Genomic DNA, 72089 nt, shown 5'->3' on the forward strand with positions numbered 1-72089 from the left:
AATACACATGTACACAACTCATTAAAAATGTTTCTCAAATCCATGATGTATGTAGTTTGTTCGGTACACGGAATGTCACGTTGAAGGAAAATAGGTAAATTACATATCTATTGGTGAGAACCCGCTCCAGGAGCATTTTACTGTAAAATCTACCTCTGTTTGGAAACTGGTGTTATGAAAACACTGCAAAACCTGAGCAAAAGATTTAAGGTGACAATATGTCTTCAATGGTTTATTAAAGATGTGTAATTCACATTCTAACAACTCAGGAGTGAATATTTGTTGAATCCATGGTGCATGTACCTTTTTCGGAACACGGAATGTTACGGTGACGGTATCTATGGAAATGGGATGTGTATTGGATCGAACATGCAGCAAGAGAATTTTTCTGCGAAAACTGCCTGAGTTTCGTAACTGACGTTAGGAAAAATCTGTGAAATTTAAGTAAATATTTCTAGGTGTAAATATGCCTTTATGTTGGAAGAAAGTTCTGTAATCCACATTTTCACAACATATTAAAGGATCTTTTTCTAATCCGTGATGCATATACCGTGTTTTTAACATGGAATTTCACGGTGGCTGAAACAATGTAAATTACTTCTCTATTGGGTAGAATTCTCTCCAAAAGTATTTTTCTGCAGTAAATGCTTCATTTTTGAACCTGGCATTTGGAAAACCCTGCAAAATCTGAGAAAATACTTCTAAGTATCAATTTTCAATCTATTGTGATGAAAGTTCGGTAATCCACATGCTAACAACTCTGTAGTGAATATTTTTCGAATTAATTATGCAAGTAGCTTGTTCGGAACACGGAATTTCATGGCCAGAGAGTTTATGTAAATTACATTTCTCTTGGTTAGAAAACACTCCAAGAGATTTTTCCTGAGAAATCTGCCTGATTTTCGAAACTGGAATTAGGAAACTCTGCGAACTCAGATGAATAGATTCTCGGTGTATTTATGCCTTGTATGGCGGATGAAAGATCGTTAATCCGCATGCTAACAACTCTGTAGTGAATATTTGTCGAATCCGAGATACATGAAGCGTGTTCTGAACACAGAATATCACAATAAGCGAATCTATGTAAAATAGATCTCTCGGGTAGAACTCGTTCCAAGAACTTTTTCTATGAATTCTGCCTCATTTTCAAAATTGGCATTAGGAAAATATTTTGAAATATGAAAAAATGCTTCAAATGTCAATATGGCTTTTATGGTGGATGAAAGTTCGGTAATCTTTATGCTAACAAGTCTGAAGTGAATATTTTTCGAAACCGTGATGCATGTATATTTTTCAGATCACGGAATTTCACGATGACGGGTTCTACGTAAATTGCATGTGTAAGGGTAGAACTCGCTCCAAGAGTATTTTTCTGTGAAAACTGCATGATTTAAAAACTGACACTAGGAGAAATATACTAAATCAAAAAATAATTTCTATGTATAAATATGCATTGTAAGGTGGATGATAGTTCGGTAATACACATGTTCACAACTCATTAAAAAATGTTTGTCGAATCCGTGATGCATGTAACTTGTTCAGAACACGAAATATCACGGTGAGTGAAACTAGGTAAATTACATATCTTTTGGTTAGAACTCGCTCCAAGAGCATTTTCCTGCCAAATCTGCCTCATTTTCAAACCTGACATTAAAACTACTCTGTGAAATCTGAGAAAAGTCTTCAAAGTGTCAGTAAGCCATGTTTGGCAGATGAAAGTGCTGTAATCCACTTGCTAACAACTGTGTAGTGAAAATTTTTGAATGTGAGATGCATGAAGCGTGTTCGGAACACGGAATTTCACGGTGAGCGAATCCATGTAAAGTACATGTCTATTGTTTTGAACACGCTCCAAGAGGTTTTTGCCGTGAAAACTGCCTCAGTTTCGAAACTGGCGTTTGGAAAGCTCTGTGAAATCTGAGAAATTGTTTCTAAGCATCAATATGCCTTGTATTGTGATGAAAGTCCTGTAATCCACATGCAAACAACTCTGTAGTGTATTTTGGTCGAATCCTATCTGCATGTAGTGTGGGCGAATCACGGAATTTCACAGCGGGATAATCTATGTAATTTACATATCTATTGCGTAAGACATGCTCAAAAAGTTTTTCCTTAGTAAACTGCCTGATTTTGAAACTGCTATTAGGAAAAAGCTATAAACTAAGAGTTAATGTTTCTAGGTGTAAATATGCCTTGTACGGTGGATGAAAGATCTGTAATACACATGTACACAACTCATTAAAAATGTTTCTCAAATCCGTGATGTATGTAGTTTGTTCGGTACACGGAATGTCACGTTGAAGGAAAATAGGTAAATTACATATCTATTGGTGAGAACCCGCTCCAGGAGCATTTTACTGTAAAATCTACCTCTGTTTGGAAACTGGTGTTATGAAAACACTGCAAAACCTGAGCAAAAGCTTTAAGGTGACAATATGTCTTCAATGGTTTATTAAAGATGTGTAATTCACATTCTAACAACTCAGGAGTGAATATTTGTTGAATCCATTGTGCATGTAACTTTTTCGGAACATGCAATATTACGGTGACGGTATCTATGTAAATGGGATGTCTATTGGATCGAACATGCAGCAAGAGAATTTTTCTGCGAAAACTGCCTGATTTTCTTAACTGACGTTAGGAAAAATCTGCGAATTCTAAGTAAATATTTCTAGGTGTAAATATGCCTTGTATTGTGGTTGAAACATCGGTAATCCACATGCTCACGGTCTTTAAATAATGATTGTCAAAGCCGTGATTAATGTAACGTTTTCGGAACACGGAATAACTCGGTGAGTGAAACTCGGATAATAACAATTCTTCCGGATAGAACTCGCTTGAATTGAATTTTTCTGCGAAAATTTCATGATTTTCAGAAGTGGATGTTAGGGAAAACCTGCAAAATCAGATAACTACATCTAGGGATATATATGCCTTGTATGGTGAATGAAATTTCGGTAATACAGATGCTCACACTCATTAGAGAATGTCGTATTCGTGCTGCATGTAACGTGTACGAAATACAGAGTGTCATATTGAAGGAAACAATGTAAATTACATGTGTATTGGGTAGAACTCGCTTGAAGAGAATTTTTCTGCAAAATGTGATTCATTTTTAAAACTGCCATTATGAGAACCCTGTGAAATCTGAGAAAATGCTTCTAAGTGTCAATATGCCTTGAATGGTGAATGAAAGTCCGGTAATCCACATGTTAATAACAGGGTAGTAATTATTTTTCAAACCGTGATTCATTTAGCGCTTTTGGAAATGGAATTTCACCGTAATGACACAATTTAAATTACAATTCTATTGGGTAGAACCCGCTAGAATAGAATTTTTCTGCGAAGATTGCATGATTATCGAATCTGAATTTTGGAGAAAGCTTCAAAATGAGAGTAAGTATTTCTAGGTGTAAATATGCCTTTATGTTGGAAGAAAGTTCGGTAATCCACATTTCCACAACATATTAAAGAATCTTTTTCTAATCCGTGATGCATATACCGTGTTTGGAACGTGGAATTTCACGGTGACTGAAACAATGTAAACTACTTCTCTATTGGGTAGAACTCGCTCCATGAGTATTTTTCTGCGAAAAATTCTTCATTATTGAAACTGGCGTTTGGAAAACACTGCAAAATCTGAGAAAATACATCTAAGTATCAATATTCAATCTATTGTGATGAAAGTTCGGTAATCCACATGCTAACAAATCTTTAGTGAGTATTTGTCGAATCCATTATGCATGTAGCATTTTCAGAACACGGAATTTCATTGCCAGGGAGTTTATGTTAATTACATTTCTCTTGGTTAGAAATCACTCCAAGAGATTTTTCCTGAGAAATCTGCCCGATTTTTGAAACTGCCATTAGGAAAACACTGCGAAATCAGATGAATAGATTCTCGGTGTACATATGCCTTGTAGGGTGGATGTAAGATCGGTAATCCGCATGCTAACAACCCTGTAGTGAATATTTGTCGAATCCGAGATACATGAAGCGTGTTTGGAACACAGAATATCACGGTGGGCGAATCTATGTAAAATATATATCTCTTGGGTAGAACTCACTCCAAGAGTTTTTCTGCGAATTCTGCCTCATTTTCAAAACTGGCATTAGGAAAAACTTTCGAAAGATGAGAAAATGATTCAAAGTGTCAATATGGCTTTTGTGGTGGATGAAAATCCGGTAAATCTTATGCTAACAACTCTGTAGTGAATATTTGTCGAATCCGTGATGCATGTAGCTTTTTCAAAACACAGAATTTCACGATGACGGGTTCTATGTAAATTGCATGTCTATTCTGTAGAACTGGCTCCAAGAGGATTTTTCTGCAAAAACTGCATGATTAAATACTAACATTAGGAGAAATCTACTAAATCAAATGAAACTTTCTGTGTATAGATATGCATTGTATGGTGGATGAAAGCTCGGTAATACACATGTTCACAACTCATTAAAGAATGTTTGTCGAATCAGTGATGCATATAACGTGTTCAGAACACGGAATGTCACGTTGAAGGAAACTATGTAAATTACATATCTATTGGTGAGAACCCGCTCCAGAAGCATTTTACTGTAAAATCTACCTCTGTTTGGAAACTGGTGTTATGAAAACACTGCAAAACCTGAGCAAAAGCTTTAAGGTGACAATATGTATTCAATGGTTTATTAAAATGTGTAATTCACATTCTAAAAACTCAGGAGTGAATATTAGTTGATTCATGGTGCATGTACCTTTTTCGGAACACGGAATATTACGGTGACGGTATCTATGAAAATGGGATGTCTATTGGATCGTACATGCAGCAAGAGAATTTTTCTGCGAAAACTGCCTGATTTTCGTAACTGACGTTAGGAAAAATCTGCGAAAACTAAGTAAATATTTCTAGGAGTAAATATGCCATGTATTGTGGATGAAACATCGGTAATCCATATGCTCACTGTTATTAAATAATGTTTGTCGAAGCAGTGATTAACGTAACGATTTCGGAACACGGAATGTCTCGGTGAGTGAAACTCGGAAAATAAAAATTCTACTGGATAGAACTCGCCTGAGTTGAATTTTTCTGCGAAAATTTCATGATTTTCGGAAGTGGATGTTAGGGAAAACCTGCAAAATCTGAATAACTACATCTAGGGATAAATATGCCTTGTATGGTGAATGAAATTTCGGTAATACAGATGCTCACACTCATTATAGAATGTGTGTCAAAATCGTGATGCATGTAACGTGTACGGAATACAGAGTGTCATATTGAAGGAAACAATGTAAATTACACGTCTATTGGGTAGAACTCTCTTGAAGAGAATTTTTCTGTGAAATGTGCCTCATTTTCAAAACTGCCATTATGAGAACCCTGTGAAATCTGAGAAAATGCTTCTAAGTGTCAATATGCCTTGAATGGTGAATTAAAGTCCGGTAATCCTTATGCTAACAACTCTGTAGTGAATATTGTCGAATCGGTGATGCATGTAGCTTTTTCGGAACACGGTATTTTACAATGACGGGTTCTATGTAAATTGCTTGTCTATTGGGTAGAACATATTCCAAGAGAATTTTTCTGCGAAAACTGCATGATTAAAAACTAACATTAGGAGAAATCTACTAAATCAAATGAAATATTCTGTGTATAGATATGCTTTGTAAGGTGGATTAAAGTTCGATTATACACATGTTCACAACTCATTAAAGAATGTATGTCGAATCCGTGATGCATACAACGTGTTCAGAACACGGAATGTCACGGTGAGCGAATGTATGTAAAATATATGTCACTTGGGTAGAACTCGCTCCAAGAGCTTTTTCTGTGTATTCTGCCTCATTTTGGAAACTGTCATTTAGAAAAACTTTCGAAATATGGGAAAATGCTTCAAAGTGTTAATATGGCTTTTATGGTGGACGAAAGTCCGGTAATCCTTATGCTAACAACTCTGTAGTGAATATTTGTCGAATCCGAGATGCATGTAGCTTTTTCGGAACACGGAATTTCACGATGAGAGATTCTATGTAAATTGCAAGTCTATTGGGTAGAACTCTCTCCAAGAGGATTTTTCTGCAAAAACTGCATGATTTAAAAACTGACATTAGGGAAATCTACTAAATCAGAAAAAACTTTCTATGTATAAATATGCATTGTAAGGTGGATGAAAGTTCGGTAATACACATGTTCACAACTCATTAAAGGATGTTTTTCGAATCCGTGATGCATGTTACGTGTTCAGATCACGGAAGGTCACGGTGAGTGAAACAAAGTAAATTACATATCTTTTGGTTAGAACTCGCTCCAAGAGCATTTTCCTGCCAATTCTGCCTCATTTTCAAACCTGGCATTAAAACTAACCTGTGAAATCTGAGAAAAGTCTTCAAAGTGTCAGTAAGCCATGTATGGTGGATGAAACTGCTGTAATCCACTTGCTAACAACTCTGTAGTGAATATTTGTCGAATCCGAGATGCATGTAGCGTGTTCGGAACACGGAATTTCACGGTGAGCGAATCCATGTAAATTACATGTCTATTGTTTTGAACCCACTCCAAGAGGTTTTTGCTGTGAAATCTGCATGTGTTTCGAAACTGGCGTTAGGAAAGCTCTGTGAAATCAGAGAAAATGCTTCTAAGCATCAATATGCCTTGTATTGTAATGAAAGTCCTGTAATCCACATGCAAACAACTTTGTAGTGTATTTTTGTCGAATCCTATCTGCATGTAGCGTGTGCGAAACACGGAATTTCACAGCGGGAGAATCTATGTAATTTACATATCTATTAGGTAGAACACGCTCCAACAGTTTTTTCCTTAGGAAACTGCCTGATTTTTCAAACTATTAGGAAAATGCTGCAAACTAAGTGTTAATGTTTCTAGGTATAAATATATCTTGTATGGTGGATGAAAGTTCTGTAATACACATGTACACAACTCATTAAAAATGTTTCTCAAATCCGTGATGTATGTAGTGTGTTCTTTACACGGAATGTCACGTTGAAGGAAAATATGTAAATTACACAACTATTGGTGAGAAACCGCTCCAGGAGCATTTTACTGTAAAATCTACCTCTGTTTGGAAACTGGTGTTATGAAAACACTGCAAAACCTGAGCAAAAGCTTTAAGGTGACAATATGTCTTCAATGGTTTATTAAAGATGTGTAATTCACATTCTAACAACTCAGGAGTGAATATATGTTGAATTCATGGTGCATGTACCTTTTTCGGAACACGGAATGTTACGGTGACGGTATCTATGGAAATGGGATGTGTATTGGATCGAATATGCAGCAAGAGAATTTTTCTGCGAAAACTGCCTGATTTTCGTAACTGACGTTAGGAAAAATCTGTGAAATTTAAGTAAATATTTCTAGGTGTTAATATGCCTTGTATTGTGGTTGAAATATTGGTAATCCACATACTCACGGTTAATAAATAATGTTTGTCGAAGCCGTGATTAATGTAACATTTTCGGGACACGGAATGTCTCGGTGAGTTAAACTCGGATAATAACATTTCTACTGGATAGAACTCGCTTGAATTGAATTTTTCTGCGAAAATTTCATGATTTTCGGAAGTGGATGTTAGGAAAAACCTGCGAAATCAGAATAACAACAACTAGGTGTAAATATGCCTTGTATGGTGAATGAAATTTTGGTAATCCACATGCTCACACTCATTAGAGAATGTTTGTCGAATTCGTGATGCATGAAACGTGTACGGAATACAGAGTGTCATATTGAAGGAAACAATGTAAATTACATGTCTATTGGGTAGAACTCGCTTGAAGAGAATTTTTCTGCGAAATGTGCCTCATTTTCAAAACTGCCATTAGGAGAACACTGTGAAATCTGAGAAAATGCTCCTAAGTCTCAATATGCCTTGAATGGTGAATGAAAGTCCAGTAATCCACATGTTAATAACAGTGTAGTAATTATTTATCTAACCGTGATTCATGTAGCGCTTTTGGAAAACGGAATTTCACCGTAATGAAACAATTTAAATTAAAATTCTATTGGGTAGAACTTGCTAGAAAAGGATTTTTCTGTGAAAATTGCATGATTATCGAATCTGAAATTTGGAGAATGCTTCAAAATTAGAGAAATATTTCTAGGTGTAAATATGACTTTATGTGTTAGAAAGTTCTGTAATCCACATTTTCACAAAATATTAAAGAATCTTTTTCTAATCCGTGATGCATATACCGTGTTTGGAACGTGGAATTTCACGGTGACTGAAACAATGTAAATTATTTCTCTATTGGGTAGAACTCGCTCCAAGAGAATTATTCTTTGAAAACTGCATTATTTTTTAAAGTGACGTTTGGAAAACGCAGCAAAATCTGAGAAAATACTTCTAAGTATAAATATTCAAACTATTGTGATGAAACATCGGTAATCCACTAGCTAACAAATCTGTAGAGAATAATTTTCGAATCCATTATGTGTGTAGCATGTTCAGAACACGGAATTTCATGGCCAGGGATTTTATGTAAATTACATTTCTCTTTGTTAGAAATCACTCCAAGAGATTTTTCCTGAGAAATCTGCCTGATTTTCGAAACTGTCGTTAGGAAAACTCTGCGAACTCAGATGGAAAGATTCTCGGTATAAATATGCCTTGTAGGGTGGATGAAAGTTCGGTAATCTGCATGCTAACAACTCTGTAGTGAATATTTGTCGAATCCGTGATGCATGTAGCTTTTTCTGAACACGGAATTTCACGATGACAGGTTCTATGTAAATTGAATATCTATTGGGTAGAACTCGCTCCAAGAGGATTTTTCTGAGAAAACTGCATGATTTAAAAACTGACATTAGGTGAAATCTACTAAATCAGAAAAAACATTCTATGTATAAATATGCATTGTAAGGTGGATGAAAGTTCGGTAATACACATGTTCACAACTCATTAAAGAATGTTTTTCGAATCCGTGATGCATGTAACTTGTTCAGAACACAGAATGTCACGGTGAGTGAAACTAGGTATATTACATATCTTTTGGTTAGAACTCGCTCCAAGAGCATTTTCTTGCCAAATCTGCCTCATTTTCAAACCTGGCATTAAACCTAACCTGTGAAATCTGAGGAAAGTCTTCAAAGTGTCAGTAAGCCATGTATGGTGGATGAAACTGCTGTAATCCACTTGCTAACAACTCTGTAGTGAATATTTGTCGTATCCGAGATGCATGTAGCGTGTTCGGAACACGGAATTTCACGGTGAGCGAATCCATGTAAATTACATGTCTATTGTTTTGAACCCGCTCCAAGAGTTTTTTGCTGTGAAATCTGCATGTGTTTCGAAACTGGCGTTAGGAAAGCTCTGTGAAATCAGAGAAAATGCTTCTAAGCATCAATATGCCTTGTATTGTAATGAAAGTCCTGTAATCCACATGCAAACAACTCTGTAGTGTATTTTTGTCGAATCCTATCTGCATGTAGCGTGTGCGAAACACGGAATTTCACAGCGGGAGAATCTATGTAATTTACATATCTATTGGGTAGAACACGCTCCAACAGTTTTTTCCTTAGGAAACTGCCTGATTTTCCAAACTATTAGGAAAAAGCTGCAAACTAAGTGTTAATGTTTCTAGGTATAAATATGTCTTGTATGGTGGGTGAAAGTTCTGTAATACACATGTACACAACTCATTAAAAATGTTTCTCAAATCCGTGATGTATGTAGTGTGTTCGGAACACGGAATGTCACGTTGAAGGAAACTATGTAAATTACATATCTATTGGTGAGAAACCGCTCCAGGAGCATTTTACTGAAAAATCTACCTCTGTTTGGAAACTGGTGTTATGAAAACACTGCAAAACCTGAGCAAAAGCTTTAAGGTGACAATATGTCTTCAATGGTTTATTAAAGATGTGTAATTCACATTCTAACAACTCAGGAGTGAATATATGTTGAATTCATGGTGCATGTACTTTTTCGGAACACGGAATGTTACGGTGACGGTATCTATGGAAATGGGATGTGTATTGGATCGAATATGCAGCAAGAGAATTTTTCTGCGAAAACTGCCTGATTTTCGTAACTGACGTTAGGAAAAATCTGTGAAATTTAAGTAAATATTTCTAGGCGTAAATATGCCTTGTATTGTGGTTGAAACATTGGTAATCCACATACTCACGGTTAATAAATAATGTTTGTCGAAGCCGTGATTAATGTAACATTTTTGGGACACGGAATGTCTCGGTGAGTGAAACTCGGATAATAAGATTTCTACTGGATAGAACTCGCTTGAATTGAATTTTTCTGCGAAAATTTCATGATTTTCGGAAGTGGATGTTAGGAAAAACCTGCGAAATCAGAATAACAACAACTAGGTGTAAATATGCCTTGTATGGTGAATGAAATTTTGGTAATCCACATGCTCACACTCATTAGAGAATGTTTGTCGAATTCGTGATGCATGAAACGTGTACGGAATACAGAGTGTCATATTGAAGGAAACAATGTAAATTACATGTCTATTGGGTAGAACTCGCTTGAAGAGAATTTTTCTGCGAAATGTGCCTCATTTTCAAAACTGCCATTAGGAGAACACTGTGAAATCTGAGAAAATGCTCCTAAGTCTCAATATGACTTGAATGGTGAATGAAAGTCCAGTAATCCACATGTTAATAACAGTGTAGTAATTATTTATCTAACCGTGATTCATGTAGCGCTTTTGGAAAACGGAATTTCACCGTAATGAAACAATTTAAATTAAAATTCTATTGGGTAGAACTTGCTAGAATAGGATTTTTCTGCGAAAATTGCATGATTATCGAATCTGAAATTTGGAGAATGCTTCAAAATGAGAGTAAATATTTCTAGGTGTAAATATGACTTTATGTGTTAGAAAGTTCTGTAATCCACATTTTCACAAAATATTAAAGAATCTTTTTCTAATCCGTGATGCATATACCGTGTTTGGAACGTGGAATTTCACGGTGACTGAAACAATGTAAATTATTTCTCTATTGGGTAGAACTCGCTCCAAGAGAATTTTTCTGTGAAAACTGCATTATTTTTTAAACTGGCGTTTGGAAAACGCAGCAAAATCTGAGAAAATACTTCTAAGTATAAATATTCAAACTATTGTGATGAAACATCGGTAATCCACAAGTTAACAAATCTGTAGAGAATAATTTTCGAATCCATTATGCGTGTAGCATGTTCAGAACACGGAATTACATGGCCAGGGATTTTATGTAAATTACATTTCTCTTTGTTAGAAATCACTCCAAGAGATTTTTCCTGAGAAATCTGCCTGATTTTCGAAACTGTCATTAGGAAAACTCTGCGAACTCAGATGAATAGATTCTTTGTATAAATATGCCTTGTAGGGTGGATGAAAGTTCGGTAATCTGCATGCTAACAACTCTGTAGTGAATATTTGTCGAATCCGTGATGCATGTAGCTTTTTCTGAACACGGAATTTCACGATGACAGGTTCTATGTAAATTGAATATCTATTGGGTAGAACTCGCTCCAAGAGGATTTTTCTGAGAAAACTGCATGATTTAAAAACTGACATTAGGTGAAATCTACTAAATCAGAAAAAACATTCTATGTATAAATATGCATTGTAAGGTGGATGAAAGTTCGGTAATACACATGTTCACAACTCATGAAAGAATGTTTTTCGAATCCGTGATGCATGTAACTTGTTCAGAACACAGAATGTCACGGTGAGTGAAACTAGGTATATTACATATCTTTTGGTTAGAACTCGCTCCAAGAGCATTTTCTTGCCAAATCTGCCTCATTTTCAAACCTGGCATTTAAAATAATCTGTGAAATCTGAGAAAAGTATTCAAAGAGTCAGTAAGCAATCTATGGTCAATGAAAGTGATGCATTCCACTTGCTAACAACCCTGTAGTGAAAATTTTTGAATCCGAGATGCATGAAGCGTGTTGGGAACATGGAATTTCATGGTGTGCGAATCCATGTAAATTAAATGTCTATTGTTTTGAACCCGCTCCAAGAGGTTTTTGCCTTGAAATCTGCCTCAGTTTCGAAACTGTCGTTTGGAAAGCTCTGTGAAATCAGAGAAAATGCTTCTAAGCATCAATATGCCTTGTATTGTGATGAAACTCCTGTAATTCACATGCAAACAACTCAGTAGTGTATTTTTGTCGAATCCTATCTGCATGTAGCGTGTGCGAAACACGGAATTTCACAGCGGGAAAATCTATGTAATTTACAAATCTATTAGGTAGAACACGCTCCAACAGTTTTTTCCTTAGGAAACTGCCTGATTTTGAAACTGCTATTAGGAAAAAGCTGCAAACTCAGGGTTAATGTTTCTAGGTGTAAATATGCCTTGTATGGTGGATGAAAGTTCTGTAATACACATGTACACAACTCATTAAAAATGTTTCTCAAATCCGTGATGAATGTAGTGTATTCAGTACATGGAATGTCACGTTGATGGAAACTATGTAAATTACATATCTATTGGTGAGAAACCGCTCCAGGAGCATTTTTGTGTAAAATCTACCTCTGTTTGGAAACTGGTGTTATGAAAACACTGCAAAATCTGAGCAAAATTTTAAGCTGACAATATGTCTTCAATGGTTTATTAAAGATGTGTAATTCACATTCTAACAACTCAGCAGTGAATATTTGTTGAATCCATGGTGCATGTAAGTTTTTCGGAACACGGGATGTTACGGTGACGGTATCTATGAAAATGGGATGTCTATTGGATCGAACATGCAGCAAGAGAATTTTTCTGCGAAAACTGCCTGATTTTCGTAACTGAATTTAGGAAAAATCTGCGAAATCTAAGTAAATACTTCTAGGTGTCAATATGCCTTCTATTGTGGTTGAAACATCGGTAATCCACATGGTCACGGTCATTAAATAATGTTTGTCAAAGCCGTGATTAGTGTAACGTTTTTTGAACACGGAATGTCTCGGTGAGTGAAACTCGGAAAATAACAATTCTACTGGATAGAACTCGCTTGAATTGAATTTTTCTGCAAAAATTTCATGATTTTCGGAATTGGATGTTAGGGAAAACCTGTGAAATCAGAATAACTACATCTAGGGATAAATATGCCTTGTATGGTGAATGAAACTTTGGTAATCCACATGCTCACACTCATTAGAGAATGTTTGTCGAATTCGTGATGCATGTAACGTGTACGGAATACAGTGTGTCATATTGAAGGAAACAATGTAAATTACATGTCTATTGGGTAGAACTCGCTTGAAGAGTTTTTTTCTGTGAAATGTGCCTCATTTTCAAAACTGCCAAGGAGAACACTGTGAAATCTTAGAAAATGCTTCTAAGTGTCAATATGCATTGAATGGTGAATGAAAGTCCGGTAATCCACATGTTAATAACAGTGTAGTAATGATTTTTCAAACCGTGATTCATGTAGCGCTTTTTGAAATGGAATTTCACCGTAATGACACAATTTAAATTAAAATTCTATTGGGTAGAACTAGCTAGAATAGAATTTTTCTGCGAAAATTGCATGATTATCGAATCTGAAATTTGGAGAAAGCTTCAAAATGAGAGTAAATATTTCTAGGTGTAAATATGCCTTTATGTTGGAAGAAAGTACGGTAATCCACATTTTCACAACATATTAAAGAAGCTTTTTCTAATCCGTGATGCATATACCGTGTTTTTAACATGGAATTTCACGGTGACTGAAACAATGTAAATTACTTCTCTATTGGGTAGAACTCGCTCCAAGAGAATTTTTCTGCAGTAAATGCTTCATTTTTGAAACTGGCGTTTAGAAAACACTGCAAAATCTGAGAAAATACTTCTAAGTATCAATTTTCAATCTATTGTGATGAAAGTTCGGTAATCCACATGCTAACAAATCTGTAGTGAATATTTTTCGAATTCATTATGCAAGTAGCATGTTTGGAACACGGAATTTCATGGCCAGAGGGTTTATGTAAATTAAATTTCTCTTGGTTAGAAAATACTCCAAGAGATTTTTCCTGAGAAATCTGCCTGATTTTCGAAACTGGAATTAGGAAACACTGCGAACTCAGATGAATAGATTCTCGGTGTATTTATGCCTTGTATGGTGGATGAAAGATCATTAATCCGCATGCTAACAACTCTGTAGTGAATATTTGTCGAATCCGAGATACATGAAGCGTGTTGGGAACACAGAATATCACAGTAAGCGAATCTATGTAAAATAGATGTCTCGGGTAGAACTCGTTCCAAGAACTTTTTCTGCGAATTCTGCCTCATTTTCAAAACTGGCATTAGGAAAATCTTTTGAAATATGAGAAAATGCTTCAAAGTGTCAATATGGCTTTTATGGTGGATGAAACTTCGGTAATCTTTATGCTAACAAGTCTGAAGTGAATATTTTTCGAAACCGTGATGCATGTATCTTTTTTGGATCACGGAATTTCACGATGACGAGTTCTACGTAAATTGCATGTCTATTGGGTAGAACTCGCTCCAAGAGGATTTTTCTGTGAAAACTGCATGATTTAAAAACTGACACTAGGAGAAATATACTAAATCAGAAAATAATTTCTATGTATAAATATGCATTGTAAGGTGGATGAAAGTTCGGAAATACACATGTTCACAACTCATTAAAGAATGTTTTTCGAATCCGTGATGCATGTAACGTGTTCAGAACACGGAATATCAAGGTGAGTGAAACTAGGTATATTACATATCTTTTGGTTAGAACTCGCTCCAAGAACATTTTCCTGTCAAATCTGCCTCATTTTCAAACCTGGCATTTAAACTAATCTGTGAAATCTGAGAAAAGTATTCAAAGGGTCAGTAAGCAATCTATGGTCAATGAAAGTGATGTATTCCACTTGCTAACAACCCTGTAGTGAAAATTTTTGAATCCGAGATGCATGAAGCGTGTTCGGAACACGGAATTTCATGTTGTGCGAATCCATGTAAATTAAATGTCTATTGTTTTCAACCCGCTCCAAGAGGTTTTTGCCTTGAAATCTGCCTCAGTTTCGAAACTGTCCTTTGTAAATCTCTGTGAAATCAGAGAAAATATTTCTAAGCATCAATATGCCTTGTATTGTGATGAAAGTCCTGTAATCCACATGCAAACAACTCTGTAGTGTATATTTGTCGAATCCTATCTGCATGTAGCGTGTGCGAAACATGGAATTTCACAGCGGGAGAATCTATGTAATTTACATATCTATTGGGTAGAACACGCTCCAAAAGTTTTTTCCTAAGAAAATGCCTGATTTTGAAACTGCTATTAGGAAAAAGCTGCAAACTCAGAGTTAATGTTTCTAGGTGTAAATATGCCTTGTATGGTGGATGAAAGTTCTGTAATACACATGTACACAACTCATTAAAAATGTTTCTCAAATCCGTAATGTTTGTAGTGTGTTCAGTACACGGAATGTCACGTTAATGGAAACTATGTAAATTACATATCTATTGGTGAGAAACCGCTCCAGGAGCATTTTACTGTAAAATCTACCTCTGTTTGGAAACTGGTGTTATGAAAACACTGCAAAATCTGAGCAAAATTTTAAGGTGACAATATGTCTTCAATGGTTTATTAAAGATGTGTAATTCACATTCTAACAACTCAGCAGTGAATATTTGTTGAATCCATGGTGCATGTAAATTTTTCGGAACACGGGATGTTACGGTGACGGTATCTATGAAAATGGGGTGTCTATTGGATCGAACATGCAGCAAGAGAATTTTTCTGCGAAAACTGCCTGATTTTCGTAACTGAATTTAGGAAAAATCTGCGAAATCTAAGTAAATGTTTCTAGGTGTGAATATGCCTTGTATTGTGGTTGAAACATCAGTAATCCACATGGTCACGGTCATTAAACAATGTTTGTCAAAGCCGTGATTAATGTAACGTTTTTTGAACACGGAATGTCTCGGTGAGTGAAACTCGGAAAATAACAATTCTACTGGATAGAACTCGCTTGAATTGAATTTTTCTGCGAAAATTTCATGATTTTCGGAAGTGGATGTTAGGGAAAACCTGCGAAATCAGAATAACTACATCTAGGGATAAATATGCCTTGTATGGTGAATGAAATTTTGGTAATCCACATGCTCACACTCATTAGAGAATGTTTGTCGAATTCGTGATGCATGTAACGTGTACGGAATACAGTGTGTCATATTGAAGGAAACAATGTAAATTACATGTCTATTGGGTAGAACTCGCTTGAAGAGGATTATTCTGCAAAATGTGCCTCATTTTCAAAACTGCCATTAGGAGAACCCTGTGAAATCTTAGAAAATGCTTCTAAGTGTCAATATGCATTAAATAGTGAATGAAAGTCCGGTAATCCACATGTTAATAACAGTGTAGTAATGATTTTTCAAACCGTGATTCATGTAGCGCTTTTTGAAATGGAATTTCACCGTAATGACACAATTTAAATTAAAATTCTATTGAGTAGAACTAGCTAGAATAGAATTTTTCTGCGAAAATTGCATGATTATCGAATCTGAAATTTGGAGAATGCTTCAAAATGAGAGTAAATATTTCTAGGTGTAAATATTCCTTTATGTTGGAAGAAAGTTCGTAATCCACAATTTCACAACATATTAAAGAATTTTTTCTAATCCGTGATGCATATACTGTGTTTGGAACGTGGAATTTCACGGTGACTGGAACAATGTAAATTACTTCTCTATTGGGTAGAACACGCTCCAAGAGAATTTTTCTGTGAAAACTGCATTATTTTTTAAACTGGCGTTTGGAAAACACAGCAAAATCTGAGAAAATACTTCTAAGTATCAATATTCAAACTATTGTGATGAAAGTTCGGTAATCCACATGCTAACAAATCTGTAGTGAATATTTTTCGAATTAATTATGCAAGTAGCATGTTCGGAACACGGAATTTCATGGCCAGAGAGTTTATGTAAATTACATTTCCCTTGGTTAGAAAACACTCCAAGAGATTTTTCCTGAGAAATCTGCCTGATTTTCGAAACTGGAATTAGGAAACACTGCGAACTCAGATGAATAGATTCTCGGTGTATTTATGCCTTGTATGGTGGATGAAATATCATTAATCCGCATGCTAACAACTCAGTAGTGAATATTTGTCGAATCCGAGATACATGAAGCGTGTTGGGAACACAGAATATCACAGTAAGCGAATCTATGTAAAATAGATCTCTCGGGTAGAACTCGTTCCAAGAACTTTTTCTGCGAATTCTGTCTCATTTTCAAAACTGGCATTAGGAAAATCTTTTGAAATATGAGAAAATGCTTCAAAGTGTCAATATGGCTTTTATGGTGGATGAAAGTTCGGTAATCTTTATGCTAACAAGTCTGAAGTGAATATTTTTCGAAACCGTGATGCATGTATTTTTTTGGATCACGGAATTTCACGATGACGGGTTCTACGTAAATTGCATGTCTATTGGGTAGAACTCGCTCCAAGAGGATTTTTCTGTGAAAACTGCATGATTTAAAAACTGACACTACGAGAAATATACAAAATCAGAAATTAATTTCTATGTATAAATATGCATTGTAAGGTGGATGAAAGTTCGGTAATACACATGTTCACAACTCATTAAAGAATGTTTGTCGAATCCGTGATGCATGTAACGTGTTCAGAACACGGAATATCACGGTGAGTGAAAATAGGTAAATTACATATCTTTTGGTTAGAACTCGCCCCAAGAACATTTTCCTGCCAAATCTGCCTCATTTTCAAACCTGACATTAAAACTACTCTGTGAAATCTGAGAAAAGTCTTCAAAGTGTCAGTAAGCCATGTATGGCGGATGAAAGTGCTGTAATCCACTTGCTAACAACTCTGTAGTGAAAATTTTTGAATCAGAGATGCATGAAGCGTGTTCGGAACACGGAATTTCACGGTGAGCGAATCCATGTAAAGTACATGTCTATTGTTTTGAACACGCTCCAAGAGGTTTTTGCCGTGAAAACTGCCTCAGTTACGAAACTGGCGTTTGGAAAGCTCTGTGAAATCAGAGAAAATGTTTCTAAGCATCAATATGCCTTGTATTGTGATGAAAGTCCTGTAATCCACATGCAAACAACTCTGTAGTGTATTTTTGTTGAATCCTATCTGCATGTAGCGTGGGCGAAACACGGAATTTCACAGCGGGATAATCTATGTAATTTACATATCTATTGCATAAGACACGCTCAAAAAGATTTTTCCTTAGTAAACTGCCTGATTTTTGAAACTGCTATTAGGAAAAAGCTGCAAACTCAGAGTTAATGTTTCTAGGTGTAAATATGCCTTGTATTGTGGATGAAAGATCTGTAATACACATGTACACAACTCATTAAAAATGTTTCTCAAATCCATGATGTATGTAGTTTGTTCGGTACACGGAATGTCACGTTGAAGGAAAATAGGTAAATTACATATCTATTGGTGAGAACCCGCTCCAGGAGCATTTTACTGTAAAATCTACCTCTGTTTGGAAACTGGTGTTATGAAAACACTGCAAAACCTGAGCAAAAGCTTTAAGGTGACAATATGTCTTCAATGGTTTATTAAAGATGTGTAATTCACATTCTAACAACTCAGGAGTGAATATATGTTGAATCCATGGTGCATGTACCTTTTTCGGAACACGGAATGTTACGGTGACGGTATCTATGGAAATGGGATGTGTATTGGATCGAATATGCAGCAAGAGAATTTTTCTGCGAAAACTGCCTGAGTTTCGTAACTGACGTTAGGAAAAATCTGTGAAATTTAAGTAAATATTTCTAGGTGTTAATATGCCTTGTATTGTGGTTGAAACATTGGTAATCCACATGCTCACGGTTAATAAATAATGTTTGTGTAAGCCGTGATTAATGTAACATTTTCGGGACACGGAATGTCTCGGTGAGTGAAACTCGGATAATAAAATTTCTACTGGATAGAACTCGCTTGAATTGATTTTTTCTGCGAAAATTTCATGATTTTCAGAAGTGGATGTTAGGAAAAACCTGCGAAATCAGAATGACAACAACTAGGTGTAAATATGCCTTGTATGGTGAATGAAATTTTGGTAATCGACATGCTCACACTCATTAGAGAATGTTTGTCGAATTCGTGATGCATGTAACGTGTACGGAATACAGAGTGTCATATTGAAGGAAACAATGTAAATTACATGTCTATTGGGTAGAACTCGCTTGAAGAGAATTTTTCTGCGAAATGTGCCTCATTTTCAAAACTGCCATTAGGAGAACACTGTGAAATCTGAGAAAATGCTCCTAAGTGTCAATATGCCTTGAATGGTGAATGAAAGTCCGGTAATCCACATGTTAATAACAGTGTAGTAATTATTTATCTAACCGTAATTCATGTAGCGTTTTTTGAAATGGAATTTCACCGTAATGAAACAATTTAAATTAAAATTCTATTGGGTAGAACTAGCTAGAATAGGATTTTTCTGTGAAAATTGCATGATTATCGAATCTGAAATTTGGAGAATGCTTCAAAATGAGAGTAAATATTTCTAGGTGTAAATATGACTTTATGTGTTAGAAAGTTCTGTAATCCACATTTTCACAAAATATTAAAGAATCTTTTTCTAATCCGTGATGCATATACCGTGTTTGGAACGTGGAATTTCTCGGTGACTGAAACAATGTAAATTATTTCTCTATTGGGTAGAACTCGCTCCAAGAGTATTTTTCTGTGAAAACTGCATTATTTTTTAAACTGGCGTTTGGAAAACGCAGCAAAATCTGAGAAAATACTTCTAAGTATCAATATTCAAACTATTGTGATGAAAGTTCGGTAATCCACAAGCTAACAAATCTGTAGAGAATAATTTTCGAATCCATTATGCGTGTAGCATGTTCAGAACACGGAATTTCATGGCCAGGGATTTTATGTAAATTACATTTCTCATTGTTAGAAATCACTCCAAGAGATTTTTCCTGAGAAATCTGCCTGATTTTCGAAACTGTCGTTAGGAAAATTCTGCGAACTCAGATGAATAGATTCTCGGTATAAATATGCCTTGTATGGTGGATGAAAGTTCGGTAATCTGCATGCTAACAACTCTGTAGTGAATATTTGTCGAATCCGTGATGCATGTAGCTTTTTCTGAACAGGGAATTGCACGATGACAGGTTCTATGTAAATTGAATATCTATTGGGTAGAACTCGCTCCAAGAGGATTTTTTGAGAAAACTGCATGATTTAAAAACTGACATTAGGTGAAATTTACTAAATCAGGAAAAACATTCTATGTATAAATATGCATTGTAAGGTGGATGAAAGTACGGTAATACACATGTTCACAACTCATTAAAGAATGTTTTTCGAATCCGTGATGCATGTAACTTGTTCAGAACACGGAATGTCAAGGTGAGTGAACCTAGGTGTATTACATATCTTTTGGTTAGAACTCGCTCCAAGAGCATTTTCCTGACAAATCTGCCTCATTTTCAAACCTGGCATTTAAACTAATCTGTGAAATCTGAGAAAAGTATACAAAGAGTCAGTAAGCAATCTATGGTCAATGAAAGTGATGTATTCCACTTGCTAAAAACTCTGTAGTGAAAATTTTTGAATCCGAGATGCATGAAGCGTGTTCGGAACACGGAATTTCATGGTGTGCGAATCCATGTAAATTAAATGTCTATTGTTTTGAACCCGCTCCAAGAGGTTTTTGCCTTGAAATCTGCCTCAGTTTCGAAACTGTCATTTGGAAAGCTCTGTGAAATCAGAGAAAATGCTTCTAAGCATCAATATGCCTTGTATTGTGATGAAAGTCCTGTAATCCACATGCAAACAACTCTGTAGTGTATTTTTGTCGAATCCTATCTGCATGTAGCGTGTGCGAAACACGGAATTTCACAGCGGGAGAATCTATGTAATTTACATATCTATTGGGTAGAACACGCTCCAACAGTTTTTTTTCCTTAGGAAACTGCCTGATTTTGAAACTGCTATTAGGAAAAAGCTGCAAACTCAGAGTTAATGTTTCTAGGTGTAAATATGCCTTGTATGGTGGATGAAAGATCTGTAATACACATGTACACAACTCATTAAAAATGTTTCTCAAATCCGTGATGAATGTAGTGTATTCAGTACACGGAATGTCACGTTGATGGAAACTATGTAAATTACATATCTATTGGTGAGAAACCGCTCCAGGAGCATTTTACTGTAAAATCTACCTCTGTTTGGAAACTGGTGTTATGAAAATCCTGCAAAATCTGAGCAAAATTTTAAGGTGACAATATGTCTTCAATGATTTATTAAAGATGTGTAATTCACATTCTAACAACTCAGCAGTGAATATTTGTTGAATCCATGGTGCATGTAAGTTTTTCGGAACACGGGATGTTACGGTGATGGTATCTATGAAAATGGGATGTCTATTGGATCGAACATGCAGCAAGAGAATTTTTCTGCGAAAACTGCCTGATTTTCGTAACTGAATTTAGGAAAAATCTGCGAAATCTAAGTAAATACTTCTAGGTGTCAATATGCCTTGTATTGTGGTTGAAACATCGGTTATCCACATGGTCACGGTCATTAAATAATGTTTGTCAAAGCCGTGATTGGTGTAACGTATTTTGAACACGGAATGTCTCGGTGAGTGAAACTCGGAAAATAACAATTCTACTGGATAGAACTCGCTTGAATTGAATTTTCCTGCGAAAATTTCATGATTTTCGGAATTGGATGTTAGGGAAAACTTGCGAAATCAGAATAACTTCATCTAGGGATAAATATGACTTGTATGGTGAATGAAACTTTGGTAATCCACATGCTCACACTCATTAGAGAATGTTTGTCGAATTCGTGATGCATGTAACGTGTACGGAATACAGTGTGTCATATTGAAGGAAACAATGTAAATTACATGTCTATTGGGTAGAACTCACTTGAAGAGAATTTTACTGCGAAATGTGCCTCATTTTCAAAACTGCCAAGGAGAACACTGTGAAATCTTAGAAAATGCTTCTAAGTGTCAATATGCATTGAATGGTGAGTGAAAGTCCGGTAATCCACATGTTAATAACAGTGTAGTAATGATTTTTCAAACCGTGATTCATGTAGCGCTTTTTGAAATGGAATTTCACCATAATGACACAATTTAAATTAAAATTCTATTGGGTAGAACTAGCTAGAATAGGATTTTTCTGTGAAAATTGCATGATTATCGAATCTGAAATTTGGAGAATGCTTCAAAATGAGAGTAAATATTTCTAGGTGTAAATATGCCTTTATGTTGGAAGAAAGTTCGGTAATCCACATTTTCACAAAATATTAAAGAAGCTTTTTCTAATCCGTGATGCATATACCGTGTTTTTAACATGGAATTTCACGGTGACTGAAACAATGTAAATTACTTCTCTATTGGGTAGAACTCTCTCCAAGAGAATTTTTCTGCAGTAAATGCTTCATTTTTGAAACTGGCGTTTGGAAATCACTGCAAAATCTGAGAAAATACTTGTAAGTATCAATTTTCAATCTATTGTGATGAAAGTTCGTAATCCACATGCAAACAAATCTGTAGTGAATATTTGTCGAATTACTTATGCAAGTAGCATATTCGGAACACGGAATTTCATGGCCAGAGGGTTTATGTAAATTACATTTCTCTTGGTTAGAAAATACTCCAAGAGATTTTTCCTGAGAAATCTGCCTGATTTTCGAAACTGGAATTAGGAAACACTGCGAACTCAGATGAATAGATTCTTGGTGTATTTATGCCTTGTATGGTGGATGAAAGATCGTTAATCCGCATGATAACAACTCTGTAGTGAATATTTGTCGAATCCAAGATACATGAAGCGTGTTGGGAACACAGAATATCACAGTAAGCGAATCTATGTAAAATAGATCTCTCGGGTAGAACTCGTTCCAAGAACTTTTTCTGCGAATTCTGCCTCATTTTCAAAACTGGCATTAGGAAAATCTTTTGAAATATGAGAAAATGCTTCAAAGTGTCAATATGGCTTTTTATGGTGGATGAAAGTTCGGTAATCTTTATGCTAACAAGTCTGAAGTGAATATTTTTCGAAACCGTGATGCATGTATTTTTTTGGATCACGGAATTTCACGATGATGGGTTCTACGTAAATTGCATGTCTATTGGGTAGAACTCGCTCCAAGAGGATTTTTCTGTGAAAACTGCATGATTTAAAAACTGACACTAGGTGAAATATACTAAATCAGAAAATAATTTCTATGTATAAATATGCATTGTAAGGTGGATGAAAGTTCGGTAATACACATGTTCACAACTCATTAAAGAATGTTTGTCGAATCCGTGATGCATGTAACGTGTTCAGAACACGGAATATCACGGTGAGTGAAACAAAGTAAATTACATATCTTTTGGTTAGAACTCGCTCCAAGAACATTTTCCTGTCAAATCTGCCTCATTTTCAAACCTGGCATTTAAACTAATCTGTGAAATCTGAGAAAAGTATTCAAAGGGTCAGTAAGCAATCTATGGTCAATGAAAGTGATGTATTCCACTTGCTAACAACCCTGTAGTGAAAATTTTTGAATCCGAGATGCATGAAGCGTGTTCGGAACACGGAATTTCATGTTGTGCGAATCCATGTAAATTAAATGTCTATTGTTTTGAACCCGCTCCAAGAGGTTTTTGCCTTGAAATCTGCCTCAGTTTCGAAACTGTCCTTTGTAAATCTCTGTGAAATCAGAGAAAATATTTCTAAGCATCAATATGCCTTGTATTGTGATGAAAGTCCTGTAATCCACATGCAAACAACTCTGTAGTGTATATTTGTCGAATCCTATCTGCATGTAGCGTGTGCGAAACATGGAATTTCACAGCGGGAGAATCTATGTAATTTACATATCTATTGGGTAGAACACGCTCCAAAAGTTTTTTCCTAAGAAAATGCCTGATATTGAAACTGCTATTAGGAAAAAGCTGCAAACTCAGAGTTAATGTTTCTAGGTGTAAATATGCCTTGTATGGTGGATGAAAGTTCTGTAATACACATGTACACAACTCATTAAAAATGTTTCTCAAATCCGTAATGTTTGTAGTGTGTTCAGTACACGGAATGTCACGTTAATGGAAACTATGTAAATTACATATCTATTGGTGAGAAACCGCTCCAGGAGCATTTTAGTGTAAAATCTACCTCTGTTTGGAAACTGGTGTTATGAAAACACTGCAAAATCTGAGCAAAATTTTAAGGTGACAATATGTCTTCAATGGTTTATTAAAGATGTGTAATTCACATTCTAACAACTCAGCAGTGAATATTTGTTGAATCCATGGTGCATGTAACTTTTTCGGAACACGGGATGTTACGGTGACGGTATCTATGAAAATGGGGTGTCTATTGGATCGAACATGCAGCAAGAGAATTTTTCTGCGAAAACTGCCTGATTTTCGTAACTGAATTTAGGAAAAATCTGCGAAATCTAAGTAAATGTTTCTAGGTGTGAATATGCCTTGTATTGTGGTTGAAACATCAGTAATCCACATGGTCACGGTCATTAAACAATGTTTGTCAAAGCCGTGATTAATGTAACGTTTTTTGAACACGGAATGTCTCGGTGAGTGAAACTCGGAAAATAACAATTCTACTGGATAGAACTCGCTTGAATTGAATTTTTCTGCGAAAATTTCATGATTTTCGGAAGTGGATGTTAGGGAAAACCTGCGAAATCAGAATAACTACATCTAGGGATAAATATGCCTTGTATGGTGAATGAAATTTTGGTAATCCACATGCTCACACTCATTAGAGAATGTTTGTCGAATTCGTGATGCATGTAACGTGTACGGAATACAGTGTGTCATATTGAAGGAAACAATGTAAATTACATGTCTATTGGGTAGAACTCGCTTGAAGAGGATTATTCTGCAAAATGTGCCTCATTTTCAAAACTGCCATTAGGAGAACCCTGTGAAATCTGAGAAAATGCTTCTAAGTGTCAATATGCATTAAATAGTGAATGAAAGTCCGGTAATCCACATGTTAATAACAGTGTAGTAATGATTTTTCAAACCGTGATTCATGTAGCGCTTTTTGAAATGGAATTTCACCGTAATGACACAATTTAAATTAAAATTCTATTGAGTAGAACTAGCTAGAATAGAATTTTTCTGCGAAAATTGCATGATTATCGAATCTGAAATTTGGAGAATGCTTCAAAATGAGAGTAAATATTTCTAGGTGTAAATATTCCTTTATGTTGGAAGAAAGTTCGTAATCCACAATTTCACAACATATTAAAGAATTTTTTCTAATCCGTGATGCATATACTGTGTTTGGAACGTGGAATTTCACGGTGACTGGAACAATGTAAATTACTTCTCTATTGGGTAGAACACGCTCCAAGAGAATTTTTCTGTGAAAACTGCATTATTTTTTAAACTGGCGTTTGGAAAACACAGCAAAATCTGAGAAAATACTTCTAAGTATCAATATTCAAACTATTGTGATGAAAGTTCGGTAATCCACATGCTAACAAATCTGTAGTGAATATTTTTCGAATTAATTATGCAAGTAGCATGTTCGGAACACGGAATTTCATGGCCAGAGAGTTTATGTAAATTACATTTCCCTTGGTTAGAAAACACTCCAAGAGATTTTTCCTGAGAAATCTGCCTGATTTTCGAAACTGGAATTAGGAAACACTGCGAACTCAGATGAATAGATTCTCGGTGTATTTATGCCTTGTATGGTGGATGAAATATCATTAATCCGCATGCTAACAACTCAGTAGTGAATATTTGTCGAATCCGAGATACATGAAGCGTGTTGGGAACACAGAATATCACAGTAAGCGAATCTATGTAAAATAGATCTCTCGGGTAGAACTCGTTCCAAGAACTTTTTCTGCGAATTCTGTCTCATTTTCAAAACTGGCATTAGGAAAATCTTTTGAAATATGAGAAAATGCTTCAAAGTGTCAATATGGCTTTTATGGTGGATGAAAGTTCGGTAATCTTTATGCTAACAAGTCTGAAGTGAATATTTTTCGAAACCGTGATGCATGTATTTTTTTGGATCACGGAATTTCACGATGACGGGTTCTACGTAAATTGCATGTCTATTGGGTAGAACTCGCTCCAAGAGGATTTTTCTGTGAAAACTGCATGATTTAAAAACTGACACTACGAGAAATATACAAAATCAGAAATTAATTTCTATGTATAAATATGCATTGTAAGGTGGATGAAAGTTCGGTAATACACATGTTCACAACTCATTAAAGAATGTTTGTCGAATCCGTGATGCATGTAACGTGTTCAGAACACGGAATATCACGGTGAGTGAAAATAGGTAAATTACATATCTTTTGGTTAGAACTCGCCCCAAGAACATTTTCCTGCCAAATCTGCCTCATTTTCAAACCTGACATTAAAACTACTCTGTGAAATCTGAGAAAAGTCTTCAAAGTGTCAGTAAGCCATGTATGGCGGATGAAAGTGCTGTAATCCACTTGCTAACAACTCTGTAGTGAAAATTTTTGAATCAGAGATGCATGAAGCGTGTTCGGAACACGGAATTTCACGGTGAGCGAATCCATGTAAAGTACATGTCTATTGTTTTGAACACGCTCCAAGAGGTTTTTGCCGTGAAAACTGCCTCAGTTACGAAACTGGCGTTTGGAAAGCTCTGTGAAATCAGAGAAAATGTTTCTAAGCATCAATATGCCTTGTATTGTGATGAAAGTCCTGTAATCCACATGCAAACAACTCTGTAGTGTATTTTTGTTGAATCCTATCTGCATGTAGCGTGGGCGAAACACGGAATTTCACAGCGGGATAATCTATGTAATTTACATATCTATTGCATAAGACACGCTCAAAAAGATTTTTCCTTAGTAAACTGCCTGATTTTTGAAACTGCTATTAGGAAAAAGCTGCAAACTCAGAGTTAATGTTTCTAGGTGTAAATATGCCTTGTATTGTGGATGAAAGATCTGTAATACACATGTACACAACTCATTAAAAATGTTTCTCAAATCCATGATGTATGTAGTTTGTTCGGTACACGGAATGTCACGTTGAAGGAAAATAGGTAAATTACATATCTATTGGTGAGAACCCGCTCCAGGAGCATTTTACTGTAAAATCTACCTCTGTTTGGAAACTGGTGTTATGAAAACACTGCAAAACCTGAGCAAAAGCTTTAAGGTGACAATATGTCTTCAATGGTTTATTAAAGATGTGTAATTCACATTCTAACAACTCAGGAGTGAATATATGTTGAATCCATGGTGCATGTACCTTTTTCGGAACACGGAATGTTACGGTGACGGTATCTATGGAAATGGGATGTGTATTGGATCGAATATGCAGCAAGAGAATTTTTCTGCGAAAACTGCCTGAGTTTCGTAACTGACGTTAGGAAAAATCTGTGAAATTTAAGTAAATATTTCTAGGTGTTAATATGCCTTGTATTGTGGTTGAAACATTGGTAATCCACATGCTCACGGTTAATAAATAATGTTTGTGTAAGCCGTGATTAATGTAACATTTTCGGGACACGGAATGTCTCGGTGAGTGAAACTCGGATAATAAAATTTCTACTGGATAGAACTCGCTTGAATTGATTTTTTCTGCGAAAATTTCATGATTTTCAGAAGTGGATGTTAGGAAAAACCTGCGAAATCAGAATGACAACAACTAGGTGTAAATATGCCTTGTATGGTGAATGAAATTTTGGTAATCGACATGCTCACACTCATTAGAGAATGTTTGTCGAATTCGTGATGCATGTAACGTGTACGGAATACAGAGTGTCATATTGAAGGAAACAATGTAAATTACATGTCTATTGGGTAGAACTCGCTTGAAGAGAATTTTTCTGCGAAATGTGCCTCATTTTCAAAACTGCCATTAGGAGAACACTGTGAAATCTGAGAAAATGCTCCTAAGTGTCAATATGCCTTGAATGGTGAATGAAAGTCCGGTAATCCACATGTTAATAACAGTGTAGTAATTATTTATCTAACCGTAATTCATGTAGCGTTTTTTGAAATGGAATTTCACCGTAATGAAACAATTTAAATTAAAATTCTATTGGGTAGAACTAGCTAGAATAGGATTTTTCTGTGAAAATTGCATGATTATCGAATCTGAAATTTGGAGAATGCTTCAAAATGAGAGTAAATATTTCTAGGTGTAAATATGACTTTATGTGTTAGAAAGTTCTGTAATCCACATTTTCACAAAATATTAAAGAATCTTTTTCTAATCCGTGATGCATATACCGTGTTTGGAACGTGGAATTTCTCGGTGACTGAAACAATGTAAATTATTTCTCTATTGGGTAGAACTCGCTCCAAGAGTATTTTTCTGTGAAAACTGCATTATTTTTTAAACTGGCGTTTGGAAAACGCAGCAAAATCTGAGAAAATACTTCTAAGTATCAATATTCAAACTATTGTGATGAAAGTTCGGTAATCCACAAGCTAACAAATCTGTAGAGAATAATTTTCGAATCCATTATGCGTGTAGCATGTTCAGAACACGGAATTTCATGGCCAGGGATTTTATGTAAATTACATTTCTCATTGTTAGAAATCACTCCAAGAGATTTTTCCTGAGAAATCTGCCTGATTTTCGAAACTGTCGTTAGGAAAATTCTGCGAACTCAGATGAATAGATTCTCGGTATAAATATGCCTTGTATGGTGGATGAAAGTTCGGTAATCTGCATGCTAACAACTCTGTAGTGAATATTTGTCGAATCCGTGATGCATGTAGCTTTTTCTGAACAGGGAATTGCACGATGACAGGTTCTATGTAAATTGAATATCTATTGGGTAGAACTCGCTCCAAGAGGATTTTTTGAGAAAACTGCATGATTTAAAAACTGACATTAGGTGAAATTTACTAAATCAGGAAAAACATTCTATGTATAAATATGCATTGTAAGGTGGATGAAAGTACGGTAATACACATGTTCACAACTCATTAAAGAATGTTTTTCGAATCCGTGATGCATGTAACTTGTTCAGAACACGGAATGTCAAGGTGAGTGAACCTAGGTGTATTACATATCTTTTGGTTAGAACTCGCTCCAAGAGCATTTTCCTGACAAATCTGCCTCATTTTCAAACCTGGCATTTAAACTAATCTGTGAAATCTGAGAAAAGTATACAAAGAGTCAGTAAGCAATCTATGGTCAATGAAAGTGATGTATTCCACTTGCTAAAAACTCTGTAGTGAAAATTTTTGAATCCGAGATGCATGAAGCGTGTTCGGAACACGGAATTTCATGGTGTGCGAATCCATGTAAATTAAATGTCTATTGTTTTGAACCCGCTCCAAGAGGTTTTTGCCTTGAAATCTGCCTCAGTTTCGAAACTGTCATTTGGAAAGCTCTGTGAAATCAGAGAAAATGCTTCTAAGCATCAATATGCCTTGTATTGTGATGAAAGTCCTGTAATCCACATGCAAACAACTCTGTAGTGTATTTTTGTCGAATCCTATCTGCATGTAGCGTGTGCGAAACACGGAATTTCACAGCGGGAGAATTTATGTAATTTAAATATCTATTGGGTAGAACACGCTCCAACAGTTTTTTTTCCTTAGGAAACTGCCTGATTTTGAAACTGCTATTAGGAAAAAGCTGCAAACTCAGAGTTAATGTTTCTAGGTGTAAATATGCCTTGTATGGTGGATGAAAGATCTGTAATACACATGTACACAACTCATTAAAAATGTTTCTCAAATCCGTGATGAATGTAGTGTATTCAGTACACGGAATGTCACGTTGATGGAAACTATGTAAATTACATATCTATTGGTGAGAAACCGCTCCAGGAGCATTTTACTGTAAAATCTACCTCTGTTTGGAAACTGGTGTTATGAAAATCCTGCAAAATCTGAGCAAAATTTTAAGGTGACAATATGTCTTCAATGATTTATTAAAGATGTGTAATTCACATTCTAACAACTCAGCAGTGAATATTTGTTGAATCCATGGTGCATGTAAGTTTTTCGGAACACGGGATGTTACGGTGATGGTATCTATGAAAATGGGATGTCTATTGGATCGAACATGCAGCAAGAGAATTTTTCTGCGAAAACTGCCTGATTTTCGTAACTGAATTTAGGAAAAATCTGCGAAATCTAAGTAAATACTTCTAGGTGTCAATATGCCTTGTAATGTGGTTGAAACATCGGTTATCCACATGGTCACGGTCATTAAATAATGTTTGTCAAAGCCGTGATTGGTGTAACGTATTTTGAACACGGAATGTCTCGGTGAGTGAAACTCGGAAAATAACAATTCTACTGGATAGAACTCGCTTGAATTGAATTTTCCTGCGAAAATTTCATGATTTTCGGAATTGGATGTTAGGGAAAACTTGCGAAATCAGAATAACTTCATCTAGGGATAAATATGACTTGTATGGTGAATGAAACTTTGGTAATCCACATGCTCACACTCATTAGAGAATGTTTGTCGAATTCGTGATGCATGTAACGTGTACGGAATACAGTGTGTCATATTGAAGGAAACAATGTAAATTACATGTCTATTGGGTAGAACTCACTTGAAGAGAATTTTACTGCGAAATGTGCCTCATTTTCAAAACTGCCAAGGAGAACACTGTGAAATCTTAGAAAATGCTTCTAAGTGTCAATATGCATTGAATGGTGAGTGAAAGTCCGGTAATCCACATGTTAATAACAGTGTAGTAATGATTTTTCAAACCGTGATTCATGTAGCGCTTTTTGAAATGGAATTTCACCATAATGACACAATTTAAATTAAAATTCTATTGGGTAGAACTAGCTAGAATAGGATTTTTCTGTGAAAATTGCATGATTATCGAATCTGAAATTTGGAGAATGCTTCAAAATGAGAGTAAATATTTCTAGGTGTAAATATGCCTTTATGTTGGAAGAAAGTTCGGTAATCCACATTTTCACAAAATATTAAAGAAGCTTTTTCTAATCCGTGATGCATATACCGTGTTTTTAACATGGAATTTCACGGTGACTGAAACAATGTAAATTACTTCTCTATTGGGTAGAACTCTCTCCAAGAGAATTTTTCTGCAGTAAATGCTTCATTTTTGAAACTGGCGTTTGGAAATCACTGCAAAATCTGAGAAAATACTTGTAAGTATCAATTTTCAATCTATTGTGATGAAAGTTCGGTAATCCACATGCAAACAAATCTGTAGTGAATATTTGTCGAATTACTTATGCAAGTAGCATATTCGGAACACGGAATTTCATGGCCAGAGGGTTTATGTAAATTACATTTCTCTTGGTTAGAAAATACTCCAAGAGATTTTTCCTGAGAAATCTGCCTGATTTTCGAAACTGGAATTAGGAAACACTGCGAACTCAGATGAATAGATTCTTGGTGTATTTATGCCTTGTATGGTGGATGAAAGATCGTTAATCCGCATGATAACAACTCTGTAGTGAATATTTGTCGAATCCAAGATACATGAAGCGTGTTGGGAACACAGAATATCACAGTAAGCGAATCTATGTAAAATAGATCTCTCGGGTAGAACTCGTTCCAAGAACTTTTTCTGCGAATTCTGCCTCATTTTCAAAACTGGCATTAGGAAAATCTTTTGAAATATGAGAAAATGCTTCAAAGTGTCAATATGGCTTTTTATGGTGGATGAAAGTTCGGTAATCTTTATGCTAACAAGTCTGAAGTGAATATTTTTCGAAACCGTGATGCATGTATTTTTTTGGATCACGGAATTTCACGATGATGGGTTCTACGTAAATTGCATGTCTATTGGGTAGAACTCGCTCCAAGAGGATTTTTCTGTGAAAACTGCATGATTTAAAAACTGACACTAGGTGAAATATACTAAATCAGAAAATAATTTCTATGTATAAATATGCATTGTAAGGTGGATGAAAGTTCGGTAATACACATGTTCACAACTCATTAAAGAATGTTTGTCGAATCCGTGATGCATGTAACGTGTTCAGAACACGGAATATCACGGTGAGTGAAACAAAGTAAATTACATATCTTTTGGTTAGAACTCGCCCCAAGAGCATTTTCCTGCCAAATCTGCCTCATTTTCAAACCTGACATTAAAACTACTCTGTGAAATCTGAGAAAAGTCTTCAAAGTGTCAGTAAGCCATGTATGGCGGATGAAAGTGCTGTAATCCACTTGCTAACAACTCTGTAGTGAAAATTTTTGAATCCGAGATGCATGAAGCGTGTTCGGAACACGGAATTTCACGGTGAGCGAATCCATGTAAATTACATGTCTATTGTTTTGAACACGATCCAAGAGGTTTTTGCCGTGAAAACAGCCTCAGTTTCGAAACTGGCGTTTGGAAAGCTCTGTGAAATCAGAGAAAATGTTTCTAAGCATCAATATGCCTTGTATTGTGATGAAAGTCCTGTAATCCACATGCAAACAACTCTGTAGTGTATTTTTGTTGAATCCTATCTCAATGTAGCGTGGGCGAAACACGGAATTTCACAGCGGGATAATCTATGTAATTTACATATCTATTGCGTAAGACACGCTCAAAAAGTTTTTTCCTTAGTAAACTGCCTGATTTTTGAAACTGCTATTAGTAAAAAGCTGCAAACTCAGAGTTAATGTTTCTAGGTGTAAATATGCCTTGTACGGTGGATGAAAGTTCTGTAATACACATGTAAAGAACTCATTAAAAATGTTTCTCAAATCCATGATGTATGAAGTTTGTTCGGTACACGGAATGTCACGTTGAAGGAAAATAGGTAAATTACATATCTATTGGTGAGAACACGCTCCAGGAGCATTTTACTGTAAAATCTACCTCTGTTTGGAAACTGGTGTTATGAAAACACTGCAAAACCTGAGCAAAAGCTTTAAGGTGACAATATGTCTTCAATGGTTTATTAAAGATGTGTAATTCACATTCTAACAACTCAGGAGTGAATATATGTTGAATCCATGGTGCATGTACCTTTTTCGGAACACGGAATGTTACGGTGACGGTATCTATGGAAATGGGATGTGTATTGGATCGAATATGCAGCAAGAGAATTTTTCTGCGAAAACTGCCTGAGTTTCGTAACTGACGTTAGGAAAAATCTGTGAAATTTAAGTAAATATTTCTAGGTGTAAATATGCCTTGTATTGTGGTTGAAACATTGGTAATCCACATGCTCACGGTTAATAAATAATGTTTGTCGAAGCCGTGATTAATATAACATTTTCGGAACACGGAATGTCTCGGTGAGTGAAACTCAGATAATAACATTTCTACTGGATAGAACTCGCTTGAATTGAATTTTTCTGCGAAAATTTCATGATTTTCGGAAGTGGATGTTAGGAAAAAACTGCGAAATCAGAATAACAACAACTAGGTGTAAATATGCCTTGTATGGTGAATGAAATTTTGGTAATCCACATGCTCACACTCATTAGAGAATGTTTGTCGAATTCGTGATGCATGTAACGTGTACGGAATACAGTGTGTCATATTGAAGGAAACAATGTAAATTACATGTCTATTGGGTAGAACTCGCTTGAAGAGAATTTTTCTGCGAAAGGTGCCTCATTTTCAAAACTGCCATTAGGAGAACACTGTGAAATCTGAGAAAATGCTCCTAAGTGTCAATATGCCTTGAATGGTGAATGAAAGTCTGGTAATCCACATGTTAATAACAGTGTAGTAATTATTTATCTAACCGTGATTCATGTAGCGCTTTTGGAAAACGGAATTTCACCGTAATGAAACAATTTAAATTAAAATTCTATTGGGTAGAACTAGCTAGAATAGAATTTTTCTGCGAAAATTGCATGATTATCGAATCTGAAATTTGGAGAATGCTTCAAAATTAGAGTAAATATTTCTAGGTGTAAATATGCCTTTATGTTGGAAGAAAGTTCTGTAATCCACATTTTCACAACATATTAAAGGATCTTTTTCTAATCCGTGATGCATATACCGTGTTTTTAACATGGAATTTCAAGGTGACTGAAACAATGTAAATTACTTCCCTATTGGGTAGAACTCTCTCCAAGAGAATTTTTCTGCAGTAAATGCTTCATTTTTGAAACTGGCATTTGGAAAACACTGCAAAATCTGAGAAAATACTTCTAAGTATCAATTTTCAATCTATTGTGATGAAAGTTCGGTAATCCACATGCTAACAACTCTGTAGTGAATATTTTTCGAATTAATTATGCAAGTAGCATGTTCGGAACACGGAATTTCATGGCCAGAGAGTTTATGTAAATTACATTTCTCTTGGTTAGAAAACACTCCAAGAGATTTTCCCTGAGAAATCTGCCTGATTTTCGAAACTGAAATTAGGAAACTCTGCGAACTCAGATGAATAGATTCTCGGTGTATTTATGCCTTGTATGGCGGATGAAAGATCGTTAATCCGCATGCTAACAACTCTGTAGTGAATATTTGTCGAATCCGAGATACATGAAGCGTGTTCTGAACACAGAATATCACAGTAAGCGAATCTATGTAAAATAGATCTCTCGGGTAGAACTCGTTCCAAGAGCTTTTTCTATGAATTCTGCCTCATTTTCAAAATTGGCATTAGGAAAATATTTTGAAATATGAAAAAATGCTTCAAATGTCAATATGGCTTTTATGGTGTATGAAAGTTCGGTAATCTTTATGCTAACAAGTCTGAAGTGAATATTTTTCGAAACCGTGATGCATGTATATTTTTCAGATCACGGAATTTCACGATGACGGGTTCTACATAAATTGCATGTGTATTGGGTAGAACTCGCTCCAAGAGTATTTTTCTGTGAAAACTGCATGATTTAAAAACTGACACTAGGAGAAATATACTAAATCAGAAAATAATTTCTATGTATAAATATGCATTGTAAGGTGGATGATAGTTCGGTAATACACATGTTCACAACTCATTAAAGAATGTTTGTCGAATCCGTGATGCATGTAACTTTTTCATAACACGAAATATCACGGTGAGTGAAACTAGGTAAATTACATATCTTTTGGTTAGAACTCGCTCCAAGAGCATTTTCCTGCCAAATCTGCCTCATTTTCAAACCTGACATTAAAACTACTCTGTGAAATCTGAGAAAAGTCTTCAAAGTGTCAGTAAGCCATGTTTGGCGGATGAAAGTGCTGTAATCCACTTGCTAACAACTGTGTAGTGAAAATTTTTGAATCTGAGATGCATGAAGCGTGTTCGGAACACGGAATTTCACGGTGAGCGAATCCATGTAAATTACATGTCTATTGTTTTGAACACGCTCCAAGAGGTTTTTGCCGTGAAAACTGCCTCAGTTTCGAAACTGGCGTTTGGAAAGCTCTGTGAAATCAGAGAAAATGTTTCTAAGCATCAATATGCCTTGTATTGTGATGAAAGTCCTGTAATCCACATGCAAACAACTCTGTAGTGTATTTTGTTCGAATCCTATCTGCATGTAGTGTGGGCGAATCACGGAATTTCACAGCGGGATAATCTATGTAATTTACATATCTATTGCGTAAGATATGCTCAAAAAGTTTTTCCTTAGTAAACTGCCTGATTTTGAAACTGCTATTAGGAAAAAGCTATAAACTAAGAGTTAATGTTTCTAGGTGTAAATATGCCTTGTACGGTGGATGAAAGGTCTGTAATACACATGTACACAACTCATTAAAAATGTTTCTCAAATCCGTGATGTATGTAGTTTGTTCGGTACACGGAATGTCACGTTGAAGGAAAATAGGTAAATTACATATCTATTGGTGAGAACCCGCTCCAGGAGCATTTTACTGTAAAATCTACCTCTGTTTGGAAACTGGTGTTATGAAAACACTGCAAAACCTGAGCAAAAGCTTTAAGGTGACAATATGTCTTCAATGGTTTATTAAAGATGTGTAATTCACATTCTAACAACTCAGGAGTGAATATTTGTTGAATCCATGGTGCATGTACATTTTTCGGAACACGGAATGTTACGGTGACGGTATCTATGTAAATGAGATGTCTATTGGATCGAACATGCAGCAAGAGAATTTTTCTGCGAAAACTGCCTGATTTTCTTAACTGACGTTAGGAAAAATCTGCGAATTCTAAGTAAATATTTCTAGGTGTAAATATGCCTTGTATTGTGGTTGAAACATCGGTAATCCACATGCTCACGGTCTTTAAATAATGATTGTCAAAGCCGTGATTAATGTAAAGTTTTCGGAACACGGAATATCTCGGTGAGTGAACTCGGATAATAACAATTCTTCCGGATAGAACTCGCTTGAATTGAATATTTCTGCGAAAATTTCATGATTTTCGGAAGTGGATATTAGGGAAAACCTGCTAAATCAGATAACTACATCTAGGGATAAATATGCCTTGTATGGTGAATGAAATTTCGGTAATACAGATGCTCACACTCATTAGAGAATGTCGTATTCGTGCTGCATGTAACGTGTACGAAATACAGAGTGTCATATAGAAGGAAACAATGTAAATTACATGTGTATTGGGTAGAACTCGCTTGAAGAGAATTTTTCTGCAAAATGTGATTCATTTTTAAAACTGCCATTATGAGAACCCTGTGAAATCTGAGAAAATGCTTCTAAGTGTCAATATGCCTTGAATGGTGAATGAAAGTCCGGTAATCCACAGGTTAATAACAGGGTAGTAATTATTTTTCAAACCGTGATTCATTTAGCGCTTTTGGAAATGGAATTTCACCGTAATGACACAATTTAAATTACAATTCTATTGGGTAGAACCCGCTAGAATAGAATTTTTCTGCGAAGATTGCATGATTATCGAATCTGAATTTTGGAGAAAGCTTCAAAATGAGAGTAAGTATTTCTAGGTGTAAATATGCCTTTATGTTGGAAGAAAGTTCGGTAATCCACATTTCCACAACATATTAAAGAATCTTTTTCTAATCCGTGATGCATATACCGTGTTTGGAACGTGGAATTTCACGGTGACTGAAACAATGTAAACTACTTCTCTATTGGGTAGAACTCGCTCCATGAGTATTTTTCTGCGAAAAATTCTTCATTATTGAAACTGGCGTTTGGAAAACACTGCAAAATCTGAGAAAATACATCTAAGTATCAATATTCAATCTATTGTGATGAAAGTTCGGTAATCCACATGCTAACAAATCTTTAGTGAGTATTTGTCGAATCCATTATGCATGTAGCATTTTCAGAACACGGAATTTCATTGCCAGGGAGTTTATGTTAATTACATTTCTCTTGGTTAGAAATCACTCCAAGAGATTTTTCCTGAGAAATCTGCCCGATTTTTGAAACTGCCATTAGGAAAACACTGCGAAATCAGATGAATAGATTCTCGGTGTACATATGTCTTGTAGGGTGGATGAAAGATCGGTAATCCGCATGCTAACAACCCTGTAGTGAATATTTGTCGAATCCGAGATACATGAAGCGTGTTTGGAACACAGAATATCACGGTGGGCGAATCTATGTAAAATATATATCTCTTGGGTAGAACTCACTCCAAGAGTTTTTCTGCGAATTCTGCCTCATTTTCAAAACTGGCATTAGGAAAAACTTTCGAAAGATGAGAAAATGATTCAAAGTGTCAATATGGCTTTTATGGTGGATGAAAATCCGGTAAATCTTATGCTAACAACTCTGTAGTGAATATTTGTCGAATCCGTGATGCATGTAGCTTTTTCAAAACACAGAATTTCACGATGACGGGTTCTATGTAAATTGCATGTCTATTCTGTAGAACTGGCTCCAAGAGGATTTTTCTGCAAAAACTGCATGATTAAATACTAACATTAGGAGAAATCTACTAAATCAAATGAAACTTTCTGTGTATAGATATGCATTGTATGGTGGATGAAAGCTCGGTAATACACATGTTCACAACTCATTAAAGAATGTTTGTCGAATCAGTGATGCATATAACGTGTTCAGAACACGGAATGTCACGTTGAAGGAAACTATGTAAATTACATATCTATTGGTGAGAACCCGCTCCAGAAGCATTTTACTGTAAAATCTACCTCTGTTTGGAAACTGGTGTTATGAAAACACTGCAAAACCTGAGCAAAAGCTTTAAGGTGACAATATGTATTCAATGGTTTATTAAAATGTGTAATTCACATTCTAACAACTCAGGAGTGAATATTAGTTGATTCATGGTGCATGTACCTTTTTCGGAACACGGAATATTACGGTGACGGTATCTATGAAAATGGGATGTCTATTGGATCGTACATGCAGCAAGAGAATTTTTCTGCGAAAACTGCCTGATTTTCATAACTGACGTTAGGAAAAATCTGCGAAAACTAAGTAAATATTTCTAGGAGTAAATATGCCATGTATTGTGGATGAAACATCGGTAATCCATATGCTCACTGTTATTAAATAATGTTTGTCGAAGCCGTGATTAACGTAACGATTTCGGAACACGGAATGTCTCGGTGAGTGAAACTCGGAAAATAAAAATTCTACTGGATAGAACTCGCCTGAATTGAATTTTTCTGCGAAAATTTCATGATTTTCGGAAGTGGATGTTAGGGAAAACCTGCAAAATCTGAATAACTACATCTAGGGATAAATATGCCTTGTATGGTGAATGAAATTTCGGTAATACAGATGCTCACACTCATTATAGAATGTGTGTCAAAATCGTGATGCATGTAACGTGTACGGAATACAGAGTGTCATATTGAAGGAAACAATGTAAATTACACGTCTATTGGGTAGAACTCTCTTGAAGAGAATTTTTCTGTGAAATGTGCCTCATTTTCAAAACTGCCATTATGAGAACCCTGTGAAATCTGAGAAAATGCTTCTAAGTGTCAATATGCCTTGAATGGTGAATTAAAGTCCGGTAATCCTTATGCTAACAACTCTGTAGTGAATATTGTCGAATCGGTGATGCATGTAGCTTTTTCGGAACACGGTATTTTACAATGACGGGTTCTATGTAAATTGCTTGTCTATTGGGTAGAACACATTCCAAGAGGATTTTTCTGCGAAAACTGCATGATTAAAAACTAACATTAGGAGAAATCTACTAAATCAAATGAAATATTCTGTGTATAGATATGCTTTGTAAGGTGGATTAAAGTTCGATTATACACATGTCCACAACTCATTAAAGAATGTTTGTCGAATCCGTGATGCATAAAACGTGTTCAGAACACGGAATGTCACGGAGAGCGAATGTATGTAAAATATATGTCACTTGGGTAGAACTCGCTCCAAGAGCTTTTTCTGTGTATTCTGCCTCATTTTGGAAACTGTCATTTAGAAAAATTTTCGAAATATGAGAAAATGCTTCAAAGTGTCAATATGGCTTTTATGGTGGACGAAAGTCCGGTAATCCTTATGCTAACAACTCTGTAGTGAATATTTGTCGAATCCGAGATGCATGTAGCTTTTTCGGAACACGGAATTTCACGATGAGAGATTCTATGTAAATTGCAAGTCTATTGGCTAGAACTCTCTCCAAGAGGATTTTTCTGCAAAAACTGCATGATTTAAAAACTGACATTAGGGAAATCTACTAAATCAGAAAAAACTTTCTATGTATAAATATGCATTGTAAGGTGGATGAAAGTTCGGTAATACACATGTTCACAACTCATTAAAGGATGTTTTTCGAATCCGTGATGCATGTTACGTGTTCAGATCACGGAAGGTCACGGTGAGTGAAACAAAGTAAATTACATATCTTTTGGTTAGAACTCGCTCCAAGAGCATTTTCCTGCCAATTCTGCCTCATTTTCAAACCTGGCATTAAAACTAACCTGTGAAATCTGAGAAAAGTCTTCAAAGTGTGAGTAAGCCATGTATGGTGGATGAAACTGCTGTAATCCACTTGCTAACAACTCTGTAGTGAATATTTGTCGGATCCGAGATGCATGTAGCGTGTTCGGAACACGGAATTTCACGGTGAGCGAATCCATGTAAATTACATGTCTATTGTTTTGAACCCGCTCCAAGAGTTTTTTGCTGTGAAATCTGCATGTGTTTCGAAACTGGCGTTAGGAAAGCTCTGTGAAATCAGAGAAAATGCTTCTAAGCATCAATATGCCTTGTATTGTAATGAAAGTCCTGTAATCCACATGCAAACAACTCTGTAGTGTATTTTTGTCGAATCCTATCTGCATGTAGCGTGTGCGAAACACGGAATTTCACAGCGGGAGAATCTATGTAATTTACATATCTATTGGGTAGAACACGCTCCAACAGTTTTTTCCTTAGGAAACTGCCTGATTTTCCAAACTATTAGGAAAAAGCTGCAAACTAAGTGTTAATGTTTCTAGGTATAAATATGTCTTGTATGGTGGGTGAAAGTTCTGTAATACACATGTACACAACTCATTAAAAATGTTTCTCAAATCCGTGATGTATGTAGTGTGTTCGGAACACGGAATGTCACGTTGAAGGAAACTATGTAAATTACATATCTATTGGTGAGAAACCGCTCCAGGAGCATTTTACTGTAAAATCTACCTCTGTTTGGAAACTGGTGTTATGAAAACACTGCAAAACCTGAGCAAAAGCTTTAAGGTGACAATATGTCTTCAATGGTTTATTAAAGATGTGTAATTCACATTCTAACAACTCAGGAGTGAATATAGGTTGAATTCATGGTGCATGTACCTTTTTCGGAACACGGAATGTTACGGTGACGGTATCTATGGAAATGGGATGTGTATTGGATCGAATATTCAGCAAGAGAATTTTTCTGCGAAAACTGCCTGATTTTCGTAACTGACGTTAGGAAAAATCTGTGAAATTTAAGTAAATATTTCTAGGTGTAAATATGCCTTGTATTGTGGTTGAAACATTGGTAATCCACATACTCACAGTTAATAAATAATGTTTGTCGAAGCCGTGATTAATGTAACATTTTTGGGACACGGAATGTCTCGGTGAGTGAAACTCGGATAATAAGATTTCTACTGGATAGAACTCGCTTGAATTGAATTTTTCTGCGAAAATTTCATGATTTTCGGAAGTGGATGTTAGGAAAAACCTGCGAAATCAGAATAACAACAACTAGGTGTAAATATGCCTTGTATGGTGAATGAAATTTTGGTAATCCACATGCTCACACTCATTAGAGAATGTTTGTCGAATTCATGATGCATGAAACGTGTACGGAATACAGAGTGTCATATTGAAGGAAACAATGTAAATTACATGTCTATTGGGTAGAACTCGCTTGAAGAGAATTTTTCTGCGAAATGTGCCTCATTTTCAAAACTGCCATTAGGAGAACACTGTGAAATCTGAGAAAATGCTCCTAAGTCTCAATATGCCTTGAATGGTGAATGAAAGTCCAGTAATCCACATGTTAATAACAGTGTAGTAATTATTTATCTAACCGTGATTCATGTAGCGCTTTTGGAAAACGGAATTTCACCGTAATGAAATAATTTAAATTAAAATTCTATTGGGTAGAACTTGCTAGAATAGGATTTTTCTGTGAAAATTGCATGATTATCGAATCTGAAATTTGGAGAATGCTTCAAAATGAGAGTAAATATTTCTAGGTGTAAATATGACTTTATGTGTTAGAAAGTTCTGTAATCCACATTTTCACAAAATATTAAAGAATCTTTTTCTAATCCATGATGCATATACCGTGTTTGGAACGTGGAATTTCACGGTGACTGAAACAATGTAAATTATTTCTCTATTGGGTAGAACTCGCTCCAAGAGAATTTTTCTGTGAAAACTGCATTATTTTTTAAACTGGCGTTTGGAAAACGCAGCAAAATCTGAGAAAATACTTCTAAGTATAAATATTCAAACTATTGTGATGAAACATCGGTAATCCACAAGTTAACAAATCTGTAGAGAATAATTTTCGAATCCATTATGCGTGTAGCATGTTCAGAACACGGAATTACATGGCCAGGGATTTTATGTAAATTACATTTCTCTTTGTTAGAAATCACTCCAAGAGATTTTTCCTGAGAAATCTGCCTGATTTTCGAAACTGTCGTTAGGAAAACTCTGCGAACTCAGATGAATAGATTCTCGGTATAAATATGCCTTGTAGGGTGGATGAAAGTTCGGTAATCTGCATGCTAACAACTCTGTAGTGAATATTTGTCGAATCCGTGAGGCATGTAGCTTTTTCTGAACACGGAATTTCACGATGACAGGTTCTATGTAAATTGAATATCTATTGGGTAGAACTCGCTCCAAGAGGATTTTTCTGAGAAAACTGCATGATTTAAAAACTGACATTAGGTGAAATCTACTAAATCAGAAAAAACATTCTATGTATAAATATGCATTGTAAGGTGGATGAAAGTTCGGTAATACACATGTTCACAACTCATGAAAGAATGTTTTTCGAATCCGTGATGCATGTAACTTGTTCAGAACACAGAATGTCACGGTGAGTGAAACTAGGTATATTACATATCTTTTGGTTAGAACTCGCTCCAAGAGCATTTTCTTGCCAAATCTGCCTCATTTTCAAACCTGGCATTTAAACTAATCTGTGAAATCTGAGAAAAGTATTCAAAGAGTCAGTAAGCAATCTATGGTCAATGAAAGTGATGTATTCCACTTGCTAACAACCCTGTAGTGAAAATTTTTGAATCCGAGATGCATGAAGCGTGTTGGGAACATGGAATTTCATGGTGTGCGAATCCATGTAAATTAAATGTCTATTGTTTTGAACCCGCTCCAAGAGGTTTTTGCCTTGAAATCTGCCTCAGTTTCGAAACTGTCGTTTGGAAAGCTCTGTGAAATCAGAGAAAATGCTTCTAAGCATCAATATGCCTTGTATTGTGATGAAAGTCCTGTAATCCACATGCAAACAACTCAGTAGTGTATTTTTGTCGAATCCTATCTGCATGTAGCGTGTGCGAAACACGGAATTTCACAGCGGGAGAATCTATGTAATTTACAAATCTATTAGGTAGAACACACTCCAACAGTTTTTTCCTTAGGAAACTGCCTGATTTTGAAACTGCTATTAGGAAAAAGCTGCAAACTCAGAGTTAATGTTTCTAGGTGTAAATATGCCTTGTATGGTGGATGAAAGTTCTGTAATACACATGTACACAACTCATTAAAAATGTTTCTCAAATCCGTGATGAATGTAGTGTATTCAGTACATGGAATGTCACGTTGATGGAAACTATGTAAATTACATATCTATTGGTGAGAAACCGCTCCAGGAGCATTTTTGTGTAAAATCTACCTCTGTTTGGAAACTGGTGTTATGAAAACACTGCAAAATCTGAGCAAAATTTTAAGCTGACAATATGTCTTCAATGGTTTATTAAAGATGTGTAATTCACATTCTAACAACTCAGCAGTGAATATTTGTTGAATCCATGGTGCATGTAAGTTTTTCGGAACACGGGATGTTACGGTGATGGTATCTATGAAAATGGGATGTCTATTGGATCGAACATGCAGCAAGAGAATTTTTCTGCGAAAACTGCCTGATTTTCGTAACTGAATTTAGGAAAAATCTGCGAAATCTATGTAAATACTTCTAGGTGTCAATATGCCTTCTATTGTTGTTGAAACATCGGTAATCCACATGGTCACGGTCATTAAATAATGTTTGTCAAAGCCGTGATTAGTGTAACGTTTTTTGAACACGGAATGTCTCGGTGAGTGAAACTCGGAAAATAACAATTCTACTGGATAGAACTCGCTTGAATTGAATTTTTCTGCAAAAATTTCATGATTTTCGGAATTGGATGTTAGGGAAAACCTGCGAAATCAGAATAACTACATCTAGGGATAAATATGCCTTGTATGGTGAATGAAAATTTGGTAATCCACATGCTCACACTCATTAGAGAATGTTTGTCGAATTCGTGATGCATGTAACATGTACGGAATACATTGTGTCATATTCAAGGAAACAATGTAAATTACATGTCTATTGGGTAGAACTCGCTTGAAGAGAATTTTACTGCGAAATGTGCCTCATTTTCAAAACTGCCAAGGAGAACACTGTGAAATCTTAGAAAATGCTTCTAAGTGTCAATATGCATTGAATGGTGAATGAAAGTCCAGTAATCCACAAGTTAATAAGAGTGTAGTAATGATTTTTCAAACCGTGATTCATGTAGCGCTTTTTGAAATGGAATTTCACCGTAATGACACAATTTAAATTAAAATTCTATTGGGTAGAACTAGCTAGAATAGGATTTTTCTGTGAAAATTGCATGATTATCAAATCTGAAGTTTGGAGAAAGCTTTAAAATGAGAGTAAATATTTCTAGGTGTAAATATGCCTTTATGTTGGAAGAAAGTTCGGTAATCCACATTTCCACAACATATTAAAGAATATTTTTCTAATCCGTGACGCATATACCGTGTTTTTAACATGGAATTTCACGGTGACTGAAACAATGTGAATTACTTCTCTATTTTGTAGAACTATCTCCAAGGGGATTTTTCTGCGATAAATGATTCATTTTTGAAACTGGTATTTGGAAAACACTGCAAAATCTGAGAAAATACTTCTAAGTATCAATTTTCAATCTATTGTGATGAAAGTTCGGTAATCCACATGCTAACAAATCTGTAGTGAATATTTTTCGAATTAATTATGCAAGTAGCATGTTCGGAACACGGAATTTCATGGCCAGAGGGTTTATGTAAATTACATTTCTCTTGGTTAGAAAACACTCCAAGAGATTTTTCCTGAGAAATCTGCCTGATTTTCGAAACTGGAATTAGGAAACACTGCGAACTAAGATGAATAGATTCTCGGTGTATTTATGCCTTGTATGGTGGATGAAAGATCGTTAATCCGCATGATAACAACTCTGTAGTGAATATTTGTCGAATCCGAGATACATGAAGCGTGTTGGGAACACAGAATATCACAGTAAGCGAATCTCTGTAAAATAGATCTCTCGGGTAGAACTTGTTCCAAGAACTTTTTCTGCGAATTCTGCCTCATTTTCAAAACTGGCATTAGGAAAATCTTTTGAAATATGAGAAAATGCTTCAAAGTGTCAATATGGTTTTTATGGTGGATGAAAGTTCGGTAATCTTTATGCTAACAAGTCTGAAGTGAATATTTTTCGAAACCGTGATGCATGTATTTTTTTGGATCACGGAATTTCACGATGACGGGTTCTACGTAAATTGCATGTCTATCGGGTAGAACTCGCTCCAAGAGGATTTTTCTGTGAAAACTGCATGATTTAAAAACTGACACTAGGAGAAATATACTAAATCAGAAAATAATTTCTATGTATAAATATGCATTGTAAGGTGGATGAAAGTTCGGTAATACACATGTTCACAACTCATTAAAGAATGTTTGTCGAATCCGTGATGCATGTAACGTGTTCAGAACACGGAATATCACGGTGAGTGATACTAGGTAAATTACATATCTTTTGGTTAGAACTCGCTCCAAGAGCATTTTCCTGCCAATTCTGCCTCATTTTCAAACCTGGCATTAAAACTAACCTGTGAAATCTGAGAAAAGTCTTCAAAGTGTGAGTAAGCCATGTATGGTGGATGAAAGTGCTGTAACCCACTTGCTAACAACTCTGTAGTGAAAATTTTTGAATCCTAGATGCATGAAGCGTGTTCGGAACACAGAATTTCATGGTGAGCGAATCCATGTAAATTACATGTCTATTGTTTTGAACACGCTCCAAGAGGTTTTTGCCGTGAAAACTGCCTCAGTTTCGAAACTGGCGTTTGGAAAGCTCTGTGAAATCAGAGAAAATGCTTCTAAGCATCAATATGCCTTGTATTGTGATGAAAGTCCTGTAATCCACATGCAAACAACACTGTAGTGTATTTTTGTTGAATCCTATCTGCATGTAGCGTGGGCAAATCACGGAATTTCGCAGCGGGATAATCTATGTAATTTACATATCTATTGCGTAAGACACGCTCAAAAAGATTTTTCCTTAGTAAACTGCCTGATTTTTGAAACAGCTATTAGGAAAAAGCTGCAAACTCAGAGTTAATGTTTCTAGGTGTAAATATGCCTTGTACGGTGGATGAAAGATCTGTAATACACATGTACACAACTCATTAAAAATGTTTCTCAAATCCGTGATGTATGTAGTTTGTTCGGTACACGGAATGTCACGTTGAAGGAAAATAGGTAAATTACATATCTATTGTTGAGAACCCGCTCCAGGAGCATTTTACTATAAAATCTACCTCTGTTTGGAAACTGGTGTTATGAAAACACTGCAAAACCTGAGCAAAAGCTTTAAGGTGACAAAATGTCTTCAATGGTTTATTAAAGATGTGTAATTCACATTCTAACAACTCAGGAGTGAATATATGTTGAATCCATGGTGCATGTACCTTTTTCGGAACACGGAATGTTACGGTGACGGTATCTATGGAAATGGGATGTGTATAGGATCGAATATGCAGCAAGAGAATTTTTCTGCAAAAACTGCCTGAGTTTCATAATTGACGTTAGGAAAAACCTGTGAAATTTAAGTAAATATTTCTAGGTGTAAATATGCCTTGTATTGTGGTTGAAACATTGGTAATCCACATGCTCACGGTTAATAAATAATGTTTGTCGAAGCCGTGATTAATGTAACATTTTCGGGACACGGAATGTCTCGGTGAGTGAAACTCGGATAATAGCAATTCTACTGGATAGAACTCGCTTGAATTGAATTTTTCTGCGAAAATTTCATGATTTTCGGAAGTGGATGTCAGGAACAACCTGCGAAATCAGAATAACAACAACTAGGTGTAAATATGCCTTGTATGGTGAATGAAATTTTGGTAATCCACATGCTCACACTCATTAGAGAATGTTTGTCGAATTCGTGATGCATGAAACGTGTACGGAATACAGTGTGTCATATTGAAGGAAACAATGTAAATTACATGTCTATTGGGTAGAACTCGCTTGAAGAGAATTTTTCTGCGAAAGGTGCCTCATTTTCAAAACTGCCATTAGGAGAACACTGTGAAATCTGAGAAAATGCTCCTAAGTGTCAATATGCCTTGAATGGTGAATGAAAGTCCGGTAATCCACATGTTAATAACAGTGTAGTAATTATTTATCTAACCGTGATTCATGTAGCGTTTTTTGAAATGGAATTTCACCGTAATGAAACAATTTAAATTAAAATTCTATTGGGTAGAACTAGCTAGAATAGAATTTTTCTGCGAAAATTGCATGATTATCGAATCTGAAATTTGGAGAATGCTTCAAAATGAGAGTAAATATTTCTAGGTGTAAATATGCCTTTATGTTGGAAGAAAGTTCTGTAATCCACATTTTCACAACATATTAAAGGATCTTTTTCTAATCCGTGATGCAGATACCGTGTTTTTAACATGGAATTTCACGGTGACTGAAACAATGTAAATTACTTCTCTATTGGGTAGAACTCTCTCCAAGAGAATTTTTCTGCAGTAAATGCTTCATTTTTGAAATTGGCGTTTGGAAAACATTGCAAAATCTGAGAAAATACTTCTAAGTATCAATTTTCAATCTATTGTGATGAAAGTTCGGTAATTCACATGCTAACAAATCTTTAGTGAGTATTTGTCGAATCCATTATGCATGTAGCATTTTCGGAACACGGAATTTCATTGCCAGGGAGTTTATGTAAATTACATTTCTCTTGGTTAGAAATCACTCCAAGAGATTTTTCCTGAGAAATCTGCCCGATTTTCGAAACTGCCATTAGGAAAACACTGCGAAATCAGATGAATAGATTCTCGGTGTACATATGCCTTGTAGGGTGGATGAAAGTTCGGTAATCCGCATGCTAACAACCCTGTAGTGAATATTTGTCGAATCAGAGATACATGAAGCGTGTTTGGAACACAGAATATCACGGTGGGCGAATCTATGTAAAATATATATCTCTTGGGTAGAACTCACTCCAAGAGTTTTTCTGCGAATTCTGCCTCATTTTCAAAACTGGCATTAGGAAAAACTTTCAAAAGATGAGAAAATGATTCAAAGTGTCAATATGGCTTTTATGGTGGATGAAAATCCGGTAAATCTTATGCTAACAACTCTGTAGTGAATATTTGTCGAATCCGTGATGCATGTAGCTTTTTCAAAACACAGAATTTCACGATGACGGGTTCTATGTAAATTGCATGTCTATTCTGTAGAACTGGCTCCAAGAGGATTTTTCTGCAAAAACTGCATGATTAAATACTAACATTAGGAGAAATCTACTAAATCAAATGAAAATTTCTGTGTATAGATATGCATTGTATGGTGGATGAAAGCTCAGTAATACACATGTACACAACTCATTAAAAATGTTTCTCAAATCCGTGATGTATGTAGTCTGTTCGGAACACGGAATGTCACGTTGAAGGAAACTATGTAAATTACATATCTATTGGTGAGAAACCGCTCCAGGAGCATTTTACTGTAAAATCTACCTCTGTTTGTAAACTGGTGTTATGAAAACACTGCAAAACCTGAGCAAAAGCTTTAAGGTGACAATATGTCTTCAATGGTTTATTAAAGATGTGTAATTCAAATTCTAACAACTCAGGAGTGAATATTAGTTGAATCCATGGTGCATGTAACTTTTTCGGAACACGGAATGTTACGGTGACGGTATATATGAAAATGGGATGTCTATTGGATCGAACATGCAGCAAGAGTATTTTTCTGCGAAAACTGCCTGATTTTCGTAACTGACGTTAGGAAAAAGCTGCGAAATCTAAGTAAATATTTCTAGGTGTAAATATGCCTTGTATTGTGTTTGAAACATCGGTAATCCACATGCTCATGGTCATTAAATAATGTTTGTCGAAGCCGTGATTAACGTAACGTTTTCGGAACACAGAATGTCTCGGTGAGTGAAACTCGGAAAATAACATTTCTACTGGATAGAACTCGCTTGAATTGAAATTTTCTGCGAAAATTTCATGATTTTCAAAACTGGATGTTAGGAAAAATCTGCGAAATCCGAATAACTACATCTAGGTGTAAATATGCCATGTATGGGGGATGAAATTTTGGTAATCCACATGCTCACACTCATTACAGATTGATTCTCGAATTCATGATGCATGTAATGTGTACGGAATACAGAGTGTCATATTGAAGGAAACAATGTAAATTACATGTCTATTGGGTAGAACTCGCTTGAAGAGAATTTTTCTGTGAAATGTGCCTCATTTCCAAAACTGCCATTAGGAGAACCCTGTGAAAACGGAGAAACTGCTACTAAGTCTCAATTTGCCTTGAATGGTGAATGAAAGTCCTGTAATTCACATGTTAATAACAGTGTAGTAATTATTTATCAAAATCTGATTCATGTAGCGCTTTTGGAAAACGGAATTTCACCGTAATGAAACAATATAAATTACATTTCTATTGGGTAGAACCTGCTAGAAAAGAATTTTTCTGCGAAAATTGCATGATTATCGAATCTGAAGTTTGGAGAAAGCTTCAAAATGAGAGTAAATATATCTATGTGTAAATATGCCTTTATGTTGGAAGAAAGTTCGGTAATCCACATTTTCACAACATATTAAAGAATCTTTTTCTAATCCGTGATGCATATACCGTGCTTGGAACGTGGAATTTCACGGTGACTGAAACAATGTAAATTGCTTCTCTATTGGGTAGAACTCGCTCCTAGAGGATTTTTCTGCAATAAATGCTTCATTTTTGAAACTGGCGTTTGGAAAACACTGCAAAATCGGAGAAAATTCTTCTAAGTATCAATATTCAATCTATTGTGATGAAAGTTCGGTAATCCACATGCTAACAAATCTGTAGTGAATATTTGTCGAATCCATTATGCATGTAGCATGTTCGGAACACGGAATTTCATGACCGGGGAGTTTATGTAAATTAAATTTCTCTTGGTTAGAAATCACTCCAAGAGATTTTCCCTGAGAAATCTGCCTGATTTTTGAGACTGGCGTTAGGAAATAATTGCGAACTCAGATGAATAGTTTCTCGGTGTAAATATGCCTTGTAGGGTGGATGAAAGTTCGGTAATCCGCATGCTAACAACTGTGTAGTGAATATTTGTTGAATCCGAGATACATGAAGTGTGTTCGGAACACAGAATATCACGGTGAGCGAATGTATGTAAAATATATGTCACTTGGGTAGAACTCGCTCCAAGAGCTTTTTCTGTGAATTCTGCCTCATTTTCAAAACTGGCATTAGGAAAAACTTTTGAAATATGAGAAAATGCTTCAAAGTGTCAATATGGCTTTTATGGTGGATGAAAGTCCGGTAATCCTTATGCTAACAACTCTGTAGTGAATATTTGTCGAATCCGTGATGCATGTAGCTTTTTCGGAACACGGAATTACACGATGAGAGATTCTATGTAAATTGCAAGTCTATTGGGTAGAACTCACTCCAAGAGGGTTTTTCTGTGAAAACTGCATGATTTAAAAACTGACATTAGGGAAATCTACTAAATCAGAAAAAACTTTCTATGTATAAATATGCATTGAAAGGTGGATGAAACCGGTAATACACATGTTCACAAGTCATTAAAAGATATTTGTCGAATCCGTGATGCATGTTACGTATTCAGATCATGGAATGTCACGGTGAGTGAAACAGTAATTTACATATCTTTTGGTTAGAATTCGCTCCAAGAGCATTTTCCTGCCAAATCTGCCTCATTTTCAAACCTGGGATTAAAACTAAATTGTGAAATCTGAGAAAAGTCTTCAAAGTGTCAGTAAGCCATGTATGGCGGATGAAACTGCTGTAATCCACTTGCTAACAACTTTGTAGTGAATATTTGTCGAATCCGAGATGCAGGTAGCGTGTTCGGAACACGGAATTTCACGGTGAGTGAATCCATGTAAATTACATTTCTATTATTTTCAACACACTCCAAGAGTTTTTTGCTGTGAAATCTGCAAGAGTTTCGAAACTGGCGTTAGGAAAGCTCTTTGAAATCAGAAAAAATGCTTCTAAGCATCAATATGCCTTGTATTGTTATGAAAGTACTATAATCCACATGCAAACAACTCTGTAGTGTATTTTTGTCGAAACACATCTGCATGTAGCCTGTGCGAAACACGGAATTTCACAGCGGGTGAATATATGTAATTTACATATCTATTGGGTAGAACACGCTCCAACAGTTTTTTCCTTAGGAAACTGCCAGATTTTCCAAACTATTAGGAAAAAGCTGCAAACTAAGTGTTAATGTTTCTAGGTATAAATATGTCTTGTACGGTGGATGAAAGTTCTGTAATACACATGTACACAACTCATTAAAAATGTTTCTCAAATCCGTGATGTATGTAGTGTGTTCGGAACACGGAATGTCACGTTGAAGGAAACTATGTAAATTACATATCTATTGGTGAGAAACCGCTCCAGGAGGATTTTACTGTAAAATCTACCTCTGTTTGGAGACTGGTGTTATGAAAACACTGCAAAACCTGAGCAAAACCTTTAAGGTGACAATATGTCTTCAATGGTTTATTAAAGATGTGTAATTCAAATTCTAACAACTCAGGAGTGAATATTAGTTGAATCCATGGTGCATGTACCTTTTTCGGAACATGGAATGTTACGGTGATGGTATCTATGAAAATGGGATGTCTATTGGATCGAACATGCAGCAAGAGTATTTTTCTGCGAACACTGCCTGATTTTCGTAACTGACGTTAGGAAAATCTGCGAAATCTAAGTAAATATTCCTAGGTGTAAATATGCCTTGTATTGTGGTTGAAACATCGGTAATCCACATGCTCACGGTCATTAAATAATGTTTGTCGAAACCGTGATTAACATAACTTTTTCAGAACACGGAATGCCTCGGTGAGTGAAACTCGGAAAATAACATTTCTACTGGATAGAACTCGCTTGAATTGAAATTTTCTGCGAAAATTTCATGATTTTCAAAACTGGATGTTAGGAAAAATCTGCGAAATCCGAATAACTACATCTAGGTGTAAATATGCCATGTATGGGGGATGAAATTTTGGTAATCCACATGCTCACACTCATTACAGATTGATTCTCGAATTCATGATGCATGTAATGTGTACGGAATACAGAGTGTCATATTGAAGGAAACAATGTAAATTACATGTCTATTGGGTAGAACTCGCTTGAAGAGAATTTTTCTGTGAAATGTGCCTCATTTCCAAAACTGCCATTAGGAGAACCCTGTGAAAACGGAGAAACTGCTACTAAGTCTCAATTTGCCTTGAATGGTGAATGAAAGTCCTGTAATTCACATGTTAATAACAGTGTAGTAATTATTTATCAAAATCTGATTCATGTAGCGCTTTTGGAAAACGGAATTTCACCGTAATGAAACAATATAAATTACATTTCTATTGGGTAGAACCTGCTAGAAAAGAATTTTTCTGCGAAAATTGCATGATTATCGAATCTGAAGTTTGGAGAAAGCTTCAAAATGAGAGTAAATATATCTATGTGTAAATATGCCTTTATGTTGGAAGAAAGTTCGGTAATCCACATTTTCACAACATATTAAAGAATCTTTTTCTAATCCGTGATGCATATACCGTGCTTGGAACGTGGAATTTCACGGTGACTGAAACAATGTAAATTGCTTCTCTATTGGGTAGAACTCGCTCCTAGAGGATTTTTCTGCAATAAATGCTTCATTTTTGAAACTGGCGTTTGGAAAACACTGCAAAATCGGAGAAAATTCTTCTAAGTATCAATATTCAATCTATTGTGATGAAAGTTCGGTAATCCACATGCTAACAAATCTGTAGTGAATATTTGTCGAATCCATTATGCATGTAGCATGTTCGGAACACGGAATTTCATGACCGGGGAGTTTATGTAAATTAAATTTCTCTTGGTTAGAAATCACTCCAAGAGATTTTCCCTGAGAAATCTGCCTGATTTTTGAGACTGGCGTTAGGAAATAATTGCGAACTCAGATGAATAGTTTCTCGGTGTAAATATGCCTTGTAGGGTGGATGAAAGTTCGGTAATCCGCATGCTAACAACTGTGTAGTGAATATTTGTTGAATCCGAGATACATGAAGTGTGTTCGGAACACAGAATATCACGGTGAGCGAATGTATGTAAAATACATGTCACTTGGGTAGAACTCGCTCCAAGAGCTTTTTCTGTGAATTCTGCCTCATTTTCAAAACTGGCATTAGGAAAAACTTTTGAAATATGAGAAAATGCTTCAAAGTGTCAATATGGCTTTTATGGTGGATGAAAGTCCGGTAATCCTTATGCTAACAACTCTGTAGTGAATATTTGTCGAATCCGTGATGCATGTAGCTTTTTCGGAACACGGAATTACACGATGAGAGATTCTATGTAAATTGCAAGTCTATTGGGTAGAACTCGCTCCAAGAGGGTTTTTCTGTGAAAACTGCATGATTTAAAAACTGACATTAGGGAAATCTACTAAATCAGAAAAAACTTTCTATGTATAAATATGCATTGAAAGGTGGATGAAACCGGTAATACACATGTTCACAAGTCATTAAAAGATATTTGTCGAATCCGTGATGCATGTTACGTATTCAGATCATGGAATGTCACGGTGAGTGAAACAGTAAATTACATATCTTTTGGTTAGAATTCGCTCCAAGAGCATTTTCCTGCCAAATCTGCCTCATTTTCAAACCTGGGATTAAAACTAAATTGTGAAATCTGAGAAAAGTCTTCAAAGTGTCAGTAAGCCATGTATGGCGGATGAAACTGCTGTAATCCACTTGCTAACAACTTTGTAGTGAATATTTGTCGAATCCGAGATGCAGGTAGCGTGTTCGGAACATGGAATTTCACGGTGAGTGAATCCATGTAAATTACATTTCTATTATTTTCAACACACTCCAAGAGTTTTTTGCTGTGAAATCTGCAAGAGTTTCGAAACTGGCGTTAGGAAAGCTCTTTGAAATCAGAAAAAATGCTTCTAAGCATCAATATGCCTTGTATTGTAATGAAAGTACTATAATCCACATGCTAACAACTCTGTAGTGTATTTTTGTCGAAACACATCTGCATGTAGCCTGTGCGAAACACGGAATTTCACAGCGGGTGAATATATGTAATTTACATATCTATTGGGTAGAACACGCTCCAACAGTTTTTTCCTTAGGAAACTGCCAGATTTTCCAAACTATTAGGAAAAAGCTGCAAACTAAGTGTTAATGTTTCTAGGTATAAATATGTCTTGTACGGTGGATGAAAGTTCTGTAATACACATGTACACAACTCATTAAAAATGTTTCTCAAATCCGTGATGTATGTAGTGTGTTCGGAACACGGAATGTCACGTTGAAGGAAACTATGTAAATTACATATCTATTGGTGAGAAACCGCTCCAGGAGGATTTTACTGTAAAATCTACCTCTGTTTGGAGACTGGTGTTATGAAAACACTGCAAAACCTGAGCAAAACCTTTAAGGTGACAATATGTCTTCAATGGTTTATTAAAGATGTGTAATTCAAATTCTAACAACTCAGGAGTGAATATTAGTTGAATCCATGGTGCATGTACCTTTTTCGGAACATGGAATGTTACGGTGATGGTATCTATGAAAATGGGATGTCTATTGGATCGAACATGCAGCAAGAGTATTTTTCTGCGAACACTGCCTGATTTTCGTAACTGACGTTAGGAAAATCTGCGAAATCTAAGTAAATATTCCTAGGTGTAAATATGCCTTGTATTGTGGTTGAAACATCGGTAATCCACATGCTCACGGTCATTAAATAATGTTTGTCGAAACCGTGATTAACATAACTTTTTCAGAACACGGAATGCCTCGGTGAGTGAAACTCGGAAAATAACATTTCTACTGGATAGAACTCGCTTGAATTGAAATTTTCTGCGAAAATTTCATGATTTTCAAAACTGGATGTTAGGAAAAATCTGCGAAATCCGAATAACTACATCTAGGTGTAAATATGCCATGTATGGGGGATGAAATTTTGGTAATCCACATGCTCACACTCATTAGAGAATGATTCTCGAATTCATGATGCATGTAATGTGTACAAAATACAGAGTGTCATATTGAAGGAAACAATGTAAATTACATGTCTATTGTGTAGAACTCGCTTGAAGAGAATTTTTCTGTGAAATGTGCCTCATTTCCAAAACTGCCATTAGGAGAACCCTGTGAAAACGGAGAAAATGCTACTAAGTCTCAATTTGCCTTGAATGGTGAATGAAAGTCCTGAAATTCACATGTTAATAACAGTGTAGTAATTATTTATCAAAATCTGATTCATGTAGCGCTTTTGGAAAACGGAATTTCACCGTAATGAAACAATATAAATTACATTTCTATTGGGTAGAACCTGCTAGAAAAGAATTTTTCTCTGAAAATTGCATGATTATCGAATCTGAAGTTTGGAGAAAGCTTCAAAATGAGAGTAAATATTTCTAGGTGTATATATGCCTTTATGTTGGAAGAATGTTCGGTAATCCACATTTTCACAACATATTAAAGAATCTTTTTCTAATCCGTGATGCATATACCGTGCTTGGAACGTGGAATTTCACGGTGACTGAAACAATGTAAATTACTTCTCTATTGGGTAGAACTCGCTCCTAGAGGATTTTTCTGCAATAAATGCTTCATTTTTGAAACTGGCGTTTGGAAAACACTGCAAAATCGGAGAAAATTCTTCTAAGTATCAATATTCAATCTATTGTGATGAAAGTTCGGTAATCCACATGCTAACAAATCTGTAGTGAATATTTGTCGAATCCATTATGCATGTAGCATGTTCGGAACACGGAATTTCATGACCGGGGAGTTTATGTAAATTAAATTTCTCTTGGTTAGAAATCACTCCAAGAGATTTTCCCTGAGAAATCTGCCTGATTTTTGAGACTGGCGTTAGGAAATAATTGCGAACTCAGATGAATAGTTTCTCGGTGTAAATATGCCTTGTAGGGTGGATGAAAGTTGGGTAATCCGCATGCTAACAACTGTGTAGTGAATATTTGTTGAATCCGAGATACATGAAGTGTGTTCGGAACACAGAATATCACGGTGAGCGAATGTATGTAAAATACATGTCACTTGGGTAGAACTCGCTCCAAGAGTTTTTTCTGCAAATTCTGCCTCATTTTCAAAACTGGCATTAGGAAAATCTTTTGAAATATGAGAAAATGCTTCAAAGTGTCAATATGGCTTTTATGGTGGATGAAAGTCCAGTAATCCTTATGCTAACAACTCTGTAGTGAATATTTGTCGAATCCGTGATGCATGTAGCTTTTTCGGAACACGGAATTTCAAGATGACAGGTTCTATGTAAATTGCAAGTCTATTGTGTAGAACTCGCTCCATGAGGATTTTTCTGCGAAAACTGTATGATTTAAAAACTGACATTAGGAGACATCTACTAAATCAGAAAAAACTTTCTATGTATAAATATGCATTTTAAGGTGGATGAAAGTTCGGTAATACACATGTTCACAACTCATTAAAGGATGTTTGTCGAATCCGTGATGCATGTTACGTGTTCAGATCACGGAAAGTCACGGTCAGTGAAACTAAGTAAATTACATATCTTTTGGTTAGAACTCGCTCCAAGAGCATTTTCTTGCCTAATCTGCCTCATTTTCAAACCTGGCATTAAAACTAACCTGTGAAATCTGAGGAAAGTCTTCAAAGTGTCAGTAAGCCATGTATGGTGGATGTAACTGCTGTAATCCACTTGCTAACAACTCTGTAGTGAATATTTGTCGAATCCGAGATGCATGTAGCGTGTTCGGAACACGGAATTTCACGGTGAGCGAATCCATGTAAATTACATGTCTATAGTTTTGAACCCGCTCCAAGAGAATTTTGCCATGAAATCTGCCTCAGTTTCGAAACTGGCATTTGGAAATCTCTGTGAAATCAGAGAAAATGCTTTTAAGTATCAATATGCCTTGTATTGTGTTGAAAGTCCTGTAATCCACATGCAAACACCTATGTATTGTATTTTTGTCGAATCCTATCTGCATGTAGCGTGTGCGAAACACGGAATTTCACAGCGGGAGAATCTATGTAATTTACATATCTATTGGGTAGAACACGCTCCAACAGTTTTTTCCTTAGGAAACTGCCTGATTTTCGAAACTGCTATTAGGAAAATGCTGCAAACTCAGAGTTAATGTTTCTAGGTGTAAATATGCCTTGTATGGTAGATGAAAGTTCTGTAATACACATGTACACAACTCATTAAAAATGTTTCTCAAATCCGTGATATATGTAGTGTGTTCAGCACTCGGAATGTCACGTTGAAGGAAACTATGTAAATTACATATCTATTGGTGAGAAACCGCTCCAGGAGCATTTTACTGTAAAATCTACCTCTGTTTGTAAACTAGTGTTATGAAAACACTGCAAAACCTGAGCAAAAGCTTTAAGGTGACAATATGTCTTCAATGGTTTATTAAAGATGTGTAATTCACATTTTAACAACTCAGGAGTGAATATTTGATGAATCCATGGTGCATGTGCCTTTTTCGGAACACGGAATATTACGGTGAAGGTATCTATGAAAATGGGATGTCTATTGGATCGAACATGCAGCAAGATTATTTTTCGGCCAAAACTGCCTGAGTTTCGTAACTGACGTTAGGAAAAATCTGCGAAAACTAAGTAAATATTCCTAGGTGTAAATATGCGTTGTATTGTGGTTGAAACATTGGTAATCCACATGCTCATGGTCATCAAATAATGTTTGTCGAAGCCGTGATTAACGTAACGTTTTCGGAACACGGAATGTCTCAGTGAGTGAAACTCGGAAAATAACAATTCTACTGGATAGAACTCGCTCGAATTGAATTTTTCTGCGAAAATTTCATGATTTTCCAAACTGGATGTTAGGAAAAACCTGCGAAATCAGAATAACTACCAGTAGGTGTAAATATGCCTTGTATGGTGGATGAAATTTTAGTAATCCACATGCTCACACTCATTAGAGAATGTTTGTCGAATTCGTGATGCATGTAATGTGTACGGAGTACAGAGTGTCATATTGAAGGAAACAATGTAAATTACATGTCTATTGGGTAGAACTCGCTTGAAGAGAATTTTTCTGCGAAATGTGCCTCATTTTCAAAACTGACATTTGGAGAACCCTGTGAATTCTGAGAAAATGCTTCTAAGTGTCAATATGCCTTGAATGGTGAATGAAAGTCCGGTAATCCACATGTTAATAACAGTGTAGTAATTATTTTTCAAACCTTGATTCATGTAGCGCTTTTGGAAAACGGAATTTCACAGTAATGAAACAATGTAAATTACAATTCTATTGGGTAGAACTAGCTAGAATAGAATTTTTCTGCGAAAATTGCATGATTATCGAATCTGAAGTTTGGAGAAAGCTTCAAAATGAGAGTAAATATTTCTAGGTGTATATATGCCTTTATGTTGGAAGAATGTTCGGTAATCCACATTTTCACAACATATTAAAGAATCTTTTTCTAATCCGTGATGCATATACCGTGTTCAGAATTTGGAATTTCATGGTGACTAAAACAATGTAAATTACTTCTCTATTGGGTAGAACTCGCTCCAAGAGGATTTTTCTGCGAAAACTGCATGATTTAAAAACTGACATTAGGAGACATCTACTAAATCAGAAAAAATTTCTCTGTATAAATATGCATTTTAAGGTGGATGAAAGTTCGGTAATACACATGTTCACAACTCATTAAAGGATGTTTGTCGAATCCGTGACGCATGTTACGTGTTCAGATCACGGAAGGTCACGGTGAGTGAAACTAAGTAAATTACATATCTTTTGGTTAGAACTCGCTCCAAGAGCATTTTCTTGCCAAATCTGCCTCATTTTCAAACCTGGCATTAAAAATTAACCTGTGAAATCTGAGGAAAGTCTTCAAAGTGTCAGTAAGCCATGTATGGTGGATGAAACTGCTGTAATCCACTTGCTAACAACTCTGTAGTGAATATTTGTCGAATCCGAGATGCATGTAGCGTGTTCGGAACACGGAATTTCATGGTGAGCGAATCCATGTAAATTACATGTCTATTGTTTTGAACCCGCTCCAAGAGAATTTTGCCGTGAAATCTGCCTCAGTTTCGAAACTGGCGTTTGGAAATCTCTGTGAAATCAGAGAAAATGCTTTTAAGTATCAATATGCCTTGTATTGTGAAGAAAGTCCTGTAATCCACATGCAAACACCTATGTAGTGTATTTTTGTCGAATCCTATCTGCATGTAGCGTGTGCGAAACACGGAATTTCACAGCGGGAGAATCTATATAATTTACATATCTATTGGGTAGAACACGCTCCAACAGTTTTTTCCTTAGGAAACTGCCTGATTTTCGAAACTGCTATTAGGAAAAAGCTGCAAACTCAGAGTTAATATTTCTAGGTGTAAATATGCCTTGTATGGTGCATGAAAGTTCTGTAATACACATGTACACAACTCATTAAAAATGTTTCTCAAATCCGTGATATATTTAGTGTGTTCGGCACACGGAATGTCACGTTGAAGGAAACTATGTAAATTACATACCTATTGGTGAGAAACCGCTCCAGGAGCATTTTACTGTAAAATCTACCTTTGTTTGTAAACTGGTGTTATGAAAACACTGCAAAACCTGAGCAAAAGCTTTAAGGTGACAATATGTCTTCAATGGTTTATTAAAGATGTGTAATTCACATTCTAACAACTCAGGAGTGAATATTTGATGAATCCATGGTGCATGTGCCTTTTTCGGAACACGGAATGTTACGGTGAAGGTATCTATGAAAATGGGATGTCTATTGGATCGAACATGCAGCAAGAGAATTTTTCTGCGAAAACTGCCTGATTGTCATAACTGACGTTAGGAAAAATCTGCGAAATCTAAGTAAATATTCCTAGGTGTAAATATGCCTTGTATTGTGGTTGAAACATTGGTAATCCACATGCTCATGGTCATCAAATAATGTTTGTCGAAGCCGTGATTATTGTAACGTTTTCGGAACACGGAATGTCTCGGTGAGTGAAACTCGGAAAATAACAATTCTACTGGATAGAACTCGCTCGAATTGAATTTTTCTGCGAAAATTTCATGATTTTCAAAACTGGATGTTAGGAAAAACCTGCGAAATCAGAATAACTACAAGTAGGTGTAAATATGCCTTGTATGGTGGATGAAATTTTAGTAATCCACATGCTCACACTCATTAGAGAATGTTTGTCGAATTCGTGATGCATGTAATGTGTACGGAATACAGAGTGTCATATTGAAGGAAACAATGTAAATTACATGTGTATTGGGTAGAACTCGCTTGAAGAGAATTTTTCTGCGAAATGTGCCTCATTTTCAAAACTGACATTTGGAGAACCCTGTGAATTCTGAGAAAATGCTTCTAAGTGTCAATATGCCTTGAATGGTGAATGAAAGTCCGGTAATCCACATGTTAATTACAGTGTAGTAATTATTTTTCAAACCTTGATTCATGTAGCGCTTTTGGAAAACGGAATTTCACCGTAATGAAACAATATAAATTACAATTCTATTGGGTAGAACTAGCTAGAATAGAATTTTTCTGCGAAAATTGCATGATTATCGAATGTGAAGTTTGGAGAAAGCTTCAAAATTAGAGTAAATATTTCTAGGTGTATATATGCCTTTATGTTGGAAGAATGTTCGGTAATCCACATTTTCACAACATATTAAAGAATCTTTTTCTAATCCACGATGCATATACCGTGATCAGAATTTGGAATTTCACGGTGACTGAAAGAGTGTAAATTACTTCTCTATTGGGTAGAACTCGCTCCAAGAGAATTTTTCTGCGATAAATGCTTCATTATTGAAACTGGCGTTTGGAAAACACTGCAAAATCGGAGAAAATTCTTCTAAGTATCAATATTCAATCTATTGTGATGAAAGTTCGGTAATCCACATGCTAACAAATCTGTAGTGAATATTTGTCGAATCCATTATGCATGTAGCATGTTCGGAACACGGAATTTCATGACCGGGGAGTTTATGTAAATTAAATTTCTCTTGGTTAGAAATCACTCCAAGAGATTTTCCCTGAGAAATCTGCCTGATTTTTGAGACTGGCGTTAGGAAATAATTGCGAACTCAGATGAATAGTTTCTCGGTGTAAATATGCCTTGTAGGGTGGATGAAAGTTGGGTAATCCGCATGCTAACAACTGTGTAGTGAATATTTGTTGAATCCGAGATACATGAAGTGTGTTCGGAACACAGAATATCACGGTGAGCGAATGTATGTAAAATACATGTCACTTGGGTAGAACTCGCTCCAAGAGTTTTTTCTGCAAATTCTGCCTCATTTTCAAAACTGGCATTAGGAAAATCTTTTGAAATATGAGAAAATGCTTCAAAGTGTCAATATGGCTTTTATGGTGGATGAAAGTCCAGTAATCCTTATGCTAACAACTCTGTAGTGAATATTTGTCGAATCCGTGATGCATGTAGCTTTTTCGGAACACGGAATTTCAAGATGACAGGTTCTATGTAAATTGCAAGTCTATTGTGTAGAACTCGCTCCATGAGGATTTTTCTGCGAAAACTGTATGATTTAAAAACTGACATTAGGAGACATCTACTAAATCAGAAAAAACTTTCTATGTATAAATATGCATTTTAAGGTGGATGAAAGTTCGGTAATACACATGTTCACAACTCATTAAAGGATGTTTGTCGAATCCGTGATGCATGTTACGTGTTCAGATCACGGAAAGTCACGGTCAGTGAAACTAAGTAAATTACATATCTTTTGGTTAGAACTCGCTCCAAGAGCATTTTCTTGCCTAATCTGCCTCATTTTCAAACCTGGCATTAAAACTAACCTGTGAAATCTGAGGAAAGTCTTCAAAGTGTCAGTAAGCCATGTATGGTGGATGAAACTGCTGTAATCCACTTGCTAACAACTCTGTAGTGAATATTTGTCGAATCCGAGATGCATGTAGCGTGTTCGGAACACGGAATTTCACGGTGAGCGAATCCATGTAAATTACATGTCTATAGTTTTGAACCCGCTCCAAGAGAATTTTGCCGTGAAATCTGCCTCAGTTTCGAAACTGGCATTTGGAAATCTCTGTGAAATCAGAGAAAATGCTTTTAAGTATCAATATGCCTTGTATTGTGATGAAAGTCCTGTAATCCACATGCAAACAACTCTGTAGTGTATTTTTGTCGAATCCTATCTGCATGTAGCGTGTGCGAAACACGGAATTTCACAGCGGGAGAATCTATATAATTTATATATCTATTGGGTAGAACACGCTCCAACAGTTTTTTCCTTAGGAAACTGCCTGATTTTCGAAACTGCTATTAGGAAAATGCTGCAAACTCAGAGTTAATGTTTCTAGGAGTAAATATGCCTTGTATGGTGCATGAAAGTTCTGTAATACACATGTACACAACTCATTAAAAATGTTTCTCAAATCCGTGATATATGTAGTGTGTTCGGCACACGGAATGTCACGTTGAAGGAAACTATGTAAATTACATATCTATTGGTGAGAACCCGCTCCAGGAGCATTTTACTGTAAAATCTACCTTTGTTTGTAAACTGGTGTTATGAAAACACTGCAAAAACTGAGCAAAAGCTTTAAGGTGACAATATGTCTTCAATTGTTTAATAAAGATGTGTAATTCACATTCTAACAACTCAGGAGTGAATATTTGATGAATCCATGGTGCATGTGCCTTTTTCGGAACACGGAATGTTACGGTGAAGGTATCTATGAAAATGGGATGTCTATTGGATCGAACATGCAGCAAGAGAATTTTTCTGCGAAAACTGCCTGATTGTCATAACTGACGTGAGGAAAAATCTGCGAAATCTAAGTAAATATTCCTAGGTGTAAATATGCCTTGTATTGTGGTTGAAACATTGGTAATCCACATGCTCATGGTCATCAAATAATGTTTGTCGAAGCCGTGATTATTGTAACGTTTTCGGAACACGGAATTTCACGGTGACTGAAACAATGTGAATTACTTCTCTATTGGGTAGAACTCGCTCCAAGAGAATTTTTCTGCGATAAATGCTTCATTATTGAAACTGGCGTTTGGAAAACACTGCAAAATCTGAGAAAATACTTCTAAGTATCAATATTCAATCTATTGTGTTCGAAGTTCGGTAATCCACATGCTAACAAATCTGTAGTGAATATTTGTCGAATCCATTATGCATGTAGCATGTTTGGAACACGGAATTTCATGGCCAGGGAGTTGATGTAAATTACATTTCTCTTGGTTAGAAATCACTCCAAGAGTTTTTCCCAGAGAAATCTGCCTGATTTTTGAGACTGGCGTTAGGAAAAATTTGCGAACTAAGATGAATAGATTCTCGGAGTAAATATGCCTTTTAGGGTGGATGAAAGTTCGGTAATCCACATGCTAACAACTCTGTAGTGAATATTTGTCGAATCCGAGATACATAAAGCGTGTTCGGAACACAGAATATCACGGTGAGCGAATGTATGTAAAATACATATCACTTGGGTAGAACTCGCTCCAAGAGCTTTTTCTGCAAATTCTGCCTCATTTTCAAAACTGGAATTAGGAAAAACTTTCGAAATATGAGAAAATGCTTCAAAGTGTCAATATGGCTTTTATGGTGGATGAAAGTCCGGTAATCCTTATGCTAACAACTCTGTAGTGAATATTTGTCGAATCCGTGATGCATGTAGCTTTTTCGGAACACGGAATTTCAAGATGACAGGTTCTATGTAAATTGCAAGTCTATTGTGTAGAACTCGCTCCATGAGGATTTTTCTGCGAAAACTGCATGATTTAAAAACTGACATTAGGAGAAATCTACTAAATCAGAAAAAAATTTCTACGTATAAATATGCATTGTAAGGTGGATGAAAGTTCGGTAATACACATGTTCACAACTCATTAAAGGATGTTTGTCGAATCCGTGATGCATGTTACGTGTTCAGATGACGGAAAGTCACGGTGAGTGAAACTAAGCAAATTACATATCTTTTGGTTAGAACTCGCTCCAAGAGCATTTTCCTGCCAATTCTGCCTCATTTTCAAACCTGGCATTAAAACTAACCTGTGAAATCTGAGGAAAGTCTTCAAAGTGTCAGTAAGCCATGTATGGTGGATCAAACTGCTGTAATCCACTTGCTAACAACTCTGTAGTGAATATTTGTCGAATCCGAGATGCATGTAGCGTGTTCGGAACACGGAATTTCATGGTGAGCGAATCCATGTAAATTACATGTCTATTGTTTTGAACCCGCTCCAAGAGAATTTTGCCGTGAAATCTGCCTCAGTTTCGAAACTGGCGTTTGGAAATCTCTGTGAAATCAGAGAAAATGCTTTTAAGTATCAATATGCCTTGTATTGTGATGAAAGTCCTGTAATCCACATGCAAACACCTATGTAGTGTATTTTTGTCGAATCCTATCTGCATGTAGCGTGTGCGAAACACGGAATTTCACAGCGGGAGAATCTATATAATTTACATATCTATTGGGTAGAACACGCTCCAACAGTTTTTTCCTTAGGAAACTGCCTGATTTTCGAAACTGCTATTAGGAAAAAGCTGCAAACTCAGAGTTAATGTTTCTAGGAGTAAATATGCCTTGTATGGTGCATGAAAGTTCTGTAATACACATGTACACAACTCATTAAAAATGTTTCTCAAATCCGTGATATATGTAGTGTGTTCGGCACACGGAATGTCACGTTGAAGGAAACTATGTAAATTACATATCTATTGGTGAGAACCCGCTCCAGGAGCATTTTACTGTAAAATCTACCTTTGTTTGTAAACTGGTGTTATGAAAACACTGCAAAAACTGAGCAAAAGCTTTAAGGTGACAATATGTCTTCAATTGTTTAATAAAGATGTGTAATTCACATTCTAACAACTCAGGAGTGAATATTTGATGAATCCATGGTGCATGTGCCTTTTTCGGAACACGGAATGTTACGGTGAAGGTATCTATGAAAATGGGATGTCTATTGGATCGAACATGCAGCAAGAGAATTTTTCTGCGAAAACTGCCTGATTGTCATAACTGACGTGAGGAAAAATCTGCGAAATCTAAGTAAATATTCCTAGGTGTAAATATGCCTTGTATTGTGGTTGAAACATTGGTAATCCACATGCTCATGGTCATCAAATAATGTTTGTCGAAGCCGTGATTATTGTAACGTTTTCGGAACACGGAATTTCACGGTGACTGAAACAATGTAAATTACTTCTCTATTGGGTAGAACTCGCTCCAAGAGAATTTTTCTGCGATAAATGCTTCATTATTGAAACTGGCGTTTGGAAAACACTGCAAAATCTGAGAAAATACTTCTAAGTATCAATATTCAATCTATTGTGTTCGAAGTTCGGTAATCCACATGCTAACAAATCTGTAGTGAATATTTGTCGAATCCATTATGCATGTAGCATGTTTGGAACACGGAATTTCATGGCCAGGGAGTTGATGTAAATTACATTTCTCTTGGTTAGAAATCACTCCAAGAGTTTTTCCCAGAGAAATCTGCCTGATTTTTGAGACTGGCGTTAGGAAAAATTTGCGAACTAAGATGAATAGATTCTCGGAGTAAATATGCCTTTTAGGGTGGATGAAAGTTCGGTAATCCACATGCTAACAACTCTGTAGTGAATATTTGTCGAATCCGAGATACATAAAGCGTGTTCAGAACACAGAATATCACGGTGAGCGAATGTATGTAAAATACATATCACTTGGGTAGAACTCGCTCCAAGAGCTTTTTCTGCAAATTCTGCCTCATTTTCAAAACTGGAATTAGGAAAAACTTTCGAAATATGAGAAAATGCTTCAAAGTGTCAATATGGCTTTTATGGTGGATGAAAGTCCGGTAATCCTTATGCTAACAACTCTGTAGTGAATATTTGTCGAATCCGTGATGCATGTAGCTTTTTCGGAACACGGAATTTCAAGATGACAGCTTCTATGTAAATTGCAAGTCTATTGTGTAGAACTCGCTCCATGAGGATTTTTCTGCGAAAACTGCATGATTTAAAAACTGACATTAGGAGAAATCTACTAAATCAGAAAAAAATTTCTACGTATAAATATGCATTGTAAGGTGGATGAAAGTTCGGTAATACACATGTTCACAACTCATTAAAGGATGTTTGTCGAATCCGTGATGCATGTTACGTGTTCAGATGACGGAAAGTCACGGTGAGTGAAACTAAGCAAATTACATATCTTTTGGTTAGAACTCGCTCCAAGAGCATTTTCCTGCCAATTCTGCCTCATTTTCAAACCTGGCATTAAAACTAACCTGTGAAATCTGAGGAAAGTCTTCAAAGTGTCAGTAAGCCATGTATGGTGGATGAAACTGCTGTAATCCACTTGCTAACAACTCTGTAGTGAATATTTGTCGAATCCGAGATGCATGTAGCGTGTTCGGAACACGGAATTTCATGGTGAGCGAATCCATGTAAATTACATGTCTATTGTTTTGAACCCGCTCCAAGAGAATTTTGCCGTGAAATCTGCCTCAGTTTCGAAACTGGCGTTTGGAAATCTCTGTGAAATCAGAGAAAATGCTTTTAAGTATCAATATGCCTTGTATTGTGATGAAAGTCCTGTAATCCACATGCAAACACCTATGTAGTGTATTTTTGTCGAATCCTATCTGCATGTAGCGTGTGCGAAACACGGAATTTCACAGCGGGAGAATCTATATAATTTACATATCTATTGGGTAGAACACGCTCCAACAGTTTTTTCCTTAGGAAACTGCCTGATTTTCGAAACTGCTATTAGGAAAAAGCTGCAAACTCAGAGTTAATATTTCTAGGTGTAAATATGCCTTGTATGGTGCATGAAAGTTCTGTAATACACATGTACACAACTCATTAAAAATGTTTCTCAAATCCGTGATATATTTAGTGTGTTCGGCACACGGAATGTCACGTTGAAGGAAACTATGTAAATTACATACCTATTGGTGAGAAACCGCTCCAGGAGCATTTTACTGTAAAATCTACCTCTGTTTGGAAACTGGTGTTATGAAAACACTGCAAAACCTGAGCAAAAGCTTTAAGGTGACAATATGTCTTCAATGGTTTATTAAAGATGTGTAATTCACATTCTAACAACTCAGGAGTGAATATTTGATGAATCCATGGTGCATGTGCCTTTTTCGGAACACGGAATGTTACGGTGAAGGTATCTATGAAAATGGGATGTCTATTGGATCGAACATGCAGCAAGAGAATTTTTCTGCGAAAACTGCCTGATTGTCATAACTGACGTTAGGAAAAATCTGCGAAATCTAAGTAAATATTCCTAGGTGTAAATATGCCTTGTATTGTGGTTGAAACATTGGTAATCCACATGCTCATGGTCATCAAATAATGTTTGTCGAAGCCGTGATTATTGTAACGTTTTCGGAACACGGAATGTCTCGGTGAGTGAAACTCGGAAAATAACAATTCTACTGGATAGAACTCGCTCGAATTGAATTTTTCTGCGAAAATTTCATGATTTTCAAAACTGGATGTTAGGAAAAACCTGCGAAATCAGAATAACTACAAGTAGGTGTAAATATGCCTTGTATGGTGGATGAAATTTTAGTAATCCACATGCTCACACTCATTAGAGAATGTTTGTCGAATTCGTGATGCATGTAATGTGTACGGAATACAGAGTGTCATATTGAAGGAAACAATGTAAATTACATGTCTATTGGGTAGAACTCGCTTGAAGAGAATTTTTCTGCGAAATGTGCCTCATTTTCAAAACTGACATTTGGAGAACCCTGTGAATTCTGAGAAAATGCTTCTAAGTGTCAATATGCCTTGAATGGTGAATGAAAGTCCGGTAATCCACATGTTAATAACAGTGTAGTAATTATTTTTCAAACCTTGATTCATGTAGCGCTTTTGGAAAACGGAATTTCACAGTAATGAAACAATGTAAATTACAATTCTATTGGGTAGAACTAGCTAGAATAGAATTTTTCTGTGAAAATTGCATGATTATCGAATCTGAAGTTTGGAGAAAGCTTCAAAATGAGAGTAAATATTTCTAGGTGTATATATGCCTTTATGTTGGAAGAATGTTCGGTAATCCACATTTTCACAACATATTAAAGAATCTTTTTCTAATCCACGATGCATATACCGTGATCAGAAATTGGAATTTCACGGTGACTGAAACAGTGTAAATTACTTCTCTATTGGGTAGAACTCGCTCCAAGAGAATTTTTCTGCGATAAATGCTTCATTATTGAAACTGGCATTTGGAAAACACTGCAAAATCTGAGAAAATACTTCTAAGTATCAATATTCAATCTATTGTGTTCGAAGTTCGGTAATCCACATGCTAACAAATATGTAGTGAATGTTTGTCGAATCCATTATGCATGTAGCATGTTCGGAACACGGAATTTCATGGCCAGGGAGTTGATGTAAATTACATTTCTCTTGGTTAGAAATCACTCCAAGAGTTTTTCCCAGAGAAATCTGCCTGATTTTTGAGACTGGAGTTAGGAAAAAATTGCGAACTAAGATGAATAGATTCTCGGTGTAAATATGCCTTGTTGGGTGGATGAAAGTTCGGTAATCCGCATGCTAACAACTCTGTAGTGAATATTTGTCGAATCCGAGATACATGAAGTGTGTTCGGAACACAGAATATCACGGTGAGCGAATGTATGTAAAATACATATCACTTGGGTAGAACTCGCTCCAAGAGCTTTTTCTGCAAATTCTGCCTCATTTTCAAAACTGACATTAGGAAAAACTTTCGAAATATGAGAAAATACTTCAAAGTGTCAATATGGCTTTTATGGTGGATGAAAGTCCGGTAATCCTTATGCTAACAACTCTTTAGTGAATATTTGTCGAATCCGTGATGCATGTAGCTTTTTCGGAACACGGAATTTCACGATGACAGGTTCTATGTAAATTGCAAGTCTATTGTGTAGAACTCGCTCCATGAGGATTTTTCTGCGAAAACTGCATGATTTAAAAACTGACATTAGGAGAAATCTACTAAATCAGAAAAAAATTTCTATGTATAAATATGCATTTTTAGGTGGATGAAAGTTCGGTAATACACATGTTCACAACTCATTAAAGGATGTTTGTCGAATCCGTGATGCATGTTACGTGTTCAGATCACGGTAGGTCACGGTGAGTGAAACTAAGTAAATTACATATCTTTTGGTTAGAACTCGCTCCAAGAGCATTTTCCTGCCAATTCTGCCTCATTTTCAAACCTGGCATTAAAACTAACCTGTGAAATCTGAGGAAAGTCTTCAAAGTGTCAGTAAGCCATGTATGGTGGATGAAACTGCTGTAATCCACTTGCTAACAACTCTGTAGTGAATATTTGTCGAATCCGAGATGCATGTAGCGTGTTCGGAACACGGAATTTCACGGTGAGCGAATCCATGTAAATTACATGTCTATTGTTTTGAACCCGCTCCAAGAGAATTTTGCCGTGAAATCTGCCTCAGTTTCGAAACTGGCGTTTGGAAATCTCTGTGAAATCAGAGAAAATGCTTTTAAGTATCAATATGCCTTGTATTGTGATGAAAGTCCTGTAATCCACATGCAAACAACTCTGTAGTGTATTTTTGTCGAATCCTATCTGCATGTAGCGTGTGCGAAACACGGAATTTCACAGCGGGAGAATCTATATAATTTATATATCTATTGGGTAGAACACGCTCCAACAGTTTTTTCCTTAGGAAACTGCCTGATTTTCGAAACTGCTATTAGGAAAAAGCTGCAAACTCAGAGTTAATGTTTCTAGGAGTAAATATGCCTTGTATGGTGCATGAAAGTTCTGTAATACACATGTACACAACTCATTAAAAATGTTTCTCAAATCCGTGATATATGTAGTGTGTTCGGCACACGGAATGTCACGTTGAAGGAAACTATGTAAATTACATATCTATTGGTGAGAACCCGCTCCAGGAGCATTTTACTGTAAAATCTACCTTTGTTTGTAAACTGGTGTTATGAAAACACTGCAAAAACTGAGCAAAAGCTTTAAGGTGACAATATGTCTTCAATTGTTTAATAAAGATGTGTAATTCACATTCTAACAACTCAGGAGTGAATATTTGATGAATCCATGGTGCATGTGCCTTTTTCGGAACACGGAATGTTACGGTGAAGGTATCTATGAAAATGGGATGTCTATTGGATCGAACATGCAGCAAGAGAATTTTTCTGCGAAAACTGCCTGATTGTCATAACTGACGTGAGGAAAAATCTGCGAAATCTAAGTAAATATTCCTAGGTGTAAATATGCCTTGTATTGTGGTTGAAACATTGGTAATCCACATGCTCATGGTCATCAAATAATGTTTGTCGAAGCCGTGATTATTGTAACGTTTTCGGAACACGGAATTTCACGGTGACTGAAACAATGTAAATTACTTCTCTATTGGGTAGAACTCGCTCCAAGAGAATTTTTCTGCGATAAATGCTTCATTATTGAAACTGGCGTTTGGAAAACACTGCAAAATCTGAGAAAATACTTCTAAGTATCAATATTCAATCTATTGTGTTCGAAGTTCGGTAATCCACATGCTAACAAATCTGTAGTGAATATTTGTCGAATCCATTATGCATGTAGCATGTTTGGAACACGGAATTTCATGGCCAGGGAGTTGATGTAAATTACATTTCTCTTGGTTAGAAATCACTCCAAGAGTTTTTCCCAGAGAAATCTGCCTGATTTTTGAGACTGGCGTTAGGAAAAATTTGCGAACTAAGATGAATAGATTCTCGGAGTAAATATGCCTTTTAGGGTGGATGAAAGTTCGGTAATCCACATGCTAACAACTCTGTAGTGAATATTTGTCGAATCCGAGATACATAAAGCGTGTTCGGAACACAGAATATCACGGTGAGCGAATGTATGTAAAATACATATCACTTGGGTAGAACTCGCTCCAAGAGCTTTTTCTGCAAATTCTGCCTCATTTTCAAAACTGGAATTAGGAAAAACTTTCGAAATATGAGAAAATGCTTCAAAGTGTCAATATGGCTTTTATGGTGGATGAAAGTCCGGTAATCCTTATGCTAACAACTCTGTAGTGAATATTTGTCGAATCCGTGATGCATGTAGCTTTTTCGGAACACGGAATTTCAAGATGACAGGTTCTATGTAAATTGCAAGTCTATTGTGTAGAACTCGCTCCATGAGGATTTTTCTGCGAAAACTGCATGATTTAAAAACTGACATTAGGAGAAATCTACTAAATCAGAAAAAAATTTCTACGTATAAATATGCATTGTAAGGTGGATGAAAGTTCGGTAATACACATGTTCACAACTCATTAAAGGATGTTTGTCGAATCCGTGATGCATGTTACGTGTTCAGATGACGGAAAGTCACGGTGAGTGAAACTAAGCAAATTACATATCTTTTGGTTAGAACTCGCTCCAAGAGCATTTTCCTGCCAATTCTGCCTCATTTTCAAACCTGGCATTAAAACTAACCTGTGAAATCTGAGGAAAGTCTTCAAAGTGTCAGTAAGCCATGTATGGTGGATGAAACTGCTGTAATCCACTTGCTAACAACTCTGTAGTGAATATTTGTCGAATCCGAGATGCATGTAGCGTGTTCGGAACACGGAATTTCATGGTGAGCGAATCCATGTAAATTACATGTCTATTGTTTTGAACCCGCTCCAAGAGAATTTTGCCGTGAAATCTGCCTCAGTTTCGAAACTGGCGTTTGGAAATCTCTGTGAAATCAGAGAAAATGCTTTTAAGTATCAATATGCCTTGTATTGTGATGAAAGTCCTGTAATCCACATGCAAACACCTATGTAGTGTATTTTTGTCGAATCCTATCTGCATGTAGCGTGTGCGAAACACGGAATTTCACAGCGGGAGAATCTATGTAATTTACATATCTATTGGGTAGAACACGCTCCAACAGTTTTTTCCTTAGGAAACTGCCTGATTTTCGAAACTGCTATTAGGAAAAAGCTGCAAACTCAGAGTTAATGTTTCTAGGTGTCAATATGCCTTGTATTGTGGTTGAAACATCGGTAATCCACATGGTCACGGTCATTAAATAATGTTTGTCAAAGCCGTGATTAATGTAACATTTTTTGAACACGGAATGTCTCGGTGAGTGAAACTCGGAAAATAACAATTCTACTGGATAGAACTCGCTCGAATTGAATTTTTCTGCGAAAATTTCATGATTTTCAAAACTGGATGTTAGGAAAAACCTGCGAAATCAGAATATCTACAAGTAGGTGTAAATATGCCTTTTATGGTTGATGAAATTTTAGTAATCCACATGCTCACACTCATTAGAGAATGTCGAATTCGTGATGCATGTAATGTGTAC

The sequence above is a fragment of the Camelus bactrianus genome, chromosome 6 (genome assembly GCF_048773025.1).
Source record: "Camelus bactrianus isolate YW-2024 breed Bactrian camel chromosome 6, ASM4877302v1, whole genome shotgun sequence".
NCBI lineage: Eukaryota > Metazoa > Chordata > Mammalia > Artiodactyla > Camelidae > Camelus > Camelus bactrianus.